Here is a 72,089-nt window from a genome sequence, read left to right on the forward strand (position 1 = left end):
AATCATCCGTATACAAAGAAAACACCATTAAATCCTCGTGACGCTTTTTATGGAGGACGTGCGAATGCCATACGTTTGTATCATAAAGCACAAGAATCTGAAGGAGAAACCATAAAATACAAAGATGTTATTTCGCTTTATCCATTTATCTCTAAGACTAAGAAGTTTCCAATTCGTCATCCTACTATCTATCTGCCTGGAGATTCAAATATTCCCACCATTGAAGAAGTAGAAGGATTAGTTAAGCTCAGTATTTTGCCTCCAAAACAACTGTTTCATCCTGTCCTCCCTTATAAATCAAATGATAGATTGATGTTTCCACTCTGCCGTACATGTTGTGATGAATTAAACCAGTCATCTTGTAATCACAACGATGAAGACCGAGTTCTACATGGAACATGGGTAGCAGATGAAGTAAGAAAGGCATTAGAAAAAGGATACAAAATAATAGATATTCATGAAATATGGGCATATGACGTTGTTCAATATGATGAAAAAACAAAAAGTGGCGGCTTATCTGCAGAATACATAAACACCTTCCTGAAAGCAAAAACAGAAGCTAGTGGATGGCCATCATGGTGTGAAACAGATGAATTAAAGAAGAAGTACATTCAGCAATTTTATGAAAAGGAAGGAATACGTCTAGATGAGAACAAAATTAAACATAATCCAGCACTTAGAAGTTTAGCTAAATTAATGCTAAATTCATTTTGGGGAAAATATGGTCAACGTGAGAACATGGGTCATGTCAGCATTATTAATGAACCCAAGGATTTATATGAGAAATTAACATCTCATGATATAGATGTTCATCAAATATTTCCAGTAAATGATGACATGTTATATGTATATTGGCAATACACCGATGATGTTCCTGTTTCACTACCAACAGTAAATGTTGTCATAGCCGCATACACAACAGCACAAGCAAGATTAGAATTGTACAAATATTTAGATCAACTACAAGAAAGAGTATTATATTTTGATACTGATTCCGTCATTTATACGCAAAAACCTGGTGAAAGTACAATTCCAACTGGTGACTTTTTAGGCGATTTAACAAATGAAATCCTCGAATATGGTAAAGAAGCCTATATTTCAGAATATGTATCGGCGGGCCCGAAGAATTACAGCTTACGTATTTTTGATCCCAGTACGAAGAAGAAGTTTCAAGTATGCAAGATACGAGGCTTTTCATTAAACTATTTTTGCTTGATTTTTCTCCTTGTTGACTGCACGTTAAATCATAGATGTATATGTACTGGTTACATAGAACTGAAGGAAGTTATAAAATACTAATCAGGTTAGTGTCAAATGGAACTGCAGACAAAAGTTACTGTACTATATCATACATGTTATAATTACAGAATATGAAAATAGGAGAAATCAGTCCATCAAGATTTGTCACGAAGCACAAAAATGTTACGTGCGGTCCTACATATGTACATAGTGGTCTCACACGTCCACAGCCTTCCTTTGATCAAAATAGGAATATCTTTTGTGAGACCACTCGTTACATATGATACAGGAAATCTACATTTCATTTTTGGACTATATAAACACAATTCTCCACAGAATTGGCAGGGCGTATCCATGTCGCCCAGTACAGGTATATTCGATGACTGATGCGTTGTGGTTGGGTGGATGACTTCGATACGAATTGCTTACTTGCTGTTCCTTGCTTCTCTTGTGATCCCGCGCAACATTCCCTGTTGATATTCCCGTGCGTCATGGCATGTGCTCAACAACTCAGGCTGTGAACTTCTAAAGGATAATGCAAATAGTTTGTTTGTAGTCTATGGCTGCCAACTTCTGTCTTACCTCTGCAAATGTCTCTTACTCAATGTCACATGTTGACTCATATTTTTTTACCCAACTATACCACAATGGGGAGTGAGTGTTCACGCTTACCCCGTACACTATTGCCCCGCGACAGGGATCTTTCAATCATTGCCTGCCATCTCCCGTCTGAGCATCTTTTCTTACTCCTCTTCCACGAAATATATCCAGTCCTGTACCTTCAATTGAAACTACATGACATGTTGCAACACAACTTGCAAATCTTTTACTTCTTTCCTTCTGCAAGAAACTTTGCACTCTGCTGCTCTTAACACTGCACACATATTGCTCTTCTCTTTTTTTGTTCCTTGTTATGCTGACCCAGTTTTCAACATCGCTTATTAACTAACGTAGCTACTTCTCCGTAAATAGTGTTTTCACTCTTGTCCCTGCGTTCACTCTTGCCCTAGTTACCCATACCCAGTGAATGTAATGAAGGTCCTGATATGAGAAATAGCTAAAACGGTTGCTTATGGATTGCTTCAATGGTTGTATGTGACTTTGAAGTAGCAGTTTACAACGCAATTCGAAATAATTTTTGACATATGTTTCTATATAAGTGTGTTTCTTCCATCTACGACAAAGTACTTACCGTAAATTTCAAGAATTGGGTTTGTTAGGACTTTACAAAGAAAATGTAGAGTTTCCTATGTTCTGCTACAATTGATTCACTGCCATTTCTTCCATATGAAGATGTGTTGCAGGACATGGAATACTTAAAAAGGATAACTCCTCAAGAAGTAAAAGAGCTCATTCATTATTTGATTCAATATATGTATTCATACAGGAGATTAGGGGGAGTTGAGGAACTCTGAGAGTAAAACGCATACCGACATGGCTTCCCCCCAAATTGGGACGTGCATTAGCTACTCTTAGAGAGAACCCACTCACAAATAATTTATGCAAGGGTTAGAATAATAAGTTTTCCCAATTAACTGGCTACAACCATCCAACAATATGGAAGTCTGTTGAGTGCCTACCACAGGTTTGCGCAGAAGTGGATACACGGATCCTGCAGTATGAAAATGGGTAAGTGCCGAAAAAGAAGCCAAAGCGACTATACGTTGATTTGCAGAACAGGCTGAGGAATTTGTGTTTAGACTACATTGACTTGAAGGCTTCTTACGTACAGCCGCTCAAAATTTGAAATTTTAAACATGACAGAATAAAAGATGGTTATTGTGGTTGCATATACGAGTGATTTATGCGGCTAAAGTCTAACGAAGGTAATTGTAGATTTTGATTATACAAAATTAGGCAATGCAAAATTATATAATACTGCAGTTGTTGTTGCATATATGTTATTCTGTATATTTTAAAACTTTGTCCCACATAGGATTTTTGGGTAAAGCAGTTAATAAAAATAGCGTTCGGAATCGACTCCCACTACCAGTTTTATTATAAACAGTTGATTCTATAAAAGTATTTAACAAAATACTATACAAATTGATCTCTCTAGAATCAAGGCGAGTTATAGGTGGTCTTTGACCGTAAGGTCGCAGACAGAATTTCCAACAGAGCCCCGTAGCAGGCTAAGAGGAGTGGATTTAAGGAAACAATGCTCTGTAGCAAGCAGAGGCGGGTTAAGTAGCCAACAGAGCCCCGTAGCAGGCTAAGCGGCTGAGGTTAGGATTCCCAGACAGAGCCCCGTAGCAGTCTAAGCCAGGAGATAGGATAGGCGTAGTCCCGTAGCACACTAAAGGAGGGTCACCAGAAAACTGGTGTCGAGTTGCCTTCGTCCATCCAATTTATAGAGTCCTCTGGGTGGCGGTGGCGCTGCTGCTCTGATGTCGTCTTCCGCTCCTTGGGAGGGGCCAGAAGCCGTCGTCTGCATGTGATTATAGGTCCCTCTGGTGGAAGATCCTCTTGTTGAACCATGTGGTGGTGTTTGTAAACATTGAAGCGTCGAACTGCTTGTTCACGAGATCACATAGGATATTACACCCCCTGGCTTGTTTAAAAAATAAGCCGAAGTTTATTTTTCTTTATATGAGGGTTGGCAACACTGAGGTATCACATAAAAAATCACTAAAAACATTAATAACACTTGCAACACTGAAAAATCACTTTTCGGAGCAGTAATATGGTAGCGGAAGAAAGCACTAAACAGTTACTTTCTAATCACAGGCAGAATTGGTGCATTTTAATATGTCACTTCATTTCCCTAGAGGTAGGGCTGTTTTAAGCTTTGGCTTAATACACATATAATAGTTCACTTATAGTGATTGGTGTTGGAGTGTGTAATGTCGGTTGCTCAATTGTTAAATTATTGGTACTAAATGTGTCCATCGGAATTGGGGGAAATATTTCTAAGCGAGGCGTTTTGGATATTTTTGGTAACGAGCGATGACGGATATATAATATATATAAAATGATGAGAGTTAGAAGTAATAAAAAAGCTACCATTGACACTGAGATATAAAGATAATATATATTAGAGAGTTCGTTATTCGAACGCCGTGATTTCTTGGTAACTCTGTATAAAGTGTAAAATTTCTAAAATACATGCGTTAAAGATATGTATTTCAATAAAATAATCAAATTTTAAATACCAATGATGATGATAATGGTAGTCCTGAATTCCTGATCATCCTATATAATGTATAAGTGTGGTCATAACTTTTGGAACATCCTGTTGTATATTTATATTGCATAATGTCAGTTACAATATGTAGTTCATAGTGAAAAAAGAAAAATTATATCAAGGAATTGTAAAGTTATAGGTATATTAAAGATCAGTTGCCTTTTAAATGCGGAAATATAGATCTCAGCATTCTTTCATTCAGGCGTGAAATAAGTGAATCAGCATTTAGTAAAGTTAAGAGGAAATGAATGTTTGCATCGTATTGAGGTGTCTTTACCTGTGTGAAGTATTGTCTTTGTATTTCCTTCTTCCTAGTGGTGAGTGCTTTATTTTTTATTTTTTTTATTTTTTTCGCTCGCGTAGAAAATAAAAAAAGTAATTTATTCTTGTTCTATGTCTTCTCTATCTTCATAAAATGGCTTAATTCTGTCTACTGAAATCTCCTGTATTGTTTGACGATATGAGTTTGGAAATTTGATCTTATAAAGATTAGGATTAACTCTTTCGATAATTTCTAGAGGTCCTACATATTTGGATGAGAATGCTTCTGTTATCCCAGCTTGACGATTGGAAAAAAATACTAGTACTTTCTGGTCCTTATCAAAATTAGTTTGTTGATATCTGCGGTCAAAATATTTTTTCTGTTTATTATAACTTGCAATTAAATTATCCTGGGCGATCCCACGTATCTTATTCAAATGTTCTTTATTGACGCATAACGTCGAAGTTCATCCTAATGCTATATCAGCGATGGTCTTAGGTTCGTATCCGTACATGAGGAAAAAACTGGAATATTTAGTTCCGGCTTGTACAAATGTATTAATTGCGAATGTTATGTATGGAATTAGTTTTGGCCATTGATTTTGATTCTCGTGTACAGAAGAATTAAGAGCGTTCTGTATTATTTTCTGGAATGTTTCACTACACCCAGATTTTTGTGGTCATACGCAGGACAAAATTTAAATTCAAAATTGTAGAATTTTGCTAAGTTTTGCAGCCTCTTAGTGTTATGTACAGGATATCTGTCCAAATACAGGTATGAAAAAGCTCAGTATTTAAGAATAATGTCATATATAAGAAATTGTTCAATTTCTTCAGCTGTGATGTTGTCTACAACTCTGGTGACACAATATGCAGTGGATGTTTCTATAGCAACTAGTATGTGTTTGAACTTTCCATCTGCGACCGGCACTCGCCCAATTGAATCGTACTGCCAGGCAGTGGCAATTGGTTTAGATGGGTGATGCAACAATTCGCCCGATGGTTTAGCTGGTAACTTCTTGAGTTTTTGGCAAAGATTGCATGTCTTTATTCTATTGGCTATGTAAGTTTTCATATTAGGAATATAGTATTTCCTAATCGCCGACTGGTATGTCTTGCTGTAACCAAAGTGCGGTGTCATTGGATTGTTATGGATAGCCTCGAACCATTTGCCCAGTAAAGATTTCTGTACGCAAAGTAAATACAGCAGTCCTAATTGAGGGTGTTTCTGAGTCCTATATAATGATCCATTTTTAAGAGAAAAATATTTCGCCGCACGGAGTGTAGATAATTTGCTACGTTCTTTATTTTCCAATACAGTAATGATGTCCGATAATGAAGGGTCCTTCCTTTGTTCATCTGATAAATTAGGTAACATAATGAACTGGTCAATTTGAAAAGTGTGCTCTAAAGAATGTGAAGCAAAAACTTTAGCGTCTTCTGTGTCGGAGAAGTTATCAACTTCTTGATTCTCGTCCTTTTGTATATCTTGTTTGTCCTCTAAGCGGCTAAAAATGTCTGCCGGAGGCTATTGACTTTTAATGTGCTGTATTTCAAAATTGTAATCCGCCAAGAATATTTTATAGCGACTAAATTTCCCGACTTTGTCCGACTGGGTAGTGAGTGAAGTCAAACATTTATTGTCTATAAATAATTTAAATCTCCTATTCAGTAAGAAATAACGAAATTTTCGAAGAACATATATGAGTGCATATAGTTCTTTTTGCCATGTGGAGGCCTTTCTCTCAGTTTTGGTAAAACGTCGACTACAATAGGAAACAACACGTTCCTGATTGATTTTATTGTCATAACAAGCCAATATGCCGCCTGCGGAGGTTGACGATGCATCTGAATATGCTCGGATTTCCAATGATGGATCAAACTGAAAAAAGATGAAGCTTGTATAATATCCGTTTTAAGTTTTTCAAATAGCTCATCATGCTGTGTTGTCCATTTAAATTTTGAATTTTTGTCTAAAAGAATTTGAAATGGTTCTACCTTTTCCGTGAAATCTTTAATATGTGCTGTCAAATAAGAGCATAGTCCGAGGAAACTCTTCGAGGTCCGTTTAGAGGTCGGATTTTTGAAATTTCGTATTTTGTTGGCAATTTTAGGTGATTTTTAATATCCTTTCCATTAACTGTGAATCCTAAAACTTCTAATTCCGAGTATAATAGATGAGTTTTGTTCGGGTTTGCTCTAAAGTAGTGTTTTCGTAACCTTTTAAAGAGCAATTTCAAGTCTGACAGTTCTTGTTTCCAATCTCTGCTCCGTATAACGAGGTCATCTGCAAAGGCTGTTATGCGAGGTGGTAGACCCTCTAAAAGCATTCGCACAGCTATACTTAGGGCAGCGGCGGACGAAGTGTGTCCCATTACGCAGCGTTGAAACTTATACGCCTTCCTAGTATGATTGAGTTCAAAAGTCATGTATTTTTTGACTTTTGGGATGAAATAATAACTGTTTTTTTATGTCGATAGTTGAAATACAAGATTTACCTCTAAGTACATGTAAAATGTCTTCTGTGCATTGGAACGGAATGCTTAAATATTGTGTAAATTTATTACAAACCTGTAGATTCAGAACTAAGCGGAACTCTGAAGTATTTGGCTTCTTCACTATGAGAAGTGGTGAGGAAAAGGAACTATCACTAGTCTCTTTAATAATATTGGCGTCTAAAAGTTGTTCAATTTTTATATCAATTTGCGGTCTTACTGCCAATGGAATGGGAGGTGATCTCTGATGGAAAGAGGCTCCTTTATCTATTCTTATTTTATGCACATAACCACGAAAGTAGCCAATGTCAGTAGGTGTATAAGAAAAGACATCCCTGTATTTAAAAATTAGATCATGCACAGCTTTTTTCTGTTGACTCGTTAAATTTGAATTGATGTCAAATAACTTAACATCAAAAAGTCACTTGGTCCCTTCTAGACTATTCTGAGTTTCTTGTTCCGTTTTATGAAATGTTTCGACATTTTGTTCATCTTTTTGGTAATCATCCTGTAAATCTACTTGTTGAACATTCTCTTCAACATATGCAATTGGGGTGTTCTTTACTAACGTTACCGGTCTACTAGTAGGATTTGATATCAATAAAGTCAAATTATTCTTAGGTACTTTAGTAGGCAACGTTTGTAGTCCGTAGTTGTCCAGCAAATTTTCTAATGGAGAGATAAAAAAGTATTCATAATTCTTTTGCCGATTCTTGACATTAATTGGTAAAAAGAAATGTGACCTGGCCGGTATGGTAACCTTTCGAGCTGTAAAAACATCAGCCAACTTGTGCTGTTTTATTGTATACATAGCGCTAGCAGATAATTTTTCCTGAGTATCAATTTCAATTGGATACTGCGGAGGCCGTGGTTTCTTGTATACTGACAGCATGTTATTCTTTAAGTCAATTTTGGTCTGTAATCGATTTAGATTGTCTTCACCAAATAAAAGCAAAAAATCTCCATGTTCTAAAATTCTGAAATAATGAGAAAACGTTGTTGAGCCAATCCTAAATGTAATCAAAGCTATATAACGTAAATTACGACGGAATTCTCAATTCCTCGTAGATTAGTGCTAAAAGGAATCAATTCTGTGTTTGGTGGAAGGCAATTTTTAGGCCAAGGACTCAATGAACTGCCAGTGTCTATGATTACAGAATATTTTTCTTTATTAATTGTTACGTTAATTAATAATTTATGTTCCTGATTTAACATTTTAATGTTCTCTCTTCTATCTGATAACGGAGCCACTGCATAAAGTGATATATTTGCCAATTTTGGTTGTTCACTCCTTTCCTGTTTCTCGGCCCTCAGAACATGTTCTTGAGAGGGTTTGTCCTTGGGCCCCCCTAGGCGTTTCCCTGCTGATTGTTCTTATAACATGTACTGGAAGAAGTACCTTTTTACAGCATGTAACGCATACCGTAACTGTTTCCGGCCTAGAATTACTATTATTATTTTTACTATTATTTTTTAGAACTGTTCTATTTCCATTTCTCTGCCGATTTTGAATCCTATTATTTGAATTTTTTAACCTATAATTGTTACTGCCACCTCTCTTAAATTGTGAGTTCTTTATAGCATTTTGAGCTATAAGAAGAGATAATTCAGTCATTTGATTTGCTAATTTAGTAAAATCTAATGAATTATTTGCACTGGAATTACTAGATGTACTAGGCGCGGGTAGTTCGGGAGGGGGATTCGGATTAGCGACTTGGGGAGAAGGATTTGGAGTTATCTGATTTTGTGATGCACCCTGTAGCTGCGGTGCTAAAGGTGTAGGAAAAATTAGAGCTGGTTGCTGGTATTGATTCCAACTAGGTGTTGGGTTACATAATGGGTAGGTCAGTTGTTGTTGATGCACAGGGAAGGAAGCGCCAGCGATTGCTGATGAGTGTAAATTGCTGACTGGTGTATTCTGATCGCAGAGTGAATAAATTGCCTGTTGTAATTCCACATAGTCACGTTTTTTCATTAGGTCATTTGCTTTCTCGAGATTATGTAAATGCGTTTGTAAAGCGTGAACAGTTGTAAATGTTTCTAACGCTATCTTTTGCAAGAAAGCTTTCTTTAAACCTAAGGATAAATAATTTATTTTCTGCTCCTCGGTGGCCTGAGGCAGAACTTGTCTAATGACCCTTACTTTTCTGAAAAAAATATGCATCTACTGACTCGTTTTCACCTTGCTGGACTTGTAAAATTTCAAATTCAGCCCGATATGCCGGTAATCTTGGTCTACTCAATGCAACTAATTTATCTTTCAATTGTTCATAATTAAGCGCGTCTAACTGATTCTGGGCCTTTAACTGTAGGACTAAATCAAGTGCTACATCTTGTAAGTACATAGGTAGTAGTTTTTTTCTTTTTCTGTTCATTCCACGAATACAACAATGCAAGATGGTCAAAAAGCATAAAAAATCTATCGGGGTCCTCCGTAACGTGTTCCTAATACTTAGTGAGGTGTGGTATGTTAAAAGAAGGGCGCGAATTCTGCTCCATATTTGTACCGTTCTCCTGGAAAGTGTTCTTTCCAGTTCTAGTTTGAGGCATGCACTAAAATAAAGTCAAGTCTGATTCGCAAATTGTACACTTAAGAAAATCACATACCTTTAAAAAATAGTTCACTTTCAAGTTAAAAAATACTGTCCGGTAGAGGAGTATTCACATCGATACTGAGTCGGTCAAAGCCTCTACCATGTAAAACTTTCTCTCATAAAGGATTTTTGGGTAGAGCAGTTAATGAAAAGAGCGTCCGGAATCGACTCCCACTACCAGTTTTATTATAAAAAGTTTTTTCTATAAAAGTATTTCACAAAATACTATACAAATTGATCTCTCTAGAATCAAGGTGAGTTATAGGTGGTCTTTGAACGTAAGGTCGCAGACAGGATCTCCAACAGAGCCCCGTAGCAGGCTCTAAGAGAAATGGATTTAAGGGACCAGGTGGATCCTATGGTTTAGATGTTTTCGGGCAACGACATCATATTACAAGGATGATAATGTTCCGTCCACACAACTGGAACGGTTGCGACAAGGTATAAGGAACGTTGGGTTGAAGTTAAACACCTTCTCTGGCCTATCCAGATTAAACATGATTGATCATGTGTGGTCCGTTTTGGACACACCAATCCGGAGCAGATTTTAGCCTTTATTTTCTCTCGCAAAACTGATATTGGATTTGCTATCATTCAAGACTTCTATGATACTATTCCAAGTCGCATAGTGATGTTCTGAGGGCGAACGGAGGTCCAACGCTATATTAATCGTAAGTTCCACTCTTTTCCGACGTTGCCACTAAATCGATATTCTTATTGTTACACGTCACTCAATTATACACCGAGAATAAAGGACACGGTTTGGATGAGATGAATCATAATGTCATAATGATGAAATTGAAAGGAAAAGGGAAAACCCCGAGAAAACTGACGTACACAATATTTGTCCTCCATAAAACTATCAATTTTCGTCACCTCCCTTAAATTCCGGAACAAGATGAATCATTTTAACAGAGTGGCCAGGTAAATAATAAAGAGAGTACCAAATTAGAAATATTCCAACCAGAAATTATTAAGAGTATAGTGGGCACTACAAGATAAAGCAGTGCACAGAAATTAAAGGAGAGTATATTTTTAGAATTCGTTTTATTTTTTTACTTTATTTCATACTAAGTCTTTCACATTCAAACGTCTAATTAAAGTGTGTATTTAACTAGGTGAATTGAATAAAAAAGGAAAAAGAAAATAAGAAAAGACTTAAGGATAAGTTGGAATCAAAAACCATTTCTTCAGTTTTATGACTAAGATATTTAGGTTGCGATATGCGCGAAAGTATTATTTTCTATACAAATTTCAGCTACAATCTTGCAAATAGTTGCAACAAGAGAAAACGGGTACTACCAATCGACACAAATGAAGCTTCGCTTCAACCTAAAAATGATTTTTGTAAAGATATTTATTGTATTTCTGTAAGGGGATTTTTTAAATGTTGTTATAGGAATCAAATAATTTAGCATGAGTCAGCTCAAAAGATTGCTTTTTCTAGCCATTTTTAGCTATGATTTTAGCCACTTTTTCTCATTGAGTATTGGCAAAACGAATGTATCCGTGGTTTCATAATATAAACGGCCTTTACGGCGAGTGCCTCGTGTGTTGTGGTGAACTGTGAGGAAGTGAGTTGAGTAAGATTTCCTTTTTCACCTACACTACACTTACACCTTCTTTTACATTTACACGTACATATTTCCCCTTCTTTTTTATTATCTTTCCTTTTTCATTTTACACTTCCCACGTTTCTTCAAGTTTTTGCCCTGTTCAACTTGGATTTCACCTCCCTTTCACTGTCTGAACTTGCTTTCCTATTTTAAACTTTTCCTGATTTTGACCTTTTTCCGATTGTGTCCTTTCTTCCCAGTTGTGTCCTGCATTTTATTCAATTTTGTTCCTGAATCATAAATACTGCGTGTGAGGTGAACATAAGAAAATTTCCTATTGTAGCACATAGACTTTAATGCTGGTGCACCTACCTATTTGACAGATAATGGTATCAAGACAAGACGAAATAAGACCAGTGTTGCCAGGTCTCCTGATAATCCAGGAGATTTCCTGGTTTTTTAAGTTATCTCCTGGTCTACTGATTTTTTTAAAAAAATGTTGAAAACTCCTGGTTTTGCGCATGATCCGAAAGCTCTTAGAAAATGTAGAGTTCAGAAACCAAAAGGAGTTCTTATCTGCAGATGAAATGTACTTTGCAGCAAAAGATTCCCTATCCATGGCATCAAGAAATCTCCCAAATTATGGACTGCAAGATTTTTAACTCAGGTGTCTTGAATTATATATTGAAGCAGTACATCAAATTCGAAAGAGATACGGGGGCGCGGTAGTTCAGTGGCATAGCATTCACCTCCGGTGCTTGGGGTCCCTGGTTCGATCCCAGCTCGCGCCGTGTGGACTTCGTAGTGGACAAACACCGTGCTCGTGGGTTTTCTCGGGGTTCTCCCGTTTCATCCCACTTTCTTCGTTCCACCATTTCACTCATCTCTCATCATCACCGTCTCCTTTAGCATAACCGGCATAACCGTGGGACGTAAAACTTAAGATTTCATTTAATTTCATTTTTCGAAAGAGATATGAGCTCCCCCGTAGCTAAGCGGTTAGCGTACATGATTTTGGCGTGGAATAACCTGGTTCAATTCCCGGTGGGACCTTATGTGGTTCGGATTCTACGTTAATTAGTAGGTCCGCCTCTCACATAGCCTTGCTGTTGAACGAAACGTTAAACTCAACTCAACTCAACTCAACTCGAGAGAGATACGCTTCATAATACAGTCATGAAACATTTGGAGATGATTAGCCCATCAAATGAGATAAAGAAATCGGCCCAATCAATTGCTCCTCTCGTAGTGTTAGATGAATTTCCTAAAATATATGAAGAGATTGCTACATTACGTAAAATAATTGAGATCTTAAGTAATGATGTCCAGAAATTTCACCAGCACTATAGTAATGAATCGACTAACACAAGTGAAGTAAACAATACGTGGAGTAAGGTTGTTCAAAAAGGTGCTAAGTCCAGTGGCTTAAATGGTAACAAAAAAGTAGTAGACCTAAGCGTGGTGAGTAGTGAAAGCTGTAATATTTACAGTAGTACCAAATGTTCTTCCCAGCTGCGAAAAAAAGGTGTGAGCAGTACCCTAAATTCACAGGATCTAAGTGCAAGGGTGCAAAATATGTCAGCTGCAAAACTGTCATGTACATCACCAATGAAGAGTGCAGAAAAGGTAACTAATGTGAAAACAGTTGTAGAACCTGTTACTGAACTGACTAATGCTACAAGAGCTGATAAGTTAGTGATACCTACACAAAACCGGTATAGTGTGTTGATGGAACCTGATGTTGTTGAAGTACACGGAAAGATATCTCCTACACGAAGAATAGTTCGGGTGAAGTCATCTGTGAATAATGCAGTGAAATCTACACCAACAAAGGAAGTAGCAGGTAAAATTGTTATTTACTCTGATAGCCATGGTCGTAATATGTCCTCTATGCTAAAAGATAAGGTAAATAATATTGGTGTACAAGGTTTAATTAAACCAGGCGCAAATCTTAAAGAAGTAACCCAACCTATCATGGCATCTGTTGATAAACTCACAAAAGAGGATACAGTGATTATATTCGGAGGCACAAATGATGTGTCAAAAAATGAATCAAAAAATGTTACAGATACACTGCGTCAAAGGTTGCCTTATATGACACATACAAATGTAATAGTTGTAAATTTGCCTTATAGGTATGATCTTGCTGATTTCTCGTGTGTAAACAAAGAAGTGCTGAAAACAAACGAGAGTTTGAAGAGGTTGTGTAAGCACTTTGGGAATGTAAGGCTGTTAGATGTTAGTAGTATGCCAAGGGAATACCACACAAGGCATGGTATGCATTTAAATCGTAATGGTAAAGATTACATTTGTAACAAACTAAGTGAAATGATAAAACGTAACATAGTAACCTGTCCTATACCCCTCCCTTATCCAGAAAGTAGGAATGAAAATATGGTAAATTCCTTTTCAAATGTGGAAGAACTTCCTTTTTTAGTTCACAGCCAGAAAAATTATGCAAAGGTCCATTAAATATTTATCATCATAATGTACAAGGGCTTGGTACAAAGGTTGAATTATTAGAAGTGCTCCTAGATAAATTAAACAATATAAACATTGTATGTCTTTCTGAACACTGGCTTGATAACAACGCAATAAAATTAGTGAATTTTAGTAAGTTTAAGTTAGCATCATTCTATTGTCGTTTGGAAAGGAAGCACGGCGGAGTCTGTATCTTTACAAATGATAATGTAAAATATACTGAGTTAGATATAAGTCAGTTCATCTGTGAAATGCACATTGAAGCAACGGCCCTGAAACTAAATGAGTCTAATGTTTACATAATATGTCTATATAGACCTTATGCTGGCGATATGTCTATCTTCTTCAATAAATTAGAATCCATGCTGAATCATTTGTTTGTTAAGCCTCGAAATGTAATTATTTGTGGTGATGTGAATATTAATTGGTTAATTGACTCGAAGTATAAGTCCCAGTTAGAAGGTTTGCTGAACACATTTAATATGCATGCCGTTATAAATGAACCCACGCGATTTGGAAAAACAGCTTTAGATCAGTTCATAATTATGAAAAATCAACCAATAAATGTATCACGTGTTTTCAATCCTGGTTTTTCAGATCATGACGCTATATACGTACAATTACCATTGATAGATAAATTAGTTAAAAATAAAAACTATACAGCCTTAAAGCGATCCTTTTCAGAGTCGAATATTCAATATATGTGTTATTTAATAAGTCAAGAAAAATGGGAGGAGATATATAAATATAGTTCCATGGATGAAAAGTTTAAAGGTTTTATGGACACATTTTTATATTATTTTAATATTGCTTTTCCCCTAAAAAGTCGTACTATTTCGAAACGCACTGATAAAAGTTGGATTACAAATGGAATTAGAAAATCCAGTACCAATTTGATAAAATTTAATAAGATCCTTAAATCTGGTAATTTTAAATCTGATGATTTAAAGAAATACGTACAACTGTATAGGAAAACCTATAAGAAGGTCATAAGGGCAGCAAAATTAATGCAAAACAATAGCTTGATTTTAAATGCCCGAAATAAGACTAAAGCAATGTGGCAAATAATCAATAAAACTCTTGGCACAAGCAGGCCTAAGAGTGTAGAATATCTTAAACTAAATGGTAAAGTTATAAACAATCCACAGCAAATTGCAGATATATTTAACGATCATTTTGTGAATTCAGCTGATCAAACGAAAAATACTGCTTACTCAAAAATAATGCAGAAACTCCCAAATCAAGGAGAAATAAACACAAAGTCTATGTTCTTATATCCAGTTTCTGTAGATGAGTTAATAGGAATAATTAAATCTTTATCAAACAGCAGTTCTTCAGGTATGGATGAAGTTCCTTCCACTGTAATTAAAAAATGTGCGAAACATATCACATATCAACTTTGTTATCTTATAAATTTCTCGTTAGAAAACGGTATATTTCCCACACTACTTAAAAATGCTAAGGTTCTTCCAACTTTTAAAAAGGGTGATGAGAATGTCATGACAAATTATCGACCTATTTCAGTGCTATCGATATTTTCAAAAATATTTGAATCAGTCATGGCAAAACGTCTTAGCAAATTTTTAATAAATCATAATATTATCTCGACTTTTCAGCACGGATTTCAGAAGAATAAAAGTATTGATACCGCTTTATTTGATTTTCTTACAGATGTCCTGAAATCACTCGATAATAAGAATTATGTTATAGGTTTATTCATCGATCTGTCAAAGGCATTTGACAAAATTGATCACAATATTATGCTAAATAAATTGTCTCAATATGGCATACGTGGCGTAGCAAACCAGTGGTTTTCATCCTACCTAACAAATAGATGCCAAACTGTTCAAATTACAAAAGTTGAATCAAATCGATCCTGCACTTTCTTCTCAAAGCAAACAAAAATTACCAGAGGTGTCCCTCAGGGCTCTATTTTAGGCCCTACTCTATTCATAATTTATATAAATGATCTGATAAAAACTTTACACCCCACAAAATGCATGTTATATGCTGATGATATAAATATAGTTATTACTGAACAAGACCCAAATTTAGTATTGGTCAAGACAGAAAAGGTTATAAGCAAAATAGTTACTTGGTTGAATGCAAATAACCTTCTCCTAAATACAGATAAAACAGTCGCAATTAACTTTCGTTTTCCAGGAAATAATCCATCCTTCCCTTCGCTAAACATTAATGGAAAACAAATTGAGTATTCTAATGCAACAAAATTACTTGGCGTTTACATCGATGATGATTTGTCTTGGCAAACCCATGTTAAAACATTAAATAAAAAATTGACTACTTTATGTTTTGCGTTCTTTAGGTTACGAGATACAGTTTCACGAAATAGCTTATTATCGATATACTATGCAAAAGTCCAATCACTCCTCAGTTTTGGAATTATCTTTTGGGGGTCAGCCGCATGCAGTCAGGAAACATTTCGGATACAAAAGAAAATACTACGAATAATATTCAGACTAAATAAAAGAACATCATGTAAACAAATATTTAGATCACAAAAAATTTTAACCCTTCCAAGCCTATACATATATAAATGTATACACTTCGTGAAACAAAACAAACAGATGTTTATACAAACAAGAGATATTCATGCATACAACACGCGGCAATTAAACGACATTTACGTAGTACAACAAAATTACTCCAAGTACCAAAAAAATGTTTATTTAAATTGTACGAGACTTTATAATATGTTACCATCACATTATAAAGAGGTAAATTTTAATACTCAAAACAAAATTCGTACTCTGTTACTTTCTAAAGCATATTATTCAGTTCAGGAATTTGCAAATGATAACGATGTATGAATTTGATGTAATTATGTAACAAATTTAACATGTGATGTTTATTATAATTTTGTACTTCAAATGGTGTAATAAGCTGTAATTACAATTTGATTTATATGTATGACAACTGTAGAACTTATAGGAGATACTCTCCATATTGTAAGTCAAAACAGGCTAAATAAATAAATAAATAAATAAATAAATAACTGACTTTCCTAATGATATAGAATAGAGTAAATTGCAACAAGTACATACAGAATGACGGTTATTGCAAAACACAGATTTGTAAACTGAAAAATGATATTTCTGTTCAAGATTTTTGGATTTTTCCTGGATTTTGGATAAGAATTTTCCTGATTTTTCGAAAAATTTGTTGGCAACACTGAATAAGACTAGGTTAAGCTTGGAGGCTAGGCTTTAATGTAAATGGAAGGGAACTAAGTGAGAAAGAAATGGAAAAAACCAAAGAACTTCTTGAATTTTGGTGGAAAAAGAAAATGGAAAACGTTAAATGAAAAAAAAAAAAACAGTACTTACTTTTTTTTTCTTTTTTCCAGGATCCAAACTTCCGAAGAGAAGGAAGGAAAATACCTTGAACCTTGAACCTTGAACCTAAGCAACGAAAGCGTGTAGGCGTCTTCTTTGCAAACAGCAATTTATTTGTAAAATCTGATCGTATGTTTGATTGCAACTGAAATGTAGCTTCTAGGAACTTTATGGTGTTATTTCATTAACACTGGCAGCATAAAATAACATGGAAGTATCAAGCACAGTTGAAACTCGTTCAAAATGTGAAGTCATAATGGCTGATGAGGCGTCTGTTAAGTTGGAATTGATATGCAAAGAAGAAATCGAGTATGGGTTTCCTCAAGAGGATCCACTCGAAGGGAAAGGGTGGACATACGAACTGAAGACTAACAACAAGGAGTTAATGTTATCTACAACGGAAGCGCAGCAAACAGTGAAGAAGGATGAAGCTATGTATTCTACGGATGTGAAATTAAATATTGATACGGTAAAATCAGGATTTTCAGAAGAACCTTCATTTGAAATTAATATAGAAACGCTAAGAGACAAAGAAGAGGAAACAATGGAGAATGATATAGCTGTGTATTCTTCCGATGTGAAATTAAATGTTGACATGGTAAAATCAGAATTTGCAGAATATCCTGCATTTGAAAGCAATATTGAAACGCTAAGAAAAATAGAGGTTGAAGAAGCTTACGCGTCGTACTTTAAAGACTACAAACAATCAACAACAGAAAGTTTTAATTCAGTTGAGCCGGAAAGGTAATGTTAATTTTTTTATGTAGTAATTGGTTCAGGTTGACAATATGGTTACATGCTGTTTTTTTAGAGATAAAATGCAATATTTTATCTTTTAGGGATATTTTAGAGATAAAATGCAATACTTTGCGAGAAATAGTTAGGTATGGGAGATACCTCGAACATACATTACTTGTCTACAGTTTGCAAGTGGTACGGCACACTTAGACTAGTTGAACACTAAACCACAAGTAATTGACAGCACACGTACAAATTTTAAGTAGCTTATATCGATTAAGAATGGTTACTCATTTCTTACCAAGTCTTCTCTTCCGTAAAACAACAGGTAGCGTGTCTGAAGCCAATTTGAAAATGGAACTGTTATTCTGGGGAAAAAGAGTATGTACACTCAATGTCCAAAATTATTGTCGCATGTCTATAAATATGTTTTTGTAGGAATATAATTTGATAACGAATACGCCCGGTATTTCTTATAATGTTAGTATGTGTATAATCGGCAAAGACATGTATGTGGCAAATTTCACATCAAAGGAGCAGTAAATAAGAACAATAAAACGAAAATAAAATTTTCTTGTCCATTTAGCATCACTTTATTTTACTCATTGTAATTTTCGTATTTATAATTCTTATGAAATATACCCCGAATATACATTTTCCGATTATACACACAGTATCAGTATTAAAAGTACCCTGCAAAAACATTATCAAATTATATTCTTACAAGAAGACAGTTATAGATATGCGACAATCATTTTGGACATTGCTCATTTTGGACATTGCTCATTTTGGACATTGCTCATCATTTTGGACAGTGTACGTTTGCGATTTTACACACGATTTGTCTTCAGTGCTCTCAGCCCCATTTTTTCCGGAGAGCTTCCAATGACATTAGCAGAAGACGAGATAATTATGCAAAACTGGGCGCAGATTTATTGCAAGGATCCATACTTAAGCTGATTGCAGATTTACTACTTTCTAAGGAAGTTAGCTTTTTATATTTTCAACATTCATTTTTAAGGGGCGGCCTTCCTCCGTATATGTTTACTCTAGACGGCCTCTCGTTTTCGTATAGGTAAGAACTACTGTCAAAGTACTCTAACGAATTTGTGTTTTGTCGACACAAAAGCACAAGTTCTTTCTAACAGAGTCAGGGCAGGATCACAGCATGTTTTCCCACGGCAAAGCGAGGAGATGCACCTCTTGGGAACAGGCGCGTCAGAGAAGGTGAGTAAACAACAAAAATAGAATAAAACATGGTGCATGGCATACAATTACTAATTCTACATTTCATTTTTTTTTTTTTTTTTTTTTGTACGCTACTAGAAACGTAATAGGTAACATTTCCATACGCTTTCATTTCTTCAATGTTTGCGTTCCAAAATAGCGCATTGCTTGTAACTCCTTGATATTACAATAGGTGCGGGTCATGAATTGGCATATTTACTTCCGATACTTAACTTTATACTTCCAATGGTTATTTGCTACACTGTGTCCCGATCCGAGCTTAAAATTGGCGCCAATGGACACCTACATTAGTTTATTTTTACGTAGTTGGGCATCGTATAGGCAAGAAAATGAGATGTTTAGAATATTTACTAAGTGGGCTATTAAAATATTATTATAGGTGCCTTCCATCTCAATTCAGGCAGGGCATGTACCATCACCATCTTAGATATTGTTGAAACTTTTTTTATAGCAACTAGACGTGTTTTTAAGAGACCCATATTTTTTTGTTTTATGGAAAAGAAATTTCTTGCCAAGTAATGGGCCATCAAAAACGGGGAGTAGAATTTGAGAGTTGTAAAAGACATGGAAAATGGTAAAGTTCGGTGCCCCACCATTCAGCTATGGAGACAGGTAGAGTTATAATTATTGTTGTGGTATGTACAAAAGGATATAAATAAACTATATTTTATTGTAGTACGGTTTGCTCATGTACACCTTTTTCGGCATAAATTAAATGAACGTTAATTTATCTGAAAAGTCGAAGCTTGGGAATTTCTTTCGAGCACTTTCGGTTCGAATTTTAAAATTCTGTTTTCACGGTTGGTAAGACCTAGTTACCCACTTTTCGAAAAAAAAATTGTATCGCTTCTGTGTGCAACCGTTTTGGCGAAAAAAATTCGAGAAAATGTAAAATTTTCAACAAAACCCATTTTTGGGCGCCATTTTCTCGAAAACACCATCTTTTAAAATTCAGAAATTTTGTCAGATGGTTTGACTTTACATGAATAAAAAACACATCAAACACCATTCTCGACCAATGCTTCATGAATTAACTACAGCCTTTTGAAGTTAGCGAAGTTTCGTTAACTTTGATGTCACAGTTAGTAACACTGGGAACAATAAAAGTGTAATCATTTGATGATGTTTGTGGTTCACATTATTTCAATGAAGAATAAAAGGTTTCCCTAACTGGTGTTTTATTATTTTGATCAAAAAAGATCTCTGGAATAGTAAAATGACCCTTCCCCTTACTCGTCCGTTTTCTTAAACCGAAGTAATCTGAAATGGAAATTACGATTACGAAAAACACAAATTTTAAGTTTACTAAAATGGCCATCTAATAAATTTTGATGATCTATAAAAAGCCTGAACTATTACCTCAGTGATGACTTGGAATGATCCAGACAAGTCTCATTTAAGTGCGATGTCATTACAGTGATCGAAAAAGGAAAAAAAGTTCAAAAAATCGAAAGATTTTCTTACGCGTTCCATCAAAGAAATTTACGGACTTTCTGTTAAACAGAACAATCTCAGCATAAGAATGGGTCACTCGCAATTTTATAGTATTCGACTAAAGCGGGTCAGTCCGCAACCTGTAAGGGAAATCTATGTGTGGATATTGTACAAATTGTAAGTTATCTGCTACTATGTTGCAACAAATCAAAGTTGCAACTTGTATTGAAGCTGTCATGAGTGACTTATTTCCTTTAGTAGTATGATCCGCTGAAGATGACAGCTGTCTTCTTCAAGAATGTGGTGAATGTCCTGGAATGAAAGGAATAAGTGTAGAGTCTTTGATCCTGCTGAAAATGAATGTGTTACGTACGCCATATGGAAAAACAATTATCTCGTTAAAAAAAAAAAAAAGACTGTGCCACTATCCGTTTTCGTATCGTACAATGCTGGTTTAACTGTAAGAATTGTAATTCATGACTACATCAAGAAAATCCAAAGAGAATTAATTGCTACCGAAAAGCATCGTTCAAAATTTCAAGATACAAATTCTGTTTTACTTCATGCGGACTTCGTTGAAAACTGAACTGTTATTCTGCAAAGTGAAATTCAGAGCTATCACCGGAATATGGAACAACTGACAGATTTGTTGTAATAAGCGACCACAAAATACACGATTCGGCTCATGTACTCATAGCCGTAGACAAGATTCTGAAAATACTCGAAGAAAAGCGAAAATATAGGTTATAGAAAATTTTATAGTATATTTTATAGTATAGCATAGGTTCGAATACGTGGAAATAAATGTCTACAATTTCCGAAACCGTGTCAGTGATTTATGATCGTGCTGCATCCCACTTTGAAAATCCCTGTCAGATGTTCGAGATGCAGACAGATGCGATAAAACAGTGGTTTTGCAGTGAAACCGGCCATGCTAGGGTCTCTGCGACAGTATTGGGGGGGGGGGTTGTAAAGAATGTGCCAACGCGGCATAACTTTAGGCAAAAGCAGATACACAGTATTAAAACCGCAGAAGAATTCGTGAGTATAGTGCAAGTACAAACTCTGGTTATTACTCTCGTTTTGTTGCCTGGAACGGAATTCGACAACTTCCGAATCGGAAGAAAGAAAAAAAGCATGAATAGGAAAGTATGCGACCGATAACTGGCATTCAACGAAATCACCTTTGGCTTTCGGAAAATGGCGAAGTTTTTATGGCAGTAACGGGTCACCATAAACTAGCTTCATGCTTCGCCCAATATCGAGCTTCTGCAATTCAAAGTGTAGATTTAAGAAGTCTGCAAATAGGAACTTTTGTTCCATACATATGCGCAAAGGCGCCGATTTCTCTGTAGATTGGGGGGAGGATTCAAATTCAGAAGGTATATATGTGAGGATTTTAAGAAATTGCATTCAAATTATGCCAAATATTGTATATTCATAAATACAATAGGGGGCCCACACCAGCTTTGGGGCTCCGGTCGCACCCTGGATTGGCGCCCTTGCATAATACTTATGATAACCAGTGGTGCGTAGCAGAATTATGAATAAATCATGAATTACGTACATTTGAAGTGCTGTTTATGCTTCCACATGGAGATTCAGCAAAGTACAGTTTTCCAGAAGAGCATAAGAGAAGTGAAAATAAGTGTTCTGTGATTATCGACAATGTGCTACGCAGGACTTCTGGAGAGGGTGTACTACTGCTACTTAGAGCTACTTTTAAGAGATCCAATCTATGGAATGGGTTTTATTTATATATAAGATAAGAAAATCTCTTCTGGGAGGGCGATCGAGTCCTTTGATCCACCTCTGAACGAGTTGTGAATGTACTACTGCTATTAGCGAAGAAGACACCAAGCAACCAAATGACTGGTCAATGTGAGAAACAAAAAACAGTTTAATTTTGCTTCCGAAGACCATTTTAAGTAAGCGAACTTAAAATTTGTGTGTTTCTTAATCGTAATTTTCATCTCAGATTACTTCGTTTTAAAAAAAAACGGAGGAGAAGGGGAGGTTCATTTTACTATTTCAGAGCGCTTTTTTGATCAAAATAAAAAAAACAGTCAGGAAAACCTTTTATTCTTCATTTTATTAATGTGAACCACAAACATCATCAAATCACTGCATTTTTATTGTTTCCAGTTTTGCTAACTGTGATATCAAAGTTAACGAAACTTCGCTAACTTCAAAAGTCTGTAGAAAATTCATGAAGCATTGGTCGAGAATGGTATTTGGTGTGTTTGTTATTCAAGTAAAGTTAAACCATTTGACGAAATTTCTGAATTTAAAAAGATGGTGTTTTCGAGAAAATTGCGATTTTTGAGAATTTTACAATTTCTCGAATTTTTTCCGACAAAACGGTTGCACACAGAAGCGATACAATTTTTTTTTTTCGGAAAGTGGGTAACTAGGTCTTACCAACCGTGAAAACAGAATTTTAAAATTCGAACCGAAAGTGCTCCAAAAAAATTCGCAAAATTCCACTTTTCAGATAAATTAACGTTCATTTGCTAATTTATGTACAAAAAGGTGTGCATACGCAAACCGTACTACAATAAAGTATAGTTTATTTATATACCTATATACATACTGTCTCGACCTCTCTCCATAGTTGAATAGTGGGGCTCCGAAGTTGACCATTTTTCATGTCTTTTACAATTCTAAAATCGTACTTCTCGTCTTTGATGGCCCATTACTTGGCGGGAAACTTTTTCGCCAAAACAATAAAATATGGGTCTCTTAAAAACATGTCTAGTCGCTATAAAAAAAGTTTCAACAATATCTGAGATGGTGATGGTACATTTTTTTTCTTTTTTCTGCGTAGTTAAAATGAAAGGCACCTATTGGTTTTATTTATATTTTACAATATACATTTCCACCAGGGAATGTTTGCATGTTGGTTGTTCTGGTATACAAATTCATACCGTATATTTTGTGTATTTGTGCATTTCATAGTCCGTGTAACGTGGGTTCCTGTCATCACGGCATGTCGCGTCCTCGGGTTGCGGATCGAGGAGAAGGCCTTTAGATATAGAGGTTAGCTGCGAATATACTGAATAAGCAGTCGCGGACAGCCGACTAGGAGTGGTCCTCCAGCTTGGGGGTTTTGGTAGGGCTAACAACCTCATCCTGTAAAAAAAAAAAAAAAAAAACACTTGTTCAGAAATATTCACAAAAGCCTCGGACAAGGACTGATAACTTGGCACGACCTCAGCAAAAGAAAATGGACATGAGATTTGGAACATGGAATATTAGGAGTCTTTATAGGGCAGGCGCGTTAAAATCCGTAACGAGTGAGTTAGAGAAATACAGGATGGACGTAGTAGGAGTTCAGGAAGTTAGGTGGGAAGGAAATGGATCTGAGAATTCCGGAAATTTTACGTTCTTTTACGGGGAAGGAAACAAAAATCACCAGTTAGGAACAGGGTTTTTCGTTCATAAACGTATATTACCAGCAATTAAACGGGTTGAATTTGTCACTGACAGACTTTCTTTTATTACTCTTAAGGGACGGTGGTGTGATATTATTGTTTTAAATGTACATGCCCCAACTGAAGATAAGGATGACGATATAAAAGACAGTTTTTACGAAGAAGTGGAACGGATATTTGACCAACTCCCGCGATACCATATGAAAATTCTATTAGGGGATTTCAATGCAAAGGTAGGACGAGAGGATAGTTTCAAACCGATTATAGGGAACGAAAGTCTGCATAAGGAAAGTAATGACAACGGTGTTAGACTCGTAAATTTTGCAACATCCAAAAACCTAATCGTGAAGAGTACAAAATTCCCACATGGCGACATTCATAAATACACTTGGACATCACCAGACGGGAAAACACATAATCAAATTGATCACGTTTTAGTAGATAGAAGAAGGCAATTTAGCATAATTGATGTCCGGTCGTTTAGAGGGGCTGATTGCGACACCGACCACTACCTGGTAGCAGAGATAATACGAGAGAGGTTATCGTTGAATAAACGTAATATTCATTGTCCGAAAACGGAGTGATTTAATTTAAAGAAATTAGAAGAGAGCCAGGTAAGGGAGAAATACCAGATTGAAGTTTCGAATAGATTCTCGGCTTTAGAAGATTCGGAGTGCAGTAGTGTTGAGAATACCTGGATTGAAATTAGAGATAGCATTAAAATTTCAGCAAAAGAAAAATTGGGACACGCGGAAATACGTAGGAACAAACCATGGTTCGACCAGGAATGCATAAGACTAGCAGAGAAGAGAAAACAGGGAAAAATTACGCTGGCTACAAAATCCGAATGAAATAACTACACAAAACTTCGCAGATATCAGGCGAGAAACTTCCAAAACTTTTAGAACAAAGAAACGCGATTTTCTGAAAGCTAAAATTAAGGAACTTTAAGATAATAGTAAAAATAAAAACATCCGGGACATGTATAAGGGAATCAACGAATTTAAGAAAGGCTATCAACCTCGTGTTTATATATTAAAGAAATCTGACGATACAGTTCTCACTGACACGGATAGCATCTTAAATAAATGGAAAGATTTCTTTGACGATTTGCTTAACACGCAACCGAAAACTAGTGTGCGTGGAGAAAAGGAGATACACACCGCAGAACCGTATATTCCAGAACCCAACCGAATAGAAGTAGAAACTGCAATAAAGATATTAAAGAAACACAAATCTCCGGGTGTAGATGAAATTCCGGCTGAGTTAATTTTAGCTGGAGGCAAAAAATTGTGGAACAAGATACACAAACTCATTCTCCTTATCTGGAAAAGGAAGAATTGCCACAAGAGTGGAACGAATCAATCATTGTCCCAATTCACAAGAAAGGCGACAAAACTGACTGTAGTAATTATCGAGGCATCTCTCTTCTGTCAACATCCTATAAAATTCTTTCAAATATTCTATTAGCAAGACTGACCCCATACGCAGATGAAATTATTGGAGATTATCAATGCGGATTTACCATTCGCCAAATACTCAAGAAAAAAGTGGGAATACAATACCCCGGTACATCAACTATTTATTGATTTTAGAAAGGCGTACGACTCGGTTAGGAGAGAAACATTATACAACGTCCTTACAGAACTTGGAATACCGAGAAAGCTAATTAGATTAATTAAGATATGTTTAAATGAATCCCAAAGTAAAGTCCGGGTAGGAAATTTTTTGTTTACGAGCTTTCACGTCGAAAATGGCCTGAAGCAAGGAGATGCGTTGTCGCCATTATTATTTAACTTCGTTCTGGAATACGCTATAAGGAAAATCAAAGATAGCAACCAGGGCCTAGAATTGAACGGTATTCACCAGGTTATGGCATATGCTGATGACGTAAATTTAATAGGTGATGATAGGAGAACAATAGAAGGAAATGCAGAGATCTTATTAAACGCTTGCAGGGACATGGGTTTAGAAGTAAATGCAGAGAAAACTAAATACATGGAAGTGCGTCGGGACCGGAATACAGCAAACTGTGGATGCGTTAAAATATTAAATAATACTTTTGATAAAGTGGATAGTTTCAAATACCTAGGATCAATATTAACAGAGGAAAATCATATTCATGGAGAAATTAAATGTCGACTAAAAGCAGGGAATTCGTGTTACTATTCGGTTCAAAATCTCTTGTCGTCGCGAATTCTGTCGAGAAATCTGAAGCTTAAAATATACAAAACGGTAATCATGCCTGTTGTTCTGTATGGCTGCGAAACATGGTCACTTACTCTGAAGGAAGAACATAGACTGAAAGTATTTGAGAACAAGATCCTGAGACGAATATTCGGACCCAAGAGGAACGGGAATGGGGAATGGCGGAAACTGCATAACGAGGAACAACGTAATTTATATGGTTTACCCAACATTGTTAGGGTCGTGAAATCTAGGAGGCTTAGGTGGGCGGGTCATGTAGCTAGAATGGAAGAAAGTAGAAACGCTTTCAAAGTCTTGACAGGAAGACCAATCGGAAAACGACCATTAGGAAGACCTAGGTGCAGATGGGAAGACAATATTAAGATGGATCTCGCTGAGATTGGAATACAAAGTAGAAACTGGATGCAGTTAGCTAAGAATAGAAGTCAGTGGAGAGCTTTTGTGAACGCGGCATTGAACCTCCGGGTTCCGTAGGCAATAGAGTTAGTTAGTTAGTTAGTTAGTGCATTTCATAGTAATATTATTTAAGATGTCATACTTTGGAAGAAATCGTAGGCTCTAGATAATGTTTTGGTTTACCTTAAGTGGGGAGAAGAATGAGCCAAAGTTGAAGTGGTTCAGAATTTACATCTTTCTCTTTCCATTTTTATCAGATAAGTGTAACAGATTTCTGTTTTTAGCTTTGTAGAGCTTAGAAAAGTATAACAATCTCCCTAGCCACAAGCCAAGGAGAAAATTCCAGTTGTTCTATTTGAAATATTATCCGAATTTCAGGCTCTTGTTTGCGCCGCTGTATAACCTCGTGAAACAATGTATTTTATTTCATGCTAAACCCAGTAACAGATAAAGATAATCGGAAATTATGTTTCTGGAATGAATGGAGACATAGCAGCTTCTTTACTTTAATGAAATAATTCTCGATCCTTGTGTTTAAATTTAGAAGAAGGAAGAAAAAAATATCGAGGAAATGAGTTATAGGTTAGCCATTCTTCTATGGATCATTTGCCCTTTAAATACGGAAATGCAAACTCAGCGTTCTCTCATTCAGCGAAGAATAATGAATCAGCTTTATGTAAAATCAGAGAATAAGAAGTGTTTCTATCGCAAAGAGAAGTTACTGTGCACCTCAATGCTAATCTTCGTGTTCCTTCTTTCGAATGGTGAGTATTATTTTTTTTTTTTCGTAAGCAAGAAGTGAGAATGATTAGAATGTTTTATGCTGTACAATATTCCTAGCCAATTGAGTTAAATAATTTATATTTGTTTCTTTTCTATCCTGTTCCTTTCATGCTCCAAATTGGAAGAAGAAAAGTATTTTAAAAATGGACTGTATATGCCAGATCCTCTCGATACATTTTTTGCGTTCTTCCGTCAGTATTTTTTGCATTTCTTCGCTCGTATAGTAAAAAATATCTAATTATCCTCGTGCTGAGTTTCGTCTCTTTTCATAATATGGCTTAATTCTGTCTACAGAAATTTCCCGTATGGATTGACGATATGAATAAGGAAATTCAAAACTATAAAGGTTAGAATTGATTCCTTCAAGTATCGTGACTGGACCGACAAATTTGCAGGAGAATACTTGTGATACTACAATCTGACGGTTCGGATAGAATACAAGTACTTTCTGTCCATTCTCAAAGCTAATTTGTTTATGCTTTTTCTCATAATATTTCTTCTGCTTCTTATAGCTTGCAGCTAAATTGCCCTTCACTATTCTTCTATCTTGTTCAAGTGTTCCCTATCGATACATAATGTTGAGGTTGATGCAAGCGCGATATCAGGAATGGTCTTAGGATCGTAGAGGTACAATAAGAAAAAACTTGAATATTTGGTTCCAGCCTGGATGAATGTGTTAATCGCAAAAGTTATAAAATCTTTAAATGAAATTTTTAAGTTTTACGTCCCACAGTTATGCCGGTTAGGCTAAAGGACATCACAAAATTATATATGGAATATTCGTGTGTGTCACCAAAGTTTACTGGTTTGTATTACTCTAGAGCTTAGTACCAACGATGTCACATTGTGGGAGAGAATTACTGTGGATGTATAATAATATATGTAAGTGATAGTTGTTGCTGTTATCATTTGAATAAATGTAGATATTGGAATAGGCCTATCACACAACTACAGTTGTATCTTCTAACGTATGACTTGGTAACATTACTTGCTATCCAATACGAAGGAGTAAGTGCTTGTTAAAAGATTCATAAGATATAATCTCAATTTTGAAGACCACGTTGAGAAAAGAATATTTTCCCCATCTATGTTGCTATCAATCACACTGGATAACGAAACATTGCAGCAGGTCCAGGATGTCGTATTTTATAAATTTGACACTAACAGACAACAAAATCTGTTACCGAGCGTGAGGTGAACTAAAGAGAATATACGTCACTATAGGTATCTTTGCAATAGGAACACATCACATTTTTACACAAATAATGTAATCGAAATGTTTAAGATTGGGAGTAATGTCGCTTGCTTCTGTAGTACGCATGGATATCGTAAATTCTGGTTGAAGAAAAATCTTTATGATCGGTTTAGTAGGTTGAAAAAACGTAAGATAATACTATAAATCAGGATGTTATTAAAATGTTTGATAGGAATCTAGGATGGCTTGGATTAGTCCAGAACGATATCCAGTAGAGAAGTTTTATTCCCATGGCTATGAGCCTTCAGGTTCCGTTAATCACAAATTGAATCAGTTTCGTATATAACCGAATCTCTACTAATGTTTAACCTTAAGGATATATTCTATTTTCTTCAGTGTTTATAATCATGGTAATATTACACATCGTAAATTATTATCAAAATTTCAAATGAAATATTAACTCTTTTCGGTCGTGCTTCATACTTTCGGAAGATTGACCCCATATGCAAATGAAATTATTGGAGATTATCAGTACAAATTTAGACAAAATCTATCAACTATCGACCAAATATTCACCATTCGACAAATACTCGAAAAGAAGTGGGAATACAATATCCCGGTACACCAATTATTTACTCATTTTAGGAAGTATTACGACTCGGTTAGAAGAGAACCATTGTACATCATTCTTACAGAATTTGAAAGATAATTATATTAATTAAGTTATGTTTAATTTAATCCCAAAGTAAAGTCCAGGTAGGAAAATATTTTCCACGAGGTTTTACGTCGAGAATGACGTAAAACTAGGAGATTCGTTGTCACCATTATTATTCGAATTTGTCCTGGAATGGGCAATAAGAAAAATCAAAGATAGCAATAAAAGCCTAGAGAGTATGCTGGTGATGTAAATTTAATAGGGGATGGTAGGAGTACCAAAGAAATGCAGAGATCTTATTAAACGCTTGCAGGGACATGAGTTTAGAAATAAATGCAGAGAAAACTAAATACATGGGAGTTCGTCGAGTTCATAGTAGGTCAAATTATTGATGTGTTGGAATATCAAATAGCAGTTCCAGTAATACTTTCAAATATCTAGGATCAATACTAACAGATGGAAACCATATTCACGAAAAAATGAAATCTTTGCTAAAAGTAGGAAATTCATTTAATTATTCCGTTTAAAATTTGTTGTCGGGAATTCTGTCGAGGAATTTAAAGTATAAAATATATAAAACGATAATGATGGCTGTTGTTCTGTAAGGTTGCGAAACATGGACTCTTACTCTGAAGGAAAAGCGTAAACTAAAAGTATTTGAGAACAAGGTCCTCTGATGAATATTCGGACCCAAGACGAACGGGAATGGGGAATGGCGGAAACTTCATAACGAGGAAGTACATAATCTATACAGTTTACGGAACATTGTTTGGGTCATCAATGCTAGGAGGCTCAGCTGCGTAGGTGGTATAGCTTGGATGGTAGAAAGTAGGAAGCTTTTCAAAACGTCACCCTGAAGACCAATAGGAAAACAATCATTAGGAATATTTAGATAGATATTGCAGTCAAATATTAAGATAGATCTCGGAGAAATATTAATACAAATTAGAAACCGATACGGTTGACTAAGGATAGAAGTCAGCAAAGAGCTTCTGAGAAGGTGGAATTGAACCTCCGGTTTCCATAGCCCTAGAGTTAGTTAATTAGTTATATATACAAAAAAAATATATATGCTTGTATTTTATATTTAAAATGTTAGTGAAATTCATAATCTGCATTTATATAAAGTGGTTTGAACAATCATATAAAACATACCACTTAAACTCAAGTTGATTTTGAGTTTAGCGTTCCATTCAGCATCGAGGCTATATGAGACGGGACCTCCGTGAATAAGATCCAATTATATCACTACGTCAGTAATGTGTAATATTTTTTTATTTATTTACACTAAATGTTTACTAGCTTTATACTTTATAGTATGAGTATATAAGACGGGACCTGCGTGAATAAGATCCAATTATATCACTACGTCAGTAATCTGTAATATTTTTTTATTTATTTACACTAAATGTTTACTAGCTTTATAGTATGAGTATTAGCTTCTATATATGACATAATTATCTAACCAGTAAACGTTGAATTTAATTAGAAAAAAGGTGTAGTAGTTATAAAAAGAAGTTTTTGAAAATTAAGTGTGTGAAGTGAAATTTAAGTGTATTTCAAATTTGAGGTTGGATTGGAAGTAGATTTTGCGTAATAGTGTAATTATTTCCTTTGCAAGCTTTTCAATAGTGAAAAGTTCAAACAGTCAGCCTCATCATTTTACTTATTTCGCTTCAATGTTAATGGAATTCAGTATATAATTCGGAATATGCAAAAACTGGTCTAGCACTAGTGAGAATTTAATGTTAACATTTTGTAAGATTTCATTTAGGAATGGGTAGGAGCAAGTTCATTCGAGATGTCTTTGAAATTGGACTCGACATAGATATCTTTGATCTCTACTCGAGATCTGGAGTCGAAAAATTTCTTCCAACTCGACTGGAATTCAGATAGAGGTTCGAGCTAAGTTAAGCCAAATCTTGTGTGTACTTTCTAATGCTCTGTTCAAGTATTCTACATAAACAATATAATTATCATCTATGATACTACTATTACTACAACTTCTATTATTATTATTATTATTATTATTATTATTATAACATCATGTATGAATTTTTAAAATTTATAGAACACCGTACAATCGAAGTTGCTGGGTACCGGTTTAGGATTGACAATGTCTCAACCGGCCAGGCTCACAGCTTATTTACTATCGAGCTGAACTGAGAAGTGAGCCGACTCAATATTTCACCCAAATGAGGCGGCTGGAGCTGATGGCTCACGGAGTCGAATCGAACCGAGCTGATGGCTCTTCCCAACCGAGTCGGCTCGAATCATCGGCTCAATTGAGCCGACTCCATTTCTCATCCCAACCGAGCCAAAAAGAGCGAATGAATTCGATATTTAGTTTGCCTCCATCGCTAGCCCTACTCACTACTTGTGGACTTCAATCACCATAAACAACACGTTGAGTATACACGTCTATCGTTTATCACGTGGAACTTTATAATTCCTGTTTTACTACTGCAGAACTCGACTGTGCCTAAGCATCACCAGGTTCTGATAACCTGATACTGCTCCAGGTTCTGATAACATTCAGAGTGCTATGTTCTGCCATCTACTTGCGCATGCGTTGGCTTCTTTACTGATTTTATTTAATCATATCTGAGTTGTTGCTTTCTTTCCGGTAGTTCTGCGAGATGCTCGTATCCTTTGGTGATCAAAACCAGATGAAACATCAACTTGCAGTTCCAGCTAACAGCCCATTGCCCTTACTGGTAAATCTTTGGTTACTGTATTTCTTGAAGCAGAATTTCTTCCTCTCAAACTTTTAATGTAAATTCTCTCAATTTCGTTAGACGACCGACCATCTTGCCCATATAGAAACCGCTGCTCAAGATGCTTTTTTTCATAGTGAACATTTAGTGGCTGTCTCTTTGAAGTCAAAAAAGGGTATGACGCTACTGGCGCTCGGAATTCTGCAACAGGTTCACTCCTGGGTTTTGTGTGGCTCTATGGTCTTTTTTTAAGAACAGTCTTTAGGCGAGTGATATTTCACGGTACGCGTTTGGCTTCACTCTCTCTGTTCGCTTCATCCAAGAAAATGGTGCCCTCACGGAGTGTTCTGTCTGTGACGTTATTCGCTGTGGCCATCAATTATGTCTCATATTACTACACCTGATCGTGGCCTTCCTTATGTTTATGACTTTACCATTTATTGTCGCTCCCGTGACCGTGCACATATAGGACTGCTCCAACTTACGCTGAATTGTTTTACACATGTACAACGTAGACAGAGTTTCCTTTCTCTCTTTGGAAAACCAAGTGCGTTCATTTTGGTCGGTTACGTATCTGTGTTTGACATCCTTATTTTTATTTTCGTGGAACACGCCTTTCATTTGCTAACACTTTTCAATTTCTTAGCGTACGATTCGACCGTGAACTAACTTTGTGTGAACATGTGCGTCATCTAATATATACTTGCTTGCGAGCGATCAACGTTTCCTGAGTCGTCTCCCATCGTTGTTGGGGAGCTGTTCCTACAGTATTTCTACGTCTCTACAGCACCCTGATGCGTTCGAAAATGAATTATGTTCACATGGTTAATCCCTTCGCTAGGTAATCTGTTCTTCGTCAGCTGGACAGTTCACCATCTTGATATTCGCTTGTGTATAGAAGCTTTCCGTACTAGCCCTACAAAGGTTGTTCAGCCTACGTTTGGCCGATTTCGTTTCTTCCTCTCCCGGGCAGATTAGACTCACCCGACTTGGCTCGTGGCGTCCTGCAGTGTTGTGTAGTGGCTTCCTGGGAACGGGGTTGTTTTTTTCCGTGCGGATGACAATGACGCACAAAACAGGACCATTGTTGTGAATGTTGTTTGTTTCGAAGTGTATGGGTTTCCGCTCTGTGACCAAAATGCCGCCCAAACTAAGCCGGTTTTCGGAAGGGTATGTTTCGGCTGTTATGACACCCACTTAGTGTTTCTGTGATTAGAAACAGTGGAAGAAGAATGGTTGAAACATCAGTTTAAGTGGAATAAAAAATGTTATTAAAAAGTACAAAGGCAATGAAGCTCCACCATTTTGTTCACCAACGAAGTTGCCTAAGAAGCGGGAATGCACCAGGGCCACCTCCACCATGCAAAGTAAACTTCGCAAAATCGCTGTGCAAGAAAATCCGCCAACACAAAGGTGTATGGCTAATCGTTTAGACGTGTCTGTGGGGTCTGTGAGCCAAACCTTACACCATCAACGCACGCTGGAAATGGTTAAGAAAGCTCGCGCCCACCTTCTCACAGATGCCCACCAATAAGAAAGAAAGTGTAACGCTCGAAAGCTATACGAACAGCATCTGGCAAAACAAAGCTGCTTGTACGTCGGAACCCTCGATGAAGCATGGATTTACATTTCCGAGTGCGGCAAAACCGAGACACCATATACCCAGAGGAATGCACCAAGAACTTTAGAAGGTGGGTCCGTGTCTGTAAAGAATACTTCCAAAAAGTGTTCATGGTCGTTACTGGCTACTGTTACCGAGGTAAACTAAAGATTCGGAGAGTGACAAAGAACTGCAAAACGAATTCGAAGTATTTTCAGGAGCAGATCATGCGGCCGATTCCATCAATGTACGGAAACGACTCCAATCTGGTGCGCATTCACATGGACAAGGCATCATCAGATACCTCACGATCGTCCCTCGTATTCTACAAGGAGATGGAGGAGGCAAGTGTATACAGGTGATACCTTTCAATAAGGTACCTGTTAAACTGTTGCTGAGAGTTGCTTATTTGTCACGTAATATGGTTTGAGAAATAAAGTATTACAAAAGATACATCCTCTTTCAAGAAGCAAAGCAGCAACTATACAGAAATAGCGTTTATTGAATGAATACATCCATCACCTAAAATTGAACAATAGAGAAAATGTAAATGATATTTACAAATTTCCAACATTAAATCGAGTAGTACAATGCATGGGGTCACTATCAAGTAGTCTGTCCTTGATAACTCTCGTGCGTTCTCATGCGTTTATGCAGTCCCTTTTACACTATAGATTCGTCATGTAATTATTATAAGCACTGAGCATACTCACTAGCTGAAGAGTCCCTTAATGGTCGTCGGCTTCAGCTGAGACATCCTGTAGGCAATAGAAGACTGTAGTTACCAAATGAGCTGGATCGGATATTCACAAATTGCTCTGTTGATGAAACATGATCGAATGGTGATTTATCGTTCCAAATGCTAGTTTTTATACTGTTACGGAGATTATTTTGTTTTTTTGGAAAGTTGTTTTTCACTTGTTTTCAATAAAGGGGAAAATGTTTTATTTTTTCCGATAAAATAATCACCTTGAAATTATTTGTATAACGTATTTTGATTGTTATTCAAAATTCCATTTACGTGTTGGTCATAGGACTTGTTTTTGTTTTTGGAATAGTTTCTTGTTTATGTTCTTAGGTCAGTTTTGAAAATGTGTTCAAAGATGAACCTACTCAAAATTCGCGTGAGTATTTAATTATTTTTTTCATTCTTCATGTTCATAGGAACATGATACTGTTAAATCTCCGGATGCAAGTCGAATGGACTATTGTGAATATGCATTGCTGAAGCGGGCTTTGAAAAAACGGCGTGAGAACTGAGGAAGGACTTTTAAAAGCTGTGCAAAGGGAATGGCACAAGGTTCTCCTCTCAGTTCTCCAGAGAAACATATTACATTGAAAATTACGCTGTCGGGCTATTGTTAGGAACCAAAGGAAACACATGAAGCACTTACGGACCTGGCGCCATGGATCCTTCTAAATTTTAAGGTAAATCGAAATTGGCAAAATGTGGACTGAACTACCTTTATACCTAGCCTGAATGTTGATGCGGATTAATCTTCTCTTCACCATAGGAGATGTTTGATCCTCTGTTATTTTAAGCCTTCCCGGTCACCACTTCCACCACGCCTTAAAGCACTTCCTGGTCACCCTTATTTCGCTCTTGAAGCTGGTGATCATTTCGTTTCTATACGGCATGGCCTCGTGTCAGCCGGCCTTTTGCAATTCGTGCATTATAACTGTTAGATGACTTAGCTCATACTGTGCCGGATACTTATCCGTTTTTTCCCGTTCCACCCTGGAAGATTCATTGTCCTCCTATATCATTTCCGTTGGTGTGGTTTAGTAAGTCTATCACGACTGATCACCAATTACGTCAGGAGTTTCGCTTTCTTACAACACTATGCTGACTTCTCAAAATTTTGTGCAGATGATTCGACACTTGAAGACTATTGTCGGTGGGTTTGTATTTGGCCCTGTCCACTATGGTTACCGACTCCCTTCGTTTGTATCCATCTTCAGTTCCAGAATGAACTACTGGCTATTGAAGCCTCAGACTATGCTATGTCCCATACCAGTGCCTGTATTCAGATCGTGTCTGACAAAAAGAGTGCTTTTCCCAGCCTTAGGAATCCTCTGATTGAACGTATTTTGCTAAAATGTCATTCTTCACTTCGTGCCGGCTCAGTCGTCCACTTTCGTTGGATTCCTAGCCGTGTTAACATTCCTGGTAATGAGCAGGCGGACTGTGGTGCAAAAGATGCAGCTCTTCAAGGTGCACTGGCGACGCAGCTGCCTAGCACAAACTTTTCCCCATTGTTCGTCTCTCTTTTACACCAAATTCAGTCGGAATGGGATGTCACACATTACAGCAAATTGCATGCCATTAAACCACGATTAGGAGTCTTGACTTTTAGTTTCCAACCATCTCGTTGAGAAGAAATACTTTAAATTCGACTGCGTATTGGACACATTCATTTGAAGTATGTATATCTTTTACGTGGCGATCCTGTTCTACAATATTCGGAACTTATGTCTGAAGATATGTTTTTTTCTATTAAAGCTCAATAAAATATTCATATAGTAATGCCAAGCGAGCGACATTGAGTGAAGGCGGATTGATAGCTTGATCCATTGCTTTCTTTATCAGGATTCAATTAGTATACGGACCAATGTTCTAAAACCCTGCTCCTTTAGGCTAAAGGAGAAGGGGATCTAAGCAAGAACAATGATGGAAGAATTGGCGGAAACAGGAAGTTGAGAGAAACAGGAATACTCCGAGAAAACCTACATGCACAATATTGTCCATCACAAGCTTACTTGACCGGAATAGACTCACAGACTCTTGCGCATGAGAGGTAAGAGCATTACCACTAATGGACCATGCTCAAAAAATTAAAGAAGAATGACAAGTAGCAGGCCCTACGTAATTGAATATTATGTTTATTAAACTTAATGTTCATAAAGCTTCTTTTCGTCAATGTTTTGTAATTAATGTCGCTAATTATCTGATACTTGTAATATGTGTCTAAGAAATAAATGCTTGTTTCTCGCCGGGTAGTATCGTCTGCTCTTTGCTAATAGTAATAGTATGAAAAAAAATTATCACACCAAATAGGGATTCCTGTTTTGCGATCACTTGAAACATTATTTCTGAATACTATAGAGAAAAATTAATTTCTTTTTTCGTGCATTGTAGGAAAAAATGAAAAAAAAGAAACAAGGAAAATGGTTCGAGGTAAAGTGCTTTGTATCTCTCGAACAAATCACTAACTGTATTGCCAGTGCATAACTATGCCTCGAGAATTTTTCGTAGAACTATTGAAACAAGGTTTCGCTATAACGTAGTGTGCGACGGTTCGGTGCCCGCTCCGGAATTTATTTGAATATAAGTATAAAGTTATATTCTGAACATGTGAAGTAGTTATAAAAACAAAATCAGATCAACTGAGCTTTTCAAATCTTTGTCAATTTTATTCACCATTTTTGTGTATATTGGGGATGATAATGTGGGAAATACTAGCAGTCCTAAAGAGGAAACAGATTTCTAAGTTAATATCAAATTGAAACTACACGTACAAAATAAGGATTGAAGTTTCTGTAATTCATAATATAGATTTTTTATAAAACAATACGAGCAATCATATAAAAATACTGTTTAATATGAAATTAAATCGAAATCCTAAAAAGTTTTAATAACTATTTATTTTATTTCTTTTTTAGAATATTTACATATACATACCATGTGTATTATCTGTTGCTTAAAGTACTACTATTATCTTTAATTTCAATTTCATTAGGAAATAACTCTATTGATCTAGCGATCAAAAGAAGTGCATGAAACTGTTAGTTGTGTTTGCGTAGTGGTAGAAATTAATATTTCATCTGCTTTCAAAGGAATAAGTGTATAGGTATGGTGCCATGAGGAACGCTAGCACTAGTAGAGTGAGGATGAATTTCCGAGATGAACAGCAACCTGAAACCAACCGTCTATATTCCAGATAAACTTACATGGGCGGTTCCACCATTGTGTAGGGGTTTTAGCCTCTACCCCATTAGCTCCGCGTTCGGGTCTCTTTACCACTCCATTTGTAATGGTTGTGCTTTACAATAAAAGTTGCAAGTGTAATTCATAATTGTAGAATTTTATAAAATATATTTAAATCATAATAAATTCCGTTTCCAAATACAAAATTCCTACTTTCTCTCCAGTAAAGACTTAAATCGGGATACTTACAATTAATAATAATCAGTTTAGCTAATCGGTTCATTTATTAGGGATATTCACCTATTAGCAGTATCCTGATATACCCATACCAATACAAGATTTCAGATTAAAGAACTCATGCTATCTCTGTCATTGATTTGATTCGGTCTTTGGGAGTGGGTCTTTAAAAGTATGTTTTTCTAATGTGTAAAGTAACAGAAAGTAGAGGTTTCAAAACAAATATCACCTCAAGGAGAAAATATGTCCTATGATTATTTAAAAAATATCATTTTCTTTCGCGTCTTTGGTGCGAAACATCTAAGTTGGAATCTGAAAGCAAATCCGGTTTTTGAATATAAAAGCCTATATGGTTTATAATAGAGGAAGATGTTTTACTGGAAATTTTGTAGAGGTGGAAGAACAACTGAGTACGTAAGACTATTTTCATGAATACATATGTCATATAAAAGTTCGTAAAGGTTTGATACTGAAATACGATTATATATATATATATTTTTTTCAATTATTACTTGAGATGCAAACGATAGTGGTTGTATTTCTGGAAGCAACATTGCCTGAAAATGCCCATGAGAATTTCTAGGTTCATAAAGGTTTGGAAACTACTCTTGCAACCCTGAGAAAGAAGTTAATACATAGTTTCCTCTTCTCATGTACAAGTTAATCGTTGTAAAGCCCATATAGCACTCGAAACGAATATTTAATTCTAAACCGAAAACTAGAATATACACGTTGATCTTCCTGTGATCCACATGGTTCTTTAGCTTTACTGGAAGGTGTTGTTTTTATTAAAAACATTGAAATTTGCAAAAATGACAATGGAACGAATTAATTTGTTTATTCGCGCCAAAAATTTCATTTCTAATGACAGCAGACATGAGAGAAAACGATACGAAATAAATATAAATTGAAACCGGTCCTAAGCCAGAAGACACAGAACAGTATGTTTTGTAAAAGCCATTTCGATTGATTTTGTTTTCTCTGTAGAGGCACATACATGGTCCGTGGAAATATTTTTCGGTACCTTTAAAATTCTTTGAAGTCAAGTTGAACAGTATACCACATTAGATCTTGCCGCTGAGTAAATATTTGTGAAATACTGGCTTTAAGTTAAACAACATGGGCCTTATGCAGAGTCGTTCTGACGTGTGGTTAGTGCCATACTAAAACGGTGAACTAACATATGTTTCCTGTAGTAGTCAGGCTTTTAGTATGAAGCTAATCATATTTGACTTATTTGGCTAATCAAACTGACTCTGCATAAGGCAGGATATATCTAAATAAGGAGTGTTTCCTGGCTGTTGACAAAAACCAGTACTATTTTATAAACTGTTGGAACAACGAACTGCATATACTGAGAGGAATAGAAGAGATTCAGATGCTTCACAAGAAGGGAAATTATGCTACTTAGCAATTGAATCCCGAGTACCATCAAAAATTATAGTAAATTGCCGCAACAACATTCGAACACCAGCCCCGTCTTTAGCAGTCCATGACTTTACTGTATGAGCTTCCTCTATTTGCTTGTTTTCGTACCACATATCAACGTATTTCGGGCACCAATTTAGTACATGAACATAAAAATTGAAGTGAAATAAGTAGAATAATTGGATTGAAGGTTTCAACTGCTCTCTATTGCAAGACTGGTGGAGCAAACAGTCTTTCATATATAAACATTATTATACATTTCATGTGCATGAATTACCTTTTGTAACAAAACTGATTTCCTAATTAAATGCAATGTATAGACGTTTACAAAAACAAACAAAACAAATAAACAATCATTGTAAATAAATGAGAAACCTAAGATATTACAGATTACTGTAATTAAGATTTAGTTCAATTTTGGGAAGTACACATCTTCAATATGATTGTTCAATTCTCTTTATAGAAATGCAGAACATGAATTATAAAGTTTTACGTCCGACGATTCTGTCGGCTACGCTAAAGCATACGGTGATGAAGAAGAATGATTGAAAATGGTAGAATGAAGAAAATGGGAGGAAAGAGAAGAACTCCCAAAAAGCCTACGCTCACTGTGTTTGTCTACTACACCGTTAAATCTCACTTGTTGGAAGCTTGGATCGAACCAAGGGCCCATGCTCCAGATGCGATCGCTCTATCACTAATCCACCGTGGCCTTATAAAAAACAATGTTTATTCTCTCTCTCTCTCTCTCTCTCTCTATATATATATATATATATATATATATATATATATATATTCTAGGCGTCAAGCTCGAAGTCGATGCAAAGTGATGCTCTTATTGTTTACCTTTTTTTCGTGGTTGTGTGTAGTGTTTATGTGCGTGCTCTACTGTCTTCATGTAGTATCGGTGCTGTGACTTTCCCAAGTGAAGCATTGCCAATGAAACATGGACTGAAGTGTAGTGGAAGATCATTTCATTTTATTGCTGCTGCCTTCATACCAAGAGGACCGCCATGTACTCTCTCTGGTACTGCTAACAGTGACGGAGGAACTACCAGTGATTTTGTGCCAAGGTATGAGTCAAAAGCAAAAAAACAGTGCCTCATTCTCGTTTGTTTTCTCCTCCTTTGTGGTGATATTCACGTAAACCCTGGCCCACCCTGTCCATATTACACCAGTGCTTTCAATATATATTATCAAAATGTTCGTAGCATTAAAAACAAATTACTTGAGTGCTCATTGAACCTAGGTGAGATAAGGGAACTGGATTGTTTCGCAGTGACCGAATCGTGACTGAATGAATCAGTGAACGACAGTGAAATTAGCTTTTCTAATAATTTCACCATTTATCGTAAAGACCGCATAACTCGTTGAGGTGGAGTGATGATTTGTGTAAATAATAAGTGGAAGAGCAAGAGAAGACTGGATCTCGAACGGGATTGTGAACTTATTTGAGTGGAAGTATTTATTCCAAAGCGTCGTTCTGTGTTTATTGGGTGCTTCTATAGGCCGCACAAGAACACCCCCCAGCATATCTTAGAAGCTTGCCATGACTCACTGTTACATGGGTTGTCACACGGTTACGTCATCCTATTGGGTGATTTCAACCTTTCCATCACGTGGCAGGAAAGCAAGCATGGCGTCGCTAAAGATGGAAATGACAGTTATTTCATGGACAATTTTATTCATGGACTTGGTCTAGTTCAACATAATATGCATAATACCCGCAATAATAGCAATCTTGACTATATTCTCTCTAACTTAGAACCTCGTTGTGTTGTCCCATGCAGAAATCTTTTTCCCTCGGATCACGATTCCTTGGATGTTTCTTTCGATTTCCTCCCCTCCACTACTAAAAACCAGCCCCTCAAAAGTAGGTCACAACTTCTTTAGAAGAAAGCCCCCTGGGGTGACATCTGCCGGGCTATTGAACTCTTTCCTTGGTGTTTGTTAGAGGTAGGAACTGTTGACGACGCTGTGGACTTATTTACATCCGTTGTCCACTCAGCCATAAAGGACTTTGTGCCGGTGAAAGCATCAAAATCGAACAGGTTTCCGGTCTGGTACGACAATGAACTTCGTGAACTTCTTAAAAACAAAAAGCTTGCCTGGACTCTATGGAAATCACATCCGAGTGACTGCACATACAAAAACTTTGCTAGAATTAGAAGTCTTGCCAAGAAGGTACAGCGGCGTAAATATTTTGAATACATGGACTCAATTGGTGATTTTACTGTTAGTAACCCTAAAGTCTTTTGGTCTGTAATTAAATCTAGAACAAAATCTCCGGGCACACTGGCAACAGTTCAAGGTGAAAATACTGTAGCGAGTGATGATCAAAGACCAGACCTCTTCAATAACTACTTCTGCAAAACATTTACTTCCCTCCCCTCTACAACCTATCTCCCCCCTCTCCGCCCCATCTGTTCGGACACCTTATCCATTCTCTCTACCTCCCCGAGCGAAGTTCTGGCTCTCTTGCTATCGTTATCTCCACATAGATCACTTGGACCCGATAAAATTAGTCCTCTCTTTCTCAACAAAACTGCTTCAGTTGTTGCGGTTCCTCTATCTATCTTATCCAATAGATGCTTCAAGGAAGGGTATTATCAAACCAGTTGGAAACTAGCTCACGTGACCCCAATATATAAATCAGGACTTAAAGATCATGTATCCTCCTATAGGCCAATATCTCTTCTTTCTGTAATATCAATTATCTGCGAAAAAATAATCAAAGACAGGCTACTTAAATTCACCTCACCTTACATCCATAGTTCTCAGCACGGCTTTCTACCGAAAAGCTCAAGTCTATCAAACTTAAGTACTCTTCTTTCCTGTGCAGTCAAATGTATGAATAACAATACTCAATTAGATGTTATCTACTTTGATCTCTCGAAGGCCTTTGATTCTGTCAGTCACATTCATCTTCTTCATAAACTCTCCAATAGATTTAATGTACATGGCAAATTTCTCTCTCTAATCACAAGCTACTTGAAGGATCGTAAACAGAGAGTTGTTCTTTCAGGGGCGACTTCTAACCCCCAACACGTGATCTCAGGGGTGCCTCAGGGGAGTGTACTTGGGCCTCTGCTGTTTGTCCTGTATATGGATGATCTCTACACGCACTTATCTGCTCAACCTAGTGGCCTTCTGGTTTTTGCTGACGATTGTAAGTTATACAGAGAAATATCGTGCCTCCATGACACAATTGCTCTACAGGAAGATATAAATTACCTTACAGGCTGGTGTGAAATGTGGCACTTGAAACTCAACAGTAAGAAGTGTGGCAGTATTACTATTACTTTGAAAAAGTCTCCTGCTCCCTCCACATACCATATCAACGATTCCCCTATCACACATTCTGCTAGTCATAACGATCTTGGTGTCATCTTTGATTCAAAACTCACCTTCTCTGACCAAATATCCTCAATACTAAAGAATTCAATGCGCATGTCGGGACTTCTTTATCGATTCACCGAACTACGCACTGTTTCTTCATTAGCAACTTTTTGTAAGACTTTAATAGCGCCCAAGATCGAATACTGCTCTCCCATATGGGCCATGGCAGCACCTACACATCTGTCCAGACTTGATTTTGTACTCAATTCATCGCTATAGTCCGTTTTCGTGTTCCTGCACTTCGAATATTATCTAAGAAGGAGCTCTTGCGACATCTTAATATTCAGACTCCTGAAGTACGCAGAATTATCTCTGACCTGAAATATCTACATAAAATAGTTAATGGAAGCTTAAGATCGGAAATATTACTTCAGGAACTATCCTTACGTGTCCTTTCCCGCATCACCCGGAATACCCACCTATTTCATCTTGCCCGTCCTAGGTTGGCTATTATACAGAGGTCTCTTTTTTATAGAATACCAAACTGTTATAATCAAGTAACAACTGATGTGGACATTTTTTCGAGCTACCCACTGTTTGAAAGAGCAATTAAACGAGCTTTGACAGAATAGTTTTACTTTTACACTCTTTTTTTCTATGTTGTTGTTATTGTTGTCTTGTTTTTTTTTCTTTCTTTTGTTAGTATGTCCCTGTGTAAAATGGCAAAGTTATGCTGTATCTGGGAATTTGTTCAATAAATAAATAAATAAATATATATATATACTTGTATATTGGAACATATATTAAAAACATGAAAGACTTTCATTTAAGTATGATTCCAAATTGGTATTAAACTCAGAAAATTCTTAATAAGTTGAGTTGATTTACAGTTTGTCTCTTTGAGAAACCTGTCTATATGTGACCTGTACGTACTGATTAACATAGATTCAAACTACATGAGCTTCTGCCGGGAATCGAAACCTGTTCTCATTATAAGAATGTTAACTTTCCGTATATTAACTTCTTCGTATATATTTGATGGACTTGGCGGATAAATGTTACTGATAATGTTTTGAGTTTTGAAACGTTACTCTTCAACTAATATTTCTTTCTTTTAGCATTTAAATTAGACATTTATGATTTTAAAATACACGTCTATATATTTAAAGAAAATAATTAAAACAACTTACTATACTCAGGCTCAAATTGCCGCCCTTTCTTTCTAGTTCTTGGAAAGCATTACTAAACACGTTTAACCACAGAGGCAACTTGTACGAAAACCGTTGTGATGTTGCTAATAGAATCGTTCTCGGCCTTCAATAATTTCAATACAAAATGTTGAATGATTTCGAATATTAGAAGTGTCGTTAAAGTGCGACTGTATGTTCATCCCAAAATATATGATTTTCAACACTTTCAATTTTACGAATTTGTGAGCTTTCCTAATACCTCTGGCGAGTGATTTTCCCTCAAATTTCCCCCAGCATATTCTTCAAATAATTACCTAACAGACTACATTTTCATAACAGTAAAAGCTTTTTGCTTATGATTTTCTTATTTTACTTTATTTTATTTAAAAAGTGAAAATAACATTTCTTTACTACACAACTTTACTAATAAATCCCAAAGAAAGAGTAAATGTAAGAAGAAAACCGAGTTTGTAATAAAAATGTGAAATTTACAATATATACGAACTCCCTTTTTTTTTTTTTTAGCTAACGACGGTACTTTGGAATTAACTTAAGTCTCGTAACGTATATGTACTTATATGTACAATTTTCGATACAAAAAGGAAGGATCTTCTGAAAAATAGAATATAATTCTGTCTTCCATATTTTTAAAAAAAATCTCAAAATAGCATATTAGTACCATACTTCATCTTATGACGAATTACTTATGAGTACCTGGCAGTTCCTCATATTTATGATGCAATTTGAAATCGAATACAAGTATCTTCCCATTATTTCTGTATCTTACATGAAAGCATTTTCCATTTCTTTGTTGTTCCTTATTATCTGCGTTGATTTTTTTTTTCTACTCAATTCCTCACGAGTTCCATAAATATATTCTTTCCAGAAAAGCCAGACCTGCTATTAAAAGAAAAGAAGCTATCACTGATGAGAAAACAATTCAAGATCAGAAATCTCATACTCGCAAGAGCTTTAAAAAGGGATTACCTCACCAGTGTCAATTTTGTGGAAAGGTATTCACTAGAAAGTCGCATTTGGCAACTCACACGAAAACACATACGGGTGAAAAACCTCATAAGTGCAAGGATTGTGGAAAGAGATTTATTAGAAAGTGGGAGGTGACAAAACACACAATAGCTCATACAGGTGAAAAACCTCATAAGTGCACGGTCTGTGGAAACGGCTACAACCATCGTTCTTCTTTGAAAATACATATGTTAATGCACACAGGTGAAAAACCTTACAGGTATAAGGACTGTTCGAAGGGATTTACAGAGAAATCTCGTTTAGCATTACACGTGCGAATACATACAGGTGAAACACCTTACACGTGCAATGTTTGCGGACGAAAATTTAGGCTGCGCTCATATTTAGCACGACATGTGTTTATTCACGGTACTGAGAAACCTCACACATGCCGAATTTGTGGTAAGGGTTATATTTTAAATTATGAATTGGCCAGACACATGCTGATACATACAGGTGAATACCCCCATGAGTGTGCAGTATGTTCAAACGGATTTAAAAGCAAATCACAGTTGGCATCACACATCTTAATACACACTGGTGACAGACCTTTCACATGCCAAGCATGTAGTAGAGGATTTACTACAAAAAATAATTTGAACAGGCACATGTTAGCACACACAGGGGTATAGTTTCACACTTGCCAATTATGTGATAAGGGATTTACGCAAAAGTCTTACTTGAAAAGGCACGTGTTAACACACACAGGTGCAAAACTTCACACTTGCCAATTGTGTGATAAGAGATTTACGCGAAAGTCTTACTTGAAAAGGCACGTTAATACACTCAAAAAAATCAAACATGTAAATTTTGTTGTAGAAGACATGCTAAAAAACACAATTGGAAATGCATATTTTGTCACACGTGGAAGGGGAGTTACGAAAAACGTCAGGTTTTTCTGACTACTTCATACACGCAAATGAAACACATCACATGTGCAAAAGGGTTCGAATGGGATGTCTACCATTTACTTGTTTCGTAATGCACGCCGCGCGAAAGTGATTTGTGTCTCTAGCTTGTCATATATTAGAAATTGAATATTAGTACCTGTATATACAATACTGGTAATATTTCGCCTTAAATTTTGATCAGTGGTATGATGTTTTCAGGCCTGGGTATCATTATTTCATATATTCAAAACAGCATCTTAAAATTTTGAAAGTTAGTCAAAATCATATCACTGAATGAGACGAAAAAAAAAAATATTTAATCGGTACATACATCTATACCGGGAAGAATGTCAGTGATATGATATACTTACTATTAGTACTAAATACTTGCGAGGTCACTGAAGTCCTCTTAACCTCTTCATTACTAAGTTCAAGACATAAATACCAACGACGGTTTCATGAGAAGTACCTGCACACAGTATACGGGGAATAAATGATACCACATCCAGTATAGGTCATTTAGGTCGTTAATATCCCGAAACTTCGTACTGTAAATACGCACGTTTATCTTCCCCATAACTAGAAATCGCATGGTGTTAAGTCAGGGATCAGAAAGGAACCAACCTAGCTACTAATTTATTAAGGAAGAACTGCGTTTTAGAATCTTTCCCTATTCCTCCATGGATAAAACATGCACATGCTCATTTTAGCATCAAATGTGGCACTTGAAACTCAACAGTAAGAAGTGTGGCAGTATTACTATTACTTTGAAAAAGTCTCCTGCTCCCTGCACATACCATATCAACGATTCCCCTATCACACATTCTGCTAGTCATAACGATCTTGGTGTCATCTTTGATTCAAAACTCACCTTCTCTGACCAAATATCCTCAATACTAAAGAATTCAATGCGCATGTCGGGACTTCTTTATCGATTCACCGAACTACGCACTGTTTCTTCATTAGCAACTTTTTGTAAGACTTTAATAGCGCCCAAGATCGAATACTGCTCTCCCATATGGGCCATGGCAGCACCTACACATCTGTCCAGACTTGATTTTGTACTCAATTCATCGCTATAGTCCGTTTTCGTGTTCCTGCACTTCGAATATTATCTAAGAAGGAGCTCTTGCGACATCTTAATATTCAGACTCCTGAAGTACGCAGAATTATCTCTGACCTGAAATATCTACATAAAGTAGTTAATGGAAGCTTAAGATCGGAAATATTACTTCAGGAACTATCCTTACGTGTCCTTTCCCGCATCACCCGGAATACCCACCTATTTCATCTTGCCCGTCCTAGGTTGGCTATTATACAGAGGTCTCTTTTTTATAGAATACCAAACTGTTATAATCAAGTAACAACTGATGTGGACATTTTTTCGAGCTACCCACTGTTTGAAAGAGCAATTAAACGAGCTTTGACAGAATAGTTTTACTTTTACACTCTTTTTTTCTATGTTGTTGTTATTGTTGTCTTGTTTTTTTTTTCTTTCTTTTGTTAGTATGTCCCTGTGTAAAATGGCAAAGTTATGCTGTATCTGGGAATTTGTTCAATAAATAAATAAATAAATATATATATATACTTGTATATTGGAACATATATTAAAAACATGAAAGACTTTCATTTAAGTATGATTCCAAATTGGTATTAAACTCAGAAAATTCTTAATAAGTTGAGTTGATTTACAGTTTGTCTCTTTGAGAAACCTGTCTATATGTGACCTGTACGTACTGATTAACATAGATTCAAACTACATGAGCTTCTGCCGGGAATCGAAACCTGTTCTCATTATAAGAATGTTAACTTTCCGTATATTAACTTCTTCGTATATATTTGATGGACTTGGCGGATAAATGTTACTGATAATGTTTTGAGTTTTGAAACGTTACTCTTCAACTAATATTTCTTTCTTTTAGCATTTAAATTAGACATATATGATTTTAAAATACACGTCTATATATTTAAAGAAAATAATTAAAACAACTTACTATACTCAGGCTCAAATTGCCGCCCTTTCTTTCTAGTTCTTGGAAAGCATTACTAAACACGTTTAACCACAGAGGCAACTTGTACGAAAACCGTTGTGATGTTGCTAATAGAATCGTTCTCGGCCTTCTATAATTTCAATACAAAATGTTGAATGATTTCGAATATTAGAAGTGTCGTTAAAGTGCGACTGTATGTTCATCCCAAAATATATGATTTTCAACACTTTCAATTTTACGAATTTGTGAGCTTTCCTAATACCTCTGGCGAGTGATTTTCCCTCAAATTTCCCCCAGCATATTCTTCAAATAATTACCTAACAGACTACATTTTCATAACAGTAAAAGCTTTTTGCTTATGATTTTCTTATTTTACTTTATTTTATTTAAAAAGTGAAAATAACATTTCTTTACTACACAACTTTACTAATAAATCCCAAAGAAAGAGTAAATGTAAGAAGAAAACCGAGTTTGTAATAAAAATGTGAAATTTACAATATATACGAACTCCTTTTTTTTTTTTTAGCTAACGACGGTACTTTGGAATTAACTTAAGTCTCGTAACGTATATGTACTTATATGTACAATTTTCGATACAAAAAGGAAGGATCTTCTGAAAAATAGAATATAATTCTGTCTTCCATATTTTTAAAAAAAATCTCAAAATAGCATATTAGTACCATACTTCATCTTATGACGAATTACTTATGAGTACCTGGCAGTTCCTCATATTTATGATGCAATTTGAAATCGAATACAAGTATCTTCCCATTATTTCTGTATCTTACATGAAAGCATTTTCCATTTCTTTGTTGTTCCTTATTATCTGCGTTGATTTTTTTTTCTACTCAATTCCTCACGAGTTCCATAAATATATTCTTTCCAGAAAAGCCAGACCTGCTATTAAAAGAAAAGAAGCTATCACTGATGAGAAAACAATTCAAGATCAGAAATCTCATACTCGCAAGAGCTTTAAAAAGGGATTACCTCACCAGTGTCAATTTTGTGGAAAGGTATTCACTAGAAAGTCGCATTTGGCAACTCACACGAAAACACATACGGGTGAAAAACCTCATAAGTGCAAGGATTGTGGAAAGAGATTTATTAGAAAGTGGGAGGTGACAAAACACACAATAGCTCATACAGGTGAAAAACCTCATAAGTGCACGGTCTGTGGAAACGGCTACAACCATCGTTCTTCTTTGAAAATACACATGTTAATGCACACAGGTGAAAAACCTTACAGGTGTAAGGACTGTTCGAAGGGATTTACAGAGAAATCTCGTTTAGCATTACACGTGCGAATACATACAGGTGAAACACCTTACACGTGCAATGTTTGCGGACGAAAATTTAGGCTGCGCTCATATTTAGCACGACATGTGTTTATTCACGGTACTGAGAAACCTCACACATGCCGAATTTGTGGTAAGGGTTATATTTTAAATTATGAATTGGCCAGACACATGCTGATACATACAGGTGAATACCCCCATGAGTGTGCAGTATGTTCAAAGGGATTTAAAAGCAAATCACAGTTGAGTTGACATCACACATATTAATACACACTGGTGACAGACCTTTCACATGCCAAGCATGTAGTAGAGGATTTACTACAAAAAATAATTTGAACAGGCACATGTTAGCACACACAGGGGTATAGTTTCACACTTGCCAATTATGTGATAAGGGATTTACGCGAAAGTCTTACTTGAAAAGGCACGTTAATACACTCAAAAAAATCAAACATGTAAATTTTGTTGTAGAAGACATGCTAAAAAACACAATTGGAAATGCATATTTTGTCACACGTGGAAGGGGAGTTACGAAAAACGTCAGGTTTTTCTGACTACTTCATACACGCAAATGAAACACATCACATGTGCAAAAGGGTTCGAATGGGATGTCTACCATTTACTTGTTTCGTAATGCACGCCGCGCGAAAGTGATTTGTGTCTCTAGCTTGTCATATATTAGAAATTGAATATTAGTACCTGTATATACAATACTGGTAATATTTCGCCTTAAATTTTGATCAGTGGTATGATGTTTTCAGGCCTGGGTATCATTATTTCATATATTCAAAACAGCATCTTAAAATTTTGAAAGTTAGTCAAAATCATATCACTGAATGAGACGAAAAAAAAATATTTAATCGGTACATACATCTATACCGGGAAGAATGTCAGTGATATGATATACTTACTATTAGTACTAAATACTTGCGAGGTCACTGAAGTCCTCTTAACCTCTTCATTACTAAGTTCAAGACATAAATACCAACGACGGTTTCATGTGAAGTACCTGCACACAGTATACGGGGAATAAATGATACCACATCCAGTATAGGTCATTTAGGTCGTTAATATCCCGAAACTTCGTACTGTAAATACGCACGTTTATCTTCCCCATAACTAGAAATCGCATGGTGTTAAGTCAGGGATCAGAAAGGAACCAACCTAGCTACTAATTTATTAAGGAAGAACTGCGTTTTAGAATCTTTCCCTATTCCTCCATGGATAAAACATGCACATGCTCATTTTAGCCGTAAAATTAGTGGTCGACTAGCCCATTCTACCCTCTTACATGCGTTTATTATTATATAAGCATAAATTTCATTAACTTCTACAGCATCAACACTAAATTATTTTATGTAATCCTTATATATACTGACTTTTCTGGTACGTTGTTCACTGTTCTTGCTTTGTCTTGTCTTCTTCACTTTTTAGAGTAGATGATAGACCAGACTTCAAAGACCTCGTGTGCTCTGATTGCATAGACCTTATATCACTTCTTGATTTAAATAAAATAATTTAAATCGAAAGGACTAAAATCTGGTTTTGAATTTTCGGCTCCGTCATGATTATTACGAAAATACAGCTTAAATCAAATTCAACATAGCGCGCAGGGAATTTTGCTTCAGATTTAGGTTCAAGGTATTTTCCTTCTTTCTGTTCGGAAGTTTGGTTCCTGAAAAAACATTAAATAATAGGAAAAAATAATATACTACTTATTTTTCATTTAAAGTTTTCCGTTTTCTTTTTCCACCAAAATTTAAGAAGTCCTTTGTTTTTATTTCATTTCTTTCTCAGTTATTTTCCATTTACATTAAAGCCTAGCCTCGAACCTAACTGAACCAAATTCCCTTCCTTTTCAAAGTCACCGTTCCATTTCCATGTTTCCTTAATTTTTACTATTTCTTCACATTTTAACAATAAGTGTTATAGTGTTTCAGATTTTTTAAAACGTAGTTGACATTTTTCCTTCACTTCTTTATTTTTTTCAATCTTATCGCTTTTTCAAGGCTCCCTGCCTTTGAAAAGTAAAATGCTTTGTATATCATTGTCCATATAATTTATTTTCTCGTAACGCTTTTTATATGTCTATATTCCTTTCAAACTGCTCTTCTTGACAACTTCCTAATACCACTTTTCCTACACTTTTTGTTTAATTGCATTTTCGGTGATTTTTACCCAATTTTTATAATTTTGTTCTCTCTGCCAGCGGGTAGTTTGACCATATTTTCTTTCTAATTTCCTAACTCTCCTAAAAAATTTTGTGTTCTTCCCTTTTCTCGTATGTTTAGTGGCCTCATGCACAACTTTAACTATTCTTGTTTCGTCCATAAATTTTAATCTTCCGAGATATTTTATTTTACTCATAACTTCTCTTTTTACAAAACCACTAAATCTAGTCTCTCCTGTTATTGTTACATTTGAACGTATTTTATTTGTTCCAAGGGCAAACATATTTGATTTTGTGCATCTCGTAAAATATTCCTGTTTCTTCCGTTAAAGTTATCACTTCAGCTGCGTATGTTAGTTCCGGTACTGCTACTTGCGTCCTAGTGTTCTTGACACCGCATATCTGTTGTATGACCACATTGCTTCATTTTTTATAACTGCTGTATATTTTTGTAGTATAATTTTCAGTTTTTTTCTCCTGTTCAAGTAAGTATTCTACTTCTTCAAGTTTAATTCCTAAAAATTCTACTATTTTTCCAGCCCTGCTTATTACTATGTTTCCTGCTGTTATATTTTGATCCTTTATGTCTCCACTAAAAACCATGAACTTGCTTTTTTCTTCATTTATTTTTCAACCAATTTGTTCTCCTTTCCTAACTACTGTTTCTAACATTTCCTTAATGTCTTCAATATTAGTACTCATCTACGCTACATCGTCTGCAAACAAATTGCCTGGGACTTTTCTTATTTTTTCTTTTCCTTGCAATCTTAATTCTAACCCTCTGTTTGTTTTGAACAATGCTTCTTCCATTTCGTGTATGTATATCAGGAATAGAACTTGTGATAGAGGACATCCTTGTTTCAAACCTTTGTTACTGTCTATCTATTTTGATTTTATGTTTCTCATTTCATATCTGTATTGGTTATTCTTATGTACTTCCTTAAGAAGCATAATTAATTTCTTTGATATTCCTAAGCTTTCCATTACTTCCCATAATATCTATCTCTTGACTGTATCATATGCCTTTATAATATGATACAGTCATCATCCTTTTCTTTCTCTGCATATTTAGATGAGTAGTGTTGTAATGTTCTTCTATCTGTTCTGAATTCATTTTGTAACTTACTTAATATATTGTTTTTCTCTAGCCTGCTCATTAATCTGTCTCTTAGAATAATTGCAAAGAACTTATATACGCAGTTCGTATAGCTATTGGCCTATAATTTTAAGTCGTGTTTATCTCTTCCTTTTCCTTTATTAATTAACTTAATCTTTGTTTGTTTCCAACTTGGAGAATGGTTCTTGATTCAAATATATTACTCATAATATTCTTTAAACTTTCCAAAGATTTATTATCTAGGTTTATTAACGTCCCGTTTGACACCTCATCTGTTCCTGTTGCTTTTCCTCTTAGCTTTTTTCTAACCTTCCCTATTTCCATATTTTCAATACCATATGTTAATTCCTGACTTTTTTCTTCTGCATTCTTATTACTCATTTTTGATAATTTATTGGTTTCATTTTTCCGTTCTTCATAATTTTGCTTCATTGCTCTATCTGTTAAGTACACCACAATTTTCGTCCTGTCTTTCAGCATTTGTACCTTTTCATTTCTAAGAATGCTTTCTTTTTCTCTTTTCCTTTTGTTTTTTTCTGACATATCTTCAAAATCTTTTCCCTTCTTTTCTCCCTCCTGACTTAAATTCTTCTGCTATTTCATCATTGAAATTTCTTATTTCTTTCATTTTAGCTATGTGTGCATCTTTCTTGCTATATATATATTTGTTCCTTGCTCGAATTAAATCCTCTTTTCCAATTTCTCCTTTCTTGAAAATCTTTTGTATTAATCTAAAGGTTCGGCTTTTTTCTTCTCTTGTATTAATTTTTATTTCTGTATCTTTGGTCCAATTTTATTACTACTTTCTCTATTACCATTCTTGCCTTCCTTCGCATTTATGACTTCAGCTGCAGCACTATTAATTTTTTACCACAGATTCATAGCTTTATTCATTTATGTATTCTTTTTCTAACTTCTCTTTATATTTTTATATCTTCTTTTAATAGTAAGTTTGTTTGATCTCTTTTATTTATTTCTTTATTCTATTTTATTTTATTTATTTATTTTTTGTGAAAAATTTATCTTGTCCTCCTGATCAAATAGCTCCATTTTTACTAATCTATGATCACTTCCTAAACTATAGAATCCGTCTTCATCAACATCAAATTCTTTAACAATTTTCCTGCTTTTTTCAATAACAAGAAAATAATCAATAGTAGTAGCTATCTCTCTTTTGAAGTATGTCTCCTTATCTGGTTTTTGTTTTATGTTCATTATTTCTAAATTAAAATTCTCTACTAGTGAGTATAAAAGTTGCCCATCTTTGTTTACTTCTCCTTCCGTTTCCATCAAATGCGCATTTAAACCTGCTCCTATTATATAATCTACATTTTCTTTTGATAAACAAACGACGGTTAGTGTAGCGATGCTAATTTGTAATCACACATAGATGTTTATGCGATGTCATACAGGATCTCTTAATTTTCAAATTTTTAACAAATATATTTGTTTGATGCTGCTATAATTAGTACATGATTGGTAATAATGCTACTACGATGCTCTCGTGAGAGAATTAATTCAACGTTCTATAAAATATTCTGGAAATAATTGTAATATATTGTATCAAAATATTTTATTTAGTTTTCAGAACAAGGTAACAAAAACATTTCCATACAAAATTAATAGTCGTTTTAAAAATATTTGGCATATTTATGGAACTGTGGGGCCAGAATATTTTGCTTAAATTTCGTGCTTTGTTGGTATATTTTCTGTATTTTTGAATGGTTTTATTTAGGATAGGTTAGTTTGGGTTGGATTAGGTTAGGTTAGGATATTTGGATTTGGGAGACCACAGTTCTTCTCTTATAATTCGTACTTTCTTCCTATATTTTCTGTTTTTAATGGTTTAGACTAGTTTAAGTCAGATTAGGATAGGTTAGGTTAGGTTAGTACTTAGTAACTACATTTACGTAACATCTACTCATTTCTCCTATAAACATGGTGATTTTACCTTATTTTGAACCTCCAGTTCCAAAATTATCCCAAATATCCCTTATATTACGAACAGCGGCGGATAGGCCCACGAGCTGCCGCACCGGTGCCCGGTGAGCCCCGTCAACGAATCCGTTATGCAACACATAAAAGAATATTTTGAACTGAACGGACCAAGATTTAAATCGTAAAACTCGATGCAGCGTCGTGGAAAGAAGGTAAAGTTATTAGATGCAGATGATGATGCCTGCAAAATAACCATATATCTATCTATTTAGTGCCTCCAAACCTGCAAAACTAATAGCTACTGACTACCAAAAGACTGAATATTGTGTTGAAGTTACCGATCCTACCTCACCTGCTATGAATGACACTGTCAGAGTGGAAAATGATCAAGAAGATTCCACTTCCATGAGTTTGAAATTAGTGTGCTTCAAATATCAGCTATGATTGTTACTATCAAATAACAAAATGAACAGAAAAGCTCTAGTTTTAGCGATGACGATTTTGAAGTCAGTGAAAACATTGAAACGCATGCTGCAGTAGGGAACAGAGCCACGAACTCCTTCATAGGTCATCAAATGAATTATATCCTTAAGATTTTGAGTTCCATCTCCGTCAACCAAAATAGAACATACCCTTTAATCTTGAGTTTACTTATAGGCTTAAACGAGCAGATGGCAACAACAGGAAGGGGCCGCGGTGGCTGAGTGGTAGAGCGTTCACCTCTGGTGCATGGGGTCCCGGGTTCAGACCCTGCTTCCTCAAGTGATCTTTCTGGTGGACAAACCTTGTGCGTGGGTTTCCACGGGGTTCTGCCGTTTGCTCCCACTTTCTTCATTCCACCATTTTGTTCATTACTCATCATCACCGTCTCCTCTGGCCTAACAGGCATAAACGTAGGACGTAAAACTCAAAGATTTCATTTTTTCACCAACATGGCTTGGATGTCATATCGTTCTACCCAAAATGCAATTTTTACGGCGCTTGCACAGCATATTCTGCAGATCGAGCAAACACTTTCTTAGAGATTTTGCTCGTCAGCGAGTAAGAGAGCATGAGTCTTCCAAGATACATCAGACCATCGTGGATGCTTACTATCTAAGAAAAGGGAGCATAGTTTTAAGAAACTACTTCCTCATAGATAGATAAAACAGCGGCAGTATTAGGTTGAGAAGAAAAGTCAGATAATGCATCAAGTTATCGAAGTGCTGAAACTCATTGGTAAAAGAGAGCTCACTTGCAGAGGGTAAGTAAATGAAGCAGCCTATAGACTGGAAGATACAGCTACATATCACGGAAACTTTCTGGATATTGTTCTTTCGCCGAGCAAATTTGATCTTCCGCTTAAAAGTAATTTAGAGGAGGTCATCGAGAAGAGTAAACTGAGTCACGTTCGAGGAAGTACGCAGGATGGTGGTCACGTAAGTTTCAAAAAACACGGTGAATATGTTTTCGATGCTACCAACACACTTATTAAAGAAGATACTTCGAAAGAAGTCTCTCAGCTGGAATGTTTTTTGTTCTATTGGATACTACTCAACAGGCCAGAGCTCTATTGTTTTACGGTATGTTGTTAAAACCGTTCTTAAAGAAAGAATTGTTGTCATTGTAAAATGCATATTCAGTGTCTTTGCAGTTTACTGTTGGAAATTCTGCAGAAGTTAAACCTTGATGTAAAGAAGTGTATTGGAAATTCAACCAATGGCGCAAGTAACATGCAAGGACAATATTCGGATTTTTCAAAACATCTATGATTAGTTACACGTGTCGTGTCAAGCTCGTATACTCAATCTTGTTATATGTGATCTGGCAAAAAGCTGTATTGATTCTGTGTCATTGTTTATTTTGTTGAATGACTGTGCGACATTTATTCATGAATATTATCTGCGAATGGACATTTGGAAGATCGAATGTCACCAAAGTCGTCTTACAGTTATTGCGCAAACAAGATTTTGGATATCATTCTACTTTGGAGAAAAATTTTGGCCATTTTTCAAATCCAGAGAGTGCTTTGTATATAGAGTTGCCCATAACAATGAAGCCAATTGCTTCTGCAAATATCAAACCAAAAGCTAAGTATAAAGCAAAAGGATACATAAAAGATGTTCTCAAGTTCAAAACAATTCTGACAGCACAGATGTTCCTCAGAGTATTTCAAGTGACGACGCTTCCATTAAACTTTCACCAAACACAGGGTGCTTGTGCAGTGGAGTTGTATTGAATGATCAGACTACTCTGTCCCGACTGAAAGAGCAGAGAGCTGATTTTGAATGTTAAGAATGCACAACAAGCCAATAATAAATTTGAAGTATTACAACGTGATTCCTTTGTGTCTACTGACCTGTCGAGAATTTGCCTTAGGAGGTGGAAGAGAATATTTCCGTATGAATGTGAAGAGGAAACTGTATTCTGATCCGATGACAAGGAACTGCATTGAAGCGTTCAATACAATATTGAATACGGTAGGAAGTTCAACCAAGTAAGAAGAACTTCCAGCTTCCGATAAACTTACTTATGATATGAAAATGTTCAGTAAAGAAGTTTCCAAGGATTCTATGAAAATCTTCTCTTCGACTTTCCAAGGTGGTGACAATTCTTGAAAGTCAGTTTTGACGAACGAGTACAGCAGAGAAGAAACGACAGATTGTGCCGACGACACAAGTGATTCAGAATTACAAGAAAACACATTTCTTCAGAAGGAAGGCGAGTGTAAAACGCGTTGCAAAAATTGTCCACTGTGCTTTTTTTTTTAATTTTGCAGAGATGTAATTTATACTGTAATGCTTATCCAGGTTTGCTACTAGCATACGAATTTCTACTGACTTTGCTTGTAGCTCAGATAACATATGAAAGAAGTTTCTCAAAATTGAACTACATTATAAATAGGTTAAGTAGTACCATGTCTCACGAATATTTGGAATCACTTATGTTGATGTCTATTAAAAAACACTTGATAAGCAATGTTTCGAATGAAAAGGGGAAAGACCTAGAAGCATCAAAAAGTAGTACACTAAAACATCTGCTAGTAATATAGTATACGTACTCCTTGAACTTCATATAATACTTTGAACAAATCGGAATAATATACTGATGAATGAACATAAGGTTTAATTATTAATACTATTGACTTTTTAAAAATATATTTTATATGTTTTCTCGTAACAATAGAAAAGATTGCAAATAACATCTTGGAAAATATTTGTAAAATATATGAAATACATTTCATATTCTCTTTTCATTATCATGAATGTAAAACATTTTTAGTATTACTTCGAACGCATTTTCTCTCAGAACATTAAAAACATATTACATTACATTCAACACCAGGGGTAAAAATGGATCTGCAAAGTTGGGTGCCGGTAGCAAGCGGCATGATACCATGCCGTTCCCCCTGCCTATCTTTGCCCGTTATATTTTTTAGGAACTAGGGGACGCGTACATATTTTTTCGAGGTGGGGGCACGGCATCCTCCCGCGTTACCCCTCACTTTAACCCTTGTTCAACACAATATCTCTAGTACAATTTGTGAAAATTTTCCTTTCATTAATTTCCTGCTAACGTTCTAAAATGCACTTCCTGTCAGTGGCGTATTTACTTTTTTTTTTTTTTTTTTTTTTGCGGGGAGATTTGGCTAACTTTATTCCTGGAAATGTGAAAATTGTGCAGGGTATTGCATTTGCTTTAATATAGTAAATAAAATTTCTGGGGTGTCTTAAGCCAGGAAACCCCCTAAATACGCCACTGCTTCCTGTACTTCATTAAATGTTTTTCCAAACTTTTTGAAAAATATTTCCGGTAAATATTTGGGATACTTCTCAGATATAACAAGGAATATGTTTTCTCAAGTAACGGAAGAGTATACTCTGAAAACAATGTATATATGTATCTATAATATATCAGTAAATGTTGTTCACTAAAAATAGAATATTTTCCAAAACACAACGGAAAACATTTTCTATTAATTTTTAGTATGATTTCTTTTCTCTGTTTTAAAGTTTTATATTCCAAATCCTATTGGAAATTTTATAATGAAATTGGTAGTGGGAGTCGATTCCGGACGCTCTTTTTATTAAATGCCCTACCTACAACCTATATGAGACAAGATTTTACAATATACTTTTGGTGTTAAAGGCTTAAGTTTCTTGGGATAAATATATCTTTGTAATGTGTGCTGCTGGTAATGATATTGAAGTGAGAATTATTCCTAGTAATATTCGTCGACGAGTATATTTTTGTATTCAATACTTTGATGTGTTTATGGAGCTAAGTTTTCCTATAATGTACGACATTGCCTATTCATAATGTAAGGCAGCACTTAATTGATATTAAGCACTGCAAACTGCTATTGTGGGAGATTGTTATAACATTAATTTCAATAAAGAAATTCTTAAAAAATAATTAACAAAAATACATCGGAAAATGGCACGTTTTGCTTAAGTTGGCTCGAAAATTCGCTTATTGGTCGTCTGGGTCAGTACAGCATTAGTTAAATGAATAATTGTAAGATTTTCTACTAACTAGTAACACGTTTAGTCAATTCAGTATAAATGACAGTTTTTTTCTTTCTTTTCTCTCAGGTATCTTCGAACATTGCCGTAAGTCTTTCAACGTCAAGCGGAGTTTTAAGTCTTGTTATCTGCCTATGTAATAAAGTCTTTTCTGGTTTTCCTACTCAAATTATAAATCCACAAACAAAAAGTTCCATTTGCTACATTATAAATAAATAAAATCCTTTCTTTCTCTTTAAATAGCGGCACCATGTTTTTATTATATAACACCACCACCAGGCTTGCAAGTTCGAAACCTTTTGGAAACAGTAGATAATTCTTTGTTTATAATGTTTATTATACTTACCTCTATAAAATTTAGTATTATACCAAAGCTAGAGTTTTAAAGTGTTAAGCAATAAAATAATTAATATCGTACTTTGTACCTATATCCGTTAGCTGAAAATAGTTTATGGTCTATACTGCTTTTCTTATGTATCCAATGATTATTTAAATAAACGTGTTGTGCTATTTCTTGACAAACGAAATACGTAGTTTGTAACCTACATAATCAATTATTTTAAGTATTATTCAGAAATAGTCATTTCGTTGGTAAATTGAGTGAATAGTTAATTCTTCTAATGCCTTTAATTACAATGTATCATGTTCGTATTCTAATATGCATAATCCAGCGAATATAAAAACGTTTATGTCATTAAATATTGTTTGTGGCAATTCTAAGTTAAATCGCGTATGTATAACAGTTTTAAAAGTCCATCGTGAATTTACTTACTATATTACATTACAGCTAAGTTGAATGTTCTTTCACTAAATATTATCTATCAGTGGTGGCCGGAGAATTGTGGTTTCGGGTTTTTCAGTACGAACGATAAGAGACAGAAGATATAAAGTGGACTCATTGACTAGTTAGCATAACTTTAGATGCAAATGCTATGTGACATGGTAAATTAAATAAAATTCTGTTTTTGAAAAATAAAAAAATGCAGAACATGTTATCCGATTAATCACCTTAATTAATTAGTAAGTTCATTCTCCTCTCTTTGATTAGAGCAGATCTGTCTAATACATGCTGGTTGCACTCTGGTATTCTTATTGTTAGGTCTCTTCCGATGGAAAGCATAACCAATGATGATAACCTTTCTTGGAACATTCATTTCCGTGAAAATGTCAATTCTTTCTCATGTCATGTCATGTCAATTCTTTCCGAATTCTTCTTCAGTGTTGACTGAAGAGAGTTTGTAGCAGACATTAGTGTTATTAAAAAATGTACATTGAACACTTTATTCACAGTTTATTCACGAAAATTTAAAATAAATTGAGGAGATGTATCTGGTGCAAACAACACTACTGCCATAAAATATCCTGCAAATTTAAACTGGATTTTTTTCAAACTCTCTTGAATTGCCCTTTGCTTGATTTGTCTAAGCGTTAATTGCAAATTTTTCCTCACTTGAAAGTTGGTCAATGTTTCTTGTAAGTTATTTACAGAAGTCACGGTATACAATTCATTCAGAATTTATAGGTTATTTACAGAATTAAAGCACACGCAATAAAATTAAACCTAATAATTAGAAACCGAAACAGCTGATACAAAATAGGTACTGGTATATGAATTCCGAATGTCACATATCCACACATCAACACACACACATGTGCGTAAAAGAAAAAAACTACATTCCAAATCATCCATCTTGGTTGTTACGCAATGCACGATGAACACAATATACTTCCACATGAGGCAAAACAATGCTTACCAATGTGATATGTTATGGAAAGGAAACCTCGGAACCCGGCAGATGAAGGATCAGCATGTAACAAGCCAAAAATCAAAGAACATCAAAACAAACAGCACTGCCAGTTCTACACTCGGAAATGTTAACTGGGAGGGGTCCAAAGTATTTGAGGGAGGTCCAATACGTTTACGTAATATGGAACCTGCCTTTTACTGCAGCCGAAAAGACGATAAGTAATTCTTACTTACCGTCATCTATATTTTTAGAAAAAATGATAGAACGATTATTTTTAAGAAGAGAATGCATGACGAGGCGTTAAATAAAATATTTAGCCTACATCAATCGTTTCTCTGTTAAACAAATATAGTTCGTTATGAAAATCTACAAACGTTAGTCAAGTGTCGAAATTTTTGGGAGGTCCGGACCCGGTGGACCCCCTTCGTGGCTACGCCCCTGAGCATTGCTAACTAGTCCCAAATTCAATGTGGCGTTCCCCATCATACAGTTATATGTGGAAATTAGCAAGAGTATAATATATGCTTATTTTATAAAAGAAATATGTTTGTACTGAAATACTATCCACAGAGGAGGGGAACGATTCTACATACTGACTTATTAATATTTGATTCACAAATTACTGTAGTAGAAGCCTTTATTATCAATATAAGCTAAGAATTAACTTCTAAATGCGGGTCTACTTTCATTTGCTTTCGCCTCTACTAGATATTTTCTTTATTTTTTTGTAATTCTGCAATCACTTTTTTAATTGTCATTATATTGATTTGCTTCAGTATTGTCCCGTAATTTAAAAATATGAATGTATAAAAACAAATTCCATTTGTTAACTGTTAGTGAAAAAATTCAGAAATCTTATTTACCGTGAAAAACCTCGTTCACTGGAAACCGTGCTGTGTTGCAGAAGCACTGCAACGACCAGTCCCTTTAACTTCTGAGATAGGGAAAGAAGACTTAACATTTGCTCCAATGGCCGCGCTGAAGGAATCTGGTCGTTGTATGCTCTCTGCAACACAATATAAATTAGAGACTCTGTGACGGATTATTTTTCGCTTTTTAAAACGGATTAACGGAACGCACAGTAACAGAAGGAAAAAATATGATATTTAAAGTGTATATATGCAAGTGTTAAAGAGTATTTTTTTTCTGTTCTTTACTAGTATTGATGATACTATTTTTTAAATACTTTGGTCGTTGCGCAACGCTGCAACACTAACACTAGCTGTCACTGTTATCTATTATATCTATGCCAAATAAGGTGTTTTGTTTTGTGCCTCAAACACACGTGTCAGGATCGAGCTATGATTCCATACTGAATTTGTGAATTATCGTACGATATAAAAATGATGACTTGATGAATAGCCAGTTGTGTTTCTCTAAATAAAAATCCCATAAACGTGAATTATAAACATCAATACACCTTGCTTCTAACCAAAAAGTCTACAACCGTGGTAAATTGTCGCTTTACTCTGAAACCTCAATATAAATAGCATATTTTAAACTAAGTATCAGTCCGTTATGAACGTTACTAGTGACGCCCACTCCGTTCGTAATGGTGTTTTCTACATTCTTCCCATATAGTATTCACTCTAGTGATTATTTAAAAAAAGTGTGCCCTCATCCTACCCCAATTAGTAAAATTTTAAAAAACTTAAAACAATTAGTGCAGTAAATCTTGCATTTCCATATCATCGTTTCAATAAATTAAAGTAAAAATCTAAACTCAAATAAGCTTACGTACTAATATTTGCTTGTGCCATTCCTTAGTTTTATATTTCTTCATTAATACATAAAATCTTGAGATATTTATTTAATTTTCATTTCTTTCTTCTTACTTTTGTTTCTGTTATTTAAAATAATTCCAATAATTAATGTTCTGTAAATAAATAACGAAATTAACCTCTTAAATTAAACTTATCGTTCCTATTTAGGTAATTATTTTAATTTAAATATCTATAACATATACTAATGTGTTAGTCCTATATATATACATTTGTGTGTGTGTGTGTGTGTGTGTGTGTTACTCATTAACATAAATCCTAAAATATAATAAAGTTATTTAGTACAAATAAATTACTTAAGAAAAATTCCTTCCAAAGTATTTCGTCCACTTCCTAACCGGGTAAGCTAAACAAAATAATAAAATAAATAACTGAAATAAAATAAAAATATATAAAAATATCAAAATTTAATTACGCTTAATTTGGTCACTATCAAAACTGGTAATAAATAAGTAACCATTATTAAAACTTAACCACCATTACCAAATAACCATTTCTTCAACTATTCCCAAATAATCGATCCTTATTAAAACTATTTATACTAATTAAGGTTTACAATCCTCTCTTCCCCAAATTAGTTTCTTTGTGCAATGCATAGTGCGGTTCAAATAAACTTTGTACTTCTTCAAATAAAGTTTGCCACATGTAGTTCCCACATACTATTTGCTAGCAAGGAAAAAAAAGAGGTGGCAGAAAAGGGTAAAGTAACAATCTTCATGTATAAACAAATCGAGAAACAGGTGGTAGTTCTGTGAGTCACTCGCATGATTTATCGCTAGTTTGTTAATTTTGAAGATAACGTTATCATCACACAACGTTAAATTTTAGTAAGTTGCTTAACCTTAAGGATTAATGTTCCTAACATATTTCGGATTCTCTCAAGAAAGGAATTCAAGATGAAACTTCATGTTTTTATTCAAGAAATTTGTGTTTCAGCATATAAAGAGGAATATTTTTGCTACCTTTCACTGCTCCTCACGTCATTACAAATTATTTTACTATAAACTGTTAAAAAATTGTTTATCATATTCGCCACTTCATCTTCGCCATTTTCAGGTATAAATGTATTCTCTTTTTTATTTTTTACGCAATGAAATGTTAACTCCTTCGTGGCTAAACTCTTAGCGTGCTGTTCTTTGTCGTGGAAGCCACGGCTGGGTTTCCGACGGGAGTCCATGTAGTTTGGATTCCACATTACGCTGTAGGACCACGTTTCACATAGTCTCCCATGCAAGTATCGCTTATCGCTAGTTACAGATTTCATAGAGTACAAGTAAATTTATACTCAAGGAATCTGATATAGACTATCTCTGATTTGAAATTTTTAATCTTTGGTTATTAATAAAATTCCAGACAGAATCGACAGAGGCTATTTCATGGGGACATATCATCTCGGAAAGGAACTTCAGTGGATAGTTAGTCGAACACTAAGTTTCCTCGCATATGGCATGGAAATCAAGGGTTTAAATCTTTGTGAGAATACATGTTGTTCAGATTTCACATGAAACAACAATTTCGTGTGAAAATCTTAATTAGTTACTGGCCAATGCGAGAAATTTCTCCGCGTGTATGCCCACATTTGAATCCTAGTAAAAATATTTCTGTTGGATACAAAGCCAATTTAAGGGTTTCACATTAAACATTTTTTTATTATTTAATACTTTATTTGATACTTAATTTATAATTGACAGGTATTCGCTGTGTGAGTTCCTCTTTTCCTTTCGTACACCCTTGGCACTACAAGAGAAAAATAAACGCTAGCAATAAATAAATTTACATTTGATGCAGTTTCTGGTAGATCTCTTAAAGTATAAACATACATACCCACTAAGATCTAATTCTGAAATGCACATTTCGATGAGAAGTCGGGTGAAGGACTAGATATTATAAGTATCAGCTCATCACATTACTTGTGAAACTGAGGTACAATATCGAAAATTCTGCTATTGAGGGCGGAAGGTCCAATTTATCTGATATTGAAACTCCTCCTTATTTATTTCCAAAATGCTGAATGTAGGAATTTCCTTAAGTAGGTGATGAAAATATCGGTTTTTAAACTCTTATATGTAACTAAGATAACAGATGTTTTTGAGATTTCGAAAATTTCATTCCAAAGAGTAGATTTTATAAGATCCAATTCCTTTTATTTTTGGAACGTTTCCAATGTGATGGTTCGTATAAGTTGAAGGTGTGATATTCGGTACATAAAGTCATGCAAAACTAAATTATAACACGTTTCAGCGTTTTCGAAACTTCTGTTCCTGAAGCTGGTGTCACATCGATTCTATAACACTTGAAATCTTTCATTATCGATAAAATGTCCATTGTAAGCCTTAGCTTAAGTATGAAATGTGAAAATCGACATATAAATTTCTAATTAAAAAAACTAAATAATTATTTCAGCATCTACGAAAATTTCGCATCTAATAAGAGTAATGGACCAATTTCTTTAAAATTAAACGGGTTACGGTGGCTCAGTGGTAGAGCGTTCACCTCTGGTGCGTGGAATCGCGGGTTCGATCCCCGCCCCTGCCAATTGAACTTTGTGGTGGACAAATACAGTGTGCGTGGGTTTCCACGGAGTTCTCTCGTTTCTTCCCACTTTTCTCATTCCATTTCATTCATTTCTCATCATCACTGTCTCCTTTAGCCTAACCGGCATAATTGTGGGACGCAAACCTCAAAGATTTCATTTAATTTTTCATTAAGATTAAGATCTCATATTAATTATTCAGAAAATCTTTAATTCAGGAACCCACTTGAGTTGGAAGTGTAGAATTCTTTACGTAAACTGTTAACTAAGAAGAAAGCAAACACGAAATTTAAGGATGGAGCATTGATTTAAATGTTTTACCCAGAATTGAGTATTACATAAATCAATGAAGTTTCGGAGATAAAACTTATTATAAAATTCTTCATTAAAAATAAGTGGACGCGTGTAAAACTGTTTCAAAAATTCCTCTCAAAAGGAAAGAATCAATATCTAATATTGTCTGTATTGAAACAATGTTGTCTTTTATTTTGATCGCATCAGAGGAAAGTAGCTGAAACATTTTAGATTGCTTAAGGAATATACTTACTGACTACCTTGAGCTACATTTTAATCACTACTTTGATTAAGGGGCAGTAGATAAAGCATATCACTTCTAGCACACTTTTACTTTTTAAACTTTTTCTTACAAAAATATATAAGTAAAGTCGAGTCGTTCTATTGGTCCCCAACAGGCTTCCTTTGTACTCATGCAGAAAATTTACCCTAACCGCCCTCATAAATAACATTCCAAATAAGCCATAAACGGCACGTGTTCGGTGTCGAAGTAATACGTTGTTGCCATCGTTAAACTTTTATTATCGATGGGTACATTATATAATAATAATAATAATAATAATAATAATAATAATAAAACAATCATTAAAGGAATTCAGTATAATAGTATGGACATGGGCGATCAAGGACGTATTTCTGGAAGCGGGAGAGAAAGATTGTATTTTTTCCTCATCAGGCTTTTGCGGCACTGCCTTGCGGGAGGAGAACAGGGGCAAACTACTTAACATATTTGGTTCGTACAAACGTTATCGTTATGGAAGTTACGTAATATTAAAATATGCTGCATATAACAGTAATATAAGCACATATCATGAAACTAATGATTGATTTCTTTTTTCTCTTCATTACAACGAATTCAAATTAAATGAAATATTTCAGTTTAACGCCCCAGAATTATGCCCTTCAAGCTAAAGGAGACGGAAGGAGGAGGATGTAATGAAAACAAAAGTAACGAAAAAGCTAGATAAATCTGTCTTTCTGCGAAGACTACTGAAAAATATGTAAGCAAAAGGGAGAAGATAGCAACATCGCTTTCTTTTTCAGCAGGTCAACTGGCAGGCCATCCTCAACTGGAAGGACATGTTGAATTATCCCTCCCATGTAACAAAGACACACCCGGTTTCCTTCAATTGTGTTCCCGTTCCTTTGTAGCCACCTGGGGATGGTTCTAGCGATTTTACTATATATTTTAGGAAATTACTACACCGAAGTGTCTTTACGTAAAACTATAGCTTACATATAATAGCCAATCTTTGCTTATATAAATACTTTTTTTCCTCCCTCACATCTGAGTGTATTAACTCGCAGTTTAGCGCACTTTCACTTTTTAACGATATTATATACCAGCATGCATAAGGTAGTTTCATGACAGTAGTACGATAAATCGACATCACGATGGTCTAAAAATAACGGAATTGAAGCGCAATTACACTTTGATCAATATTATTTACTACAATACTTTAACATACATAGCATATACAGGGTAGTAGGTAACTCCACCGACAAACTTTAGGATTTGATTTCTTATATGAAATGAAAGAAACAAGTTATAATGAATATGGGACGAAAAACGTCTCCTTTGAGAGTTATGAGCCGCCGAAAATTCGAAAATTCACATATCGAAACGCTCTGCCTTAGAAACTACAGGACCGATCCGAAGCGGTTTAAAGAATTAGAAAGGAACTAGTATGCGAACTATCTAAATATCCATGTGTTACCATCCTTCATTATCGGTGAAACGAACTGTAAAAAGGAAATTCAGATAAGGATACTCCTTTAACTGGTAATAACGCGCTTGTTTCGCCGATAACGGAGGATGGTAAAAGATGGATATTTAAATAGTTCGCATACTAGTTCCTATGTAATTCCTTAAACCGCATCTTACAGGTTCTATAGTTTCTAAGGCAGGGCGTTTCGAAACATGATTTTTCGAATTTTCGGCGGTTCATAACTCTGAAATGAGACGTTTTTCGACCTATGTTTATAAGAACTTTTTCTTTCATTTCATATAAGGAATTACCTCCCAAAGTTAGTCGGTGGAGTTACCGAGCACCCTGTATATATACAGCGCAAGAAGATTTACTCAATATTATTGCACATAGATTCTCTGTATAAAAAATCTATTTTTAAAATTTGGTAGAGTAGTTTTTCTACTCTTCCTACATACGATTCTACTTTTAGAGGCTTACATATTTTCTAATATTTTTCTATTGTATTCCCGAATACACTGTTATTCATAAGTTTATAAAAGTCGTCTACCAAATTATTTGTTACTTAATTTTCTTTTATGCGCTTAACCTTTTGTCAATCGCGCTGTTGGAAAAAAGCAAACAGGTGAATAAAAACTAATGATTTTTACGAACGGTCTCATTACCGGAGTCACCTTTACTGCTATTCATCAAGTGGTTCCTCCCTTTCGTCCACCTAAAAGCTCGCTGACGTGCTGCAGTTGTAGTAGCTTCCAGTATAGGTTGAGGAAATAGTTTCGTCTGTGTTTGCTTTTTACAAACGCGCGAGTAGTTTCGTAATGAAAGTAGCAACCATATATTATTATGGAGTTTGAAATTTTCCAACGCGCGATCGTTAATGTGATAATTACTGTTTATGAGTGAAGTTTTATTTTCTAAGCAATGCCTCGCTTCTTGAATACAAGTGAGATACAGAAGTGGCTTGAAAATATTAATGATGATTCTGATGTTAACTATCGAAAATTAGTGGCTGCTGAAAGTGATACGGATTGAAGTTATGAAAAAGTAAATGAAGATGATATTGATCATGATATTGAAGCAGATAAGAACAGTGTAGATGCTGACTCAGATGCAAACGATATGGATGTGAGTTACAGTTACAGTGAAAAAAAGTGAAAATTGTTTCATTGTGAAAAACAGAAAAACCAAATAGAAGAAATAACTGGCAGCATCGGCAAAGACAAAGTGTAGAAACATTGTGAAAAAAATGCTAAAACCGAAACTCCAGCTAAGGGCATCACTGAGAAAATTGATGTTTTTAAAAAAATTATCGAAATAGCCGTGATTAATGAAATTGTAAAATGTATTAACAAGTTTTTGGACAAATTACGAACAAGTTTCGACGAAGAACACATGACAACTGTACAGCAACTTCAAGAGCGGAATTAATGGTTTTATTTCGACGTCTTAATTTGATTGCCACAAAAAAGGAGCACGTGATCATGTAAGATCACTTTGGGCATGTGACGGAACAGAAATTCCAATCGTAATAGCATCAATGAGTTACACGAGATTTTTATTGATACTCAGGGCATTAGATTCGATGATTTCGAAACCCCACCTCAGAGAAGAGATATTGACAAGTTATAGATATACCACATTGACTTGACACATAGTCTTCTGTTCCAAGCGCTGCTACCGACTGAAGGAATCCACTCCATTTCGCCAAAGCTCTCTCGTTTAGTAACAGCTGAAATCTTATTAGCTCAACGCGTGGGAATATCGATAGTTTGAGCTTTAGTTCGCAATTTGCCACGGATCAAGACATTTTGACAACACTATATCAGCAATTCGAAATGTTGTAAGTAATTTAATCAACAATTGCATGCGTTACTTGAAATAAATGCTACTAAATACATTGTTTGTATCTCAAAATATCAATGTTGGAAAAAAGCAAACGCGCGAGAAATTATGTTACTAAATTTGGCGCGAGTGACAAAAGGTAAAATCAATATAGTTCTTTAACCAATATGCTTGTTCAAACTATACTACTCGAGCATTTTTTTAAATTTTAAACTAATTGATAAGCATTGTTTTAAGTTTCAATATTGAGTGACAAATTTTTCTTTAATGTAAAAGACGTTAATAGCTTTGATTGCTTGGAGCGAGGTAGACAGATATTTTAAGGAGCTAATATATAGTCTTTATAACAGGTATGTAATTGTTCTGGATAATTAAGATCTGCTTCTAAAATCTAAAACCAGTATTGCAATTATCAGGTCTCTTTGTAAAAGTTGTTTCTATTACTTTTTTCTTGCTTTACCATCTAAATCCTTTCTCCGGTGAATATTGACTCAGCCCACCCACACAGATTGTTTGCATTTTAATACATTATGTAAGAGTCTTCTTTGTTCTCATCATAATCTTCCATATACTTATTGTTTACTTTTGTGTATCTTTACGAGCATTGACTAACTCCACAATTTATAGATTTTTCATTACGACCATATCGTAATCTGGTAACAACTCTAATTTCATATTTGTCATTTTTAACATTGTATCACAAGCTAAACCTGGTGCTGTCATATACAAAGCTGGATTAAGAAAATATGTTTTTCTAAAATTGTAAAATACACTTGCTAATAACAACACATCAGTTTAAAGATATAAATCAGGATATTATTAATTTTAAATGCTTTCCACACTTTCTTTGCAAGCTCATAGATCTCATGACAAATATTTGTGTTATTCTGTAATTGAAGAATCCTTCTTTTGGTGGTAATTTTCTATTTCTAAACTCATTCCAATTATTAACATAATTATATGAATAAACACCTTTTGTTAATACAAATTTAATTTTTCCTTCATCAGAATAGAAGTGTTTTTTGTCAGCCATTTGTTCTCCTGTTTGGTTTGATGATAATTTGTTTAACCTAAATGACATAAAACTAAATTAATGTATAAATTTTAATTTGGTAATGCCAATTTTTTCCTGAATATTATATATCGTTTTTCGTTATTAGATAATGAATTATTTTTTCTTGATTACCTCGTAGCTCTTTAATAAATAAGAGGGAATCATATTCTGTTAGGTTATTTACAATCACTAGTACATACTTAGGTACTTTAACTTTTAAATTTAACTTATTTCATAATGCAGTTACGAACTCTTCTGTTATATGATCTGATGCTTAAATTTATGATTTTTACAGTGTATGGCACTTTTCAGGAAGAGCAGCGTTCAGATTTGTTAAATTCTTTCTCTGTTTACATGTTAAACCTAGTTCGCAATATTGTTTTAATATGTTTATATTTGTTTGGCTTCTTTCTTTAACATTCTTATAAATTTTTGAACTGCATCTTTACCTCTATGCACAACTGAATCTGTTTCTGTTCCATCATTTTTACAATATAATAACAATCCAGTTGGCTTATATTGCTGATGTTTTTCGTATGTGATTCATTTTCTGGATAACACTCTTTCCAACCTATAATTTTATCCAGTAAGCATTCAAAATCATCATAAATCGCAAACGGCATTTTAATCTTATGTTCGTAGTTCTTGAATTTAACATACCCCCTATATATTTTCCTTTTGCATTTCTTTTTTAACAGCTTCATGAGTAGATCAATATTACTCATGTTTATCTAATGAATTTTGTGAGTCAAAGTATAACAAACATATATAACACAAATATGATCGATCTCTCCTTTTAGTTATTCCATTACAAATCTACTCAAGTCTTTAATTCATCAGTAATGTGTTTTCTCTTCTTTTGTGTATAATAAATTCATATGTATTCGTTTTTATCTTGAGTGGCATATAAAATGTACACCATACACTTTTCATTGTATGTGTGTACGTTAATAGAGATATTGAGTCTTCTTTCAATTATTGAAATGTCGCTTAGTTTTAGTACAAAATGAATATCTTTTAATTTATATTGGAAGCCTACAAAAAATGCTTGTATTTTGATGGTCGTGGACCTTTCTCAACATAATGTAATGCAGAAGACATTGCATATAAAATATTTTAGTTTTTTACAATCATAACAGTTTTTTCCTCTTTAATTTCGTTTGGCAATTCTACGAATGATGATGTTCTATATGGTGCATATTTATTAAGTGGTAATTCTAAAAAGTTAATATTCATAAGAGCGCAACCAGAACCTCTAGCTTGAAACACTCCATGCTTGTTCTTAATACTTCTTTGGGAGTAGTTCTACTTTTTGAACATTGGTTGATTAGTGTACTTTTCTCTTATTGTGTTAAAGTATGTTTTGAGTTTCTTTTCCTTTTGAAATTGATAGCTTTTCCAAAGATTAACTTTTACGAACCATGTTTCTTCAAGCTGATATTTAGACTATAAAAACCTTTGATGTTGAAATATATTATTCTAGAAGATCATGCGCCTTATAAAGTGTTTTACATTTCCCTGTTTCTAACCTTGGTATAAATGCTGAATTTTAGAGCTTTACATCAATTGGTAGTGATTCAGTTTTAACTTTTCGATCTTCAAACATGTCTTCTTCAAATGGAGATATGTTTTGTATTTCTTGACTTTCTTTAAAAAATGTAATATTACCATTTCTTAATAAATAAATAACTTCCGATTTTTACTGCTAACCCTTAATACTTCTTTTTCTGCGGAGGTGTTTTAATTAATTAACCTATCCTTATTATAAATCATCTTATTTTCTACTTTCATTTCAATTGATTTCATTTTTATAACATCATTTTTAACAGTACTAATTAAACTCATCTCCTATTTATTATGATCCCAGCCCTCGCCAAGGGAACTTTGTGGTGGATAAGCACCGTGTGCGTGGGTTTTCTCGGGGTTCTCCCGTTTCCTCCCACTTTCTTCATTCCACCATTTTATTCATTTCTCATCATCACCGTCTCCTTTAGCCTCACCGGCATAACCGTGGGACGTAAAACTCAAAGATTTCATTTCATTTTTTCCTATTTATTATAAAGAAAATCACTCTTAGCAAAAATACAACATATAATATTTATATCACCTGCAAAATTCTTTACCTTTATTCACATGTTTTATTAAAAATTCGGATACATTTATATTCCTTTCTATTTACATATTTTTGTTGATTCTAGTGCAGTGAGATTATTCTTCTTATATATATGTCATTTTCATTTTTTAGTTTAAAACTTATAGGGTTTTAATGGGTACACCTCATTAAAGTTGCAAATACATTTACTAAACCTATTTCATTTTAAACATGTATCTAATTGCTAAAAATTAATAGATCTTGTTCATTTCTACATACTGACTTCTAATTATTGCATCAATGACATCATCATATCATTTTCTCTGTAATTCTTTAATGGTTTCTCGTTCATCATCAGTAACATTACTCTTCTACATCAGTAACTCGCCATGGAAACTTTGTGGTGGA

At 35.0% G+C, this 72,089-nt stretch overlaps 1 protein-coding gene across 3 annotated transcripts; it reads left to right on the forward strand.

Annotated features, from left to right (window-relative positions):
* Nucleotides 1–17,044: 17,044 nt before the first annotated feature.
* Nucleotides 17,045–58,895, forward strand: LOC145684300 (uncharacterized). 3 transcript variants are annotated; one of them, XM_081756472.1, is made up of 2 exons: nucleotides 17,045–17,910; nucleotides 44,583–47,191. In XM_081756472.1, exons 1-2 carry the CDS (start codon nucleotides 17,375–17,377, stop codon nucleotides 45,352–45,354), a joined length of 1,308 nt encoding a protein of 435 aa, XP_081612598.1. In that variant the 5' UTR covers nucleotides 17,045–17,374; the 3' UTR covers nucleotides 45,355–47,191. The 3 variants fall into 3 exon arrangements, with proteins under 3 accessions (XP_081612598.1, XP_081612599.1, XP_081612600.1); XM_081756473.1 differs by lacking the exon at nucleotides 44,583–47,191 and adding an exon at nucleotides 58,698–58,895 and having other exon boundaries at nucleotides 17,049–17,910; XM_081756474.1 differs by lacking the exon at nucleotides 44,583–47,191 and adding an exon at nucleotides 39,631–39,704 and having other exon boundaries at nucleotides 17,049–17,910.
* The last annotated feature ends 13,194 nt before the right edge of the window (nucleotides 58,896–72,089 follow it).

The sequence above is a fragment of the Thermobia domestica genome, chromosome 4 (genome assembly GCF_964235325.1).
Source record: "Thermobia domestica chromosome 4, izTheDome1.hap1.1, whole genome shotgun sequence".
In the NCBI taxonomy this organism is placed as follows: Eukaryota; Metazoa; Arthropoda; class Insecta; order Zygentoma; family Lepismatidae; genus Thermobia; species Thermobia domestica.

Bases quoted from the DNA above. Each gene is read 5' to 3' on its own strand.
- LOC145684300 (XM_081756472.1), top strand. From the start codon at position 17,375: ATGGAAGTATCAAGCACAGTTGAAACTCGTTCAAAATGTGAAGTCATA. The intron at 17,911-44,582 runs GTAATGTTAATT...TATTCTTTCCAG, and splicing joins AATTCAGTTGAGCCGGAAAG to AAAAGCCAGACCTGCTATTA.